The sequence below is a fragment of the Ammospiza caudacuta genome, chromosome 3, assembly GCF_027887145.1.
Source record: "Ammospiza caudacuta isolate bAmmCau1 chromosome 3, bAmmCau1.pri, whole genome shotgun sequence".
Lineage (NCBI taxonomy): Eukaryota > Metazoa > Chordata > Aves > Passeriformes > Passerellidae > Ammospiza > Ammospiza caudacuta.
In genome coordinates, this window is record NC_080595.1 from 14,313,371 (window position 1) to 14,374,318 (window position 60,948).

At 44.0% G+C, this 60,948-nt stretch overlaps 1 protein-coding gene across 1 annotated transcript; it reads left to right on the plus strand.

Moving 5' to 3' along the window:
• Positions 1-31,679: 31,679 nt before the first annotated feature.
• MRPS5 (mitochondrial ribosomal protein S5) lies at positions 31,680-59,534 on the plus strand. The gene is made up of 11 exons (XM_058801984.1): positions 31,680-31,756; positions 33,250-33,387; positions 43,405-43,530; positions 43,833-44,066; positions 46,490-46,524; positions 53,693-53,783; positions 54,648-54,694; positions 55,372-55,429; positions 56,270-56,332; positions 57,449-57,585; positions 58,977-59,534. Exons 1-11 carry the CDS (start codon positions 31,693-31,695, stop codon positions 59,199-59,201), a joined length of 1,218 nt encoding a protein of 405 aa, XP_058657967.1. The 5' UTR covers positions 31,680-31,692; the 3' UTR covers positions 59,202-59,534.
• Positions 59,535-60,948: the final 1,414 nt, after the last annotated feature.

Sequence of the window (60,948 nt, forward strand, 5' to 3'; positions counted from 1 at the left end):
ATACTACTTGAAAAATATTCTTTCTTGGATATTATCACAGTTGTGCCAAAGATGCATGATTGGGGGCTAAAATCCACTTTGTGCTTGGTGCTGTCCAGATATAGCAGAGATGGACCTTCCCTCAAGGAGACGGGGTCACTTTAGGTGCTTTTGTAGCAGGATGCTGCCCAAGCAGAGCAGGTGCAGCAGGGCTGTAATTAATGTTAAAACAAAGCATTCAGGGTTTTCTAGAGGGCACTCATATTCTGGGGGCTGCAGGCCTCAGGCATGGAATCCATAAAGAGGAAGCCAATGTTTTCCTACTTCTCCACTGCTCTTGCTTGTGCTGCATCTCCATCCCCATGTCAGAGATCTTCCAGGGGCAGTGCTGGGGAGGCACCCTGGAATTAGTGCAGTGGGAAGCTCTTTTCCACTGAGATGAAAGAGGTTCATGGCTCTTTATCACAATGAAATGGAGTTTTCAGCCTTCTTTATCACTGATAGTGATTGCACAGGGAAGTCCTGTGGCAGGAAAGAACAACAGCCAGCTAAACTTCTTGGAAATGGCACATGGACACGAGGACTTCTCTATAGACTTTTTTTTTAAAGGGCCTCTCACAATGGCATGAGGTTTATGGGGAACATTTTTCCTTATTTCCAATTGTAATTTATCTTTTTATCAGCCTCAAAGTACTGAGGGAGCTGGATTAAATGATCATTGTAGGTCCCATCAAACTGAAATCTCTTCTCTTCACAGTGATAAGACTTTTCAGACAGGAGAACTATGTCTGCTGCAATCACCCTGCCACGGCTCCTGGCTAGAACCTCATAGGCATCTGCAAGAATGGCAATTTTTCTTTTGGGAAGAAATTGGGTTAATATGACCTTTTATGAGGAAAAAGTAACCATTAAATAATTGTGATGAGAAATGTTTGCAGCATGGTCAGGTCTGAAATGAGCAGAACAATGTGGGAGTCGTGGCAAGTGAGTCTCTTCCATCAGTTTGAAACAGAGAAGAGAAGGAAGAGGGAATAGGCAGGATTCCCTCTGAGCTAAAGGAGTTATTAGTTCAGGTAGTATGATGGTCTAAATTAAAGAGATTATTCACCCCTCTTAGTTGTTTTAAAGTATCATTGAGGACTTTGAAGCATTTTTAGAAGCCAGATTACCAGCTGTGCATCCCTGGGTGAGCTGGAAGATGAACGGTGCTGAGAGATTCATGCACCAGCTGGAATGAACTCAGTGCAGAAAGAGGAAATAAAATCACCAGTCATGAATTCTGCACAGCAAACACATCACATCCCTTCAGGCACTCTCACACCTTCAATGGGCACATTTTGTAAAGCTCACTCAGGTGGAAAAAATTAATATTTTTTTGTTCTCCACCCAAAATCACAGTGACAAACTGAATTATCAGTCCTGGGGGTAGCAGGTGAAAAATCACCTTGATTCTTTTTCTGTCTTTGCTTTTGAAACCACCTGTTTCAAAACAACTGAAATTCTGTTTCCACTGGCCTGTGAGGAGCTTTAATGCTCCATTTGCCCTAAAGAATGTGGCTTCTCTTCCTGTTGAAAGGAGCTGACTGCATCTTCCCAAACTTACTTAGCCCTTAACCACACTGCCATGGGGTAAAACAGAACTAGGAAATCTCTAGGGAAAAAAAAAAAAAAAAAGAAAAAGATTGCTGTTTGAATACTGGTGAATCACTAAGGTTAATTATAATGCCTTTATGCAGTGTTTAGGAAGGTACCAGAACACAAACTATGGCACTGAGCTGTTTACATAGCAACACCATGTAATTGTTCAAAAGAGACACAGTGCCAGAGTTCCACAAGAAGCAGCAGTATTTTATCTACTACTAAGATGAACAGCTAATTTCTCCTGGCCCTCTTAGTCAGGATTGATGGGGTCAGGAAATATTTCTGTCAGTCTTCTCTCATCAAATGTTTCACAAAGTCACATGTCTTCTCCTGTAGTGCTTTATTTGGAGGGTGATCACTTAAAAAAAATAAAAATAAATAAAAACCAACCACAAGGACTGTCCAATTCTCAGCTATGATCCAAGACTGACCTTAGGTAAGTGGACTGAGAGAGGGCTTGCTATTAAGATATTTTGGATATCAGCTTTCACAGTCTCAAAAAAACCCCACAACCCTCTTCTGAGGTTGACTTTACAGTTCTTTGCAGTTCTGGCAAGTTTTATTTGCAGCCAACTTCCGACTAACTCCCAGGTCTCTTTCTGCCCTAAGAGGGAAGTAAAGCTCAGATGCTGGATTGGATGGCACAAGGTTTGAGGCTGTGACATTAGGCTGATTTTAAGAGAGCGTGGATGTGGATGCAGCTGGACTTGGGGGCAGTGCAGCTGGACCATGCCTGCTCTGTTGGGATCCTTCCTGCCCAGATACTGACCCTGCTCCTTGCTGCTGCTCCATATTGCCCCAAAGGCAGGCAGCAGAGAGCAGCTCCCACAGAAATCCTGGTGCCCTTTCCCTGGGGAACAGACAGGCTGCCCTTCCCCACCAAAGGAAGGGAAAGTTTGGTGAAGCAGCCAGGAACTGGCAGTGCTGGTTTTATACCTGACCTCCCAACCAAGAAGGGCAAGTTGGGAACAACAATATTTCCATTAATTCGTGCAGCACTGAATATATTGGAGGAATTGCACAGTATTCATGGCTTCTGCCAGCTGGGAAAGGGGTTGGATTCATGCAGCAAATTATTCAGAAGAAATTGTTTGCCAGACTCTCATTATGAGCTCTACAGAAGAGAGGAGTTGATACATCAGATACAATTAACTTCATGTTATAAAACCCTTTTGGGATGTGGACACTAGACCCTCCTGTATTGTAAGGGCCTGGATGCTCAGGATTTTTACAGGAACCTAAATCTATTCCTCCTGTGTGTGTCTGCAGGGAGCAAAACCCTTTAAAACCTGGGAGATATTGTCCACTCTTTGTCTGAGGAACAGAGCAACACCCCAGAGCAATGCAAGCAGAATCCAAAAGTGACATTTGAGTATGACTAAGCATTCCTCAAAGCAGTCAGATATCAGCTCCCAAGCATTAACAATAAAGAGGATTTTCAATTGTGTTGCAGCCAGCAGGATTTTGCTGAAGGCAAAGCTCGACCAACACCTGTCTGCTTTCTGAATCAGGTCCCCAATTACAAGGTCTTTGCTCAGTACAGTTAATAAATCTCTTCAGGACAAGACACCTGCATTCTGCTCACCACAACATGGGGCCTGTGGCCAGAGCAGCAGCCCACAATCTGTGGGGTGAAGAAAGTACCACTGGTTCCCAAAAATGGGAAAGCAGCAAAGCAGATTCAGTTGACACCAAAATGTCCCATGGACTCTATGCTGTTTCACCAGATTGCTCACAGCAGCTCAGAAAATCTTACTCTTGCCTTTTTTAATGCACTGTGTTGGACTTTTAATGCAAATTTATATTCTTGTCAACTTTTATTTTTTAGTCATTTTCCAGCTAAACTTCATTGGCCAATGTGAAATGTATTTTTAACTCATAGGGGCCTCAGTTAAAAACAAAAATAGCAATGGAAATTGTTTCATTTTCTTAACAGCCAGGGAAATAAACATCAATTAGTTGCACTGCTCTGCACAGAAGCAATGGGAGAATAAAGAGAGATGAGTCCTGCAGCTGAGTGGAAAGCATTTCTTGAAGCAATTTGGAAAGTGAAGTCCATCATAAGTGCTCAGAGGCCAACACTGCGTGTTCCTGACAAAAATATATATTGGGCTTTTTCAGTATCTATTGCTATCATTTATTCAGAAGGAAGTTTTTAGTGCTTTTAAGGTAAATGCTGATTTTAGAGTAACTCCATTTAAATAAGCAACGCCAAAATGCTGTTTGCATTAGCAACTAGCAAAGAGAGACTCAGATCCCTGCCATCATTCCCTGAACTCTCACACAAAGGACACTTAATAATATATTTACTTCCTAAGACAGAAAAGAAAAGAGCATTAAAGGAAAGAAAACCAAGAGTCATCCTGCTGAGATAAGCATCATTCCTCTCAGACTTGCTTGCTTCCTTGTAGAACAGCAGCTCTGATGGTGACCATTGGAATAACCACAGAGGTGGTTTAATTGCCCAGCCTGTAAACAGCAGGGATCAGATTTGCTTCACATCTACACACATTGCAAAGAGGGGCAAATGTTCTGTAAAACACCACTTATAACTACTGGTAATACACAGCCATCACTTTGTGCTGCCAGTGCAGGGCTGGTTCAAGAGATAGCTGGGATTTTGGCTGTGATGTGCCTGCTTAGGAAAAGGAAGGTTCCAAAAGGCACCACTGTGCTCTCTCAAATGTCAGAAGTGCCCAATGTAAGCAACTCATTGAAATAAAAAGTGGAGTATGGTATTTTCTGGGGTGTCCCGCGGCAGGAAGGAATGAATCTGACTCCATGTTCTTAGAAGGCTTATATTATATTATATTATATTATATTATATTATATTATATTATATTATATTATGTTAAAGAATACTATGCTAAAACTATAATAAAGAATAGAGAAAGGATACTTACAGAAGGCTACAAAGAATGATCATGAATCTCGTGACTCTCTCCAGTCTGACACAGCCTGACTGTATTTGGTCATTAAGTTAAAAGAATTCACATGAAACCAATCAAACAACCACCTGTTGGATAAACAATGTCCAAACCACATTTCAAAGCAGCAAAACACAGGAGAAGCAAATGAGATGATATTGTTTTCCTTTTTCTCTGAGGCGTCTCAGCTTCCCAGGCAAAGAGGATTTTTCAGAAAATATGATGGTGAGAGTGGAGGGCCCAGCTAAAATAAGGAGGAGGTCAGGATGCATCCCCAAGCTCTAATGTGATTTAGAAATATTATCAGTCATTGGGAAGCATCCAGTTCTTGCAGCTTTTACAAATGCAAATTTGTAATCACAGAAGCAAAAAGACCACACAGTTGTCAAATTTGAATTACTCACTGAGTAAAAGCAAGGCAGGGAACAGTCTCCCTGTATTGGGCAGGCTGAATAAGCAAATGGGGGTTTCATTTCTCTCAGAGACCAAAGCTCTCCTGCAAAGGAGCTCCTGTGGCTGTGCACGTGGGCTGGTGCATGTTTGGGCAGATGTTGAAAAGAAGGCAGAAGTGGAAGAGCTGAATTCCACATCAAGAGGCAGGAGTCATTTTGGAGCAGGGTCAAAGTGAACAAAAAAATAGAAGGAGAAAGGCACTGTGAATGCTGGAGAAGTTGAGAGCAGAGAATGTCAAGAATTAAGTTTTCCTCCCAAACCTCACTGAGATACCCTTTTCCCTGTAGGAAGTCACTGTGATACTTTTAAACAGAGATAGAGGGCAGGGCCTCAAGCATGGAAGCTTGGTCACTTGCAAGGAGATGCCTGGGGGTGGCAGCTTCTCCTGGGCCTCCTCCTCTCATGATGGCTCAGCCAAATTTAAATTGAGTACAGTAAATTGGTACCCTCTACCAGGGTCAGGCAAATGAGCAAGGGAACAGGTCCCACCATCCTCTCAGAGGCTCCTGGTGTCAGGCACGCATTAAAATCAGGAGAATGTTTGCTTTAACATCTGCAGAAGCCTTAACTGGCACTGCTAATTGAATCTGAAGGGGTTTTTTTTTTTAATTCAACTAAGATTAGCACAGAGATTTGCAGGAGAAAGCTGTTGCTTGCCCTTAACAAGTGGGAGGTGCTGTAAGAACGGGAGTGCAGGTGAGACAGTGGCTGGTGAGTCAGTGATGTCCCAGGAGCCTCACAGGTTCCTTTGCAGGATTTGAGGTCCAGAATTTGGCTCCTCAGGGTCTGTAATTCACTGTGTGGAGTCTCTATCCACATCTGCTTCAACCTGCCCACCAGCCTTGTGCCCTGCTGCAATTAAAGTGGAAGTTTCAAACCATAATTCAAACAGGCTTCCCAGCCATTCCCAACCTCTCCTAGGGGAAATAACCACAGGAGATGAGATCTGTAGGGATTTTTGCCCAGGATAAATTGTGGCTCAAGAAAATGCATAACAGGAAAAAGCATTGAAGGAAGATGTTTGCCACTGTAAAAACCAAGTACCCATGCTTTAGCAGGTAACAGATTTAATGCTGCCTGTGTGAACTTTATTGTACTCTCCCCCACCCCACAAGAGTGCTTGATTGCAATGTCATCAACCACTTTTTTTCTACAGTGCTTATGTGTCTCTTATGGAGGAAATTCGATTTTCTAACTGCATAATATTTAACTATAATATATTGTTAATGTGAATTCCTCCTGAGCAGCCTGGATGGCAAACGCTGAGAATTTGAAAGTGGCTGTGTAATGGTATTTGGGACGCTTGAACTGCAAAGGTTTGTGTGCTGCTTCATTTTCTCTGCATGTAGCAGAGCACAGGAAGAAATATTTGCAGTATGGAGTACAGAGTGTTATTGAGAGAGAGAAAGAGAAGACTAATTCTAGACTGGGGTCTGTTTAAATCAGTGCCTTCAGCAAGGGAATCTGCAAGGGGTAGCCAGAACATGGCAGAACCCACCAGAGGATGGGTCTGGCAGCTGCCAGAGGGAAGTGCCAGTGCAGGCAGCTGCTTCCATGCCCTGCTCCAAACCCTGGGAGCTCCTGTGCTCCCACACCACCAGCACTGGGGCCTCAGAGAGGTGGGGATATCGAGGTGAATGTATGGAAGCACTGAGGAAAGTAGAAATAGAAACTGTTTGAGGGTTACTAAATCTGAAGTTAAAGCATGGCAGCAGAGGCAGCCACAGTCACGAATCTCTCTTTGGGCTGGGCCAAAGCACTTAAATCCAAAGCAGTCCCTCCACGTGGGGTGCATTATAAATAGCCACTAATTGCCTTTAACATGAAAGAACAGGGACTTGTGGTGATCCATCTGCAAAAGCAGAGAATCCTCTTTGGCTCTGTGGAAAAAGCAGCTGGGAAATGCAGAGGAAGGGGAGCTGGTGCTGCTGTCAGTGCCTGCTGTGAGTCTTCCACCCAGCACTGTGAACTTCCAGGCTGGATTGCCTCGTCACAGCTCTGCAGGAGTAGGCCAGGTCCAAGGAGGGCAAATCTTTCAGGTCCCACTTCTAACTGGAGCTGTTTGATGTTAAACTGAAAAGAAAAAAAAACTGTGTTAAAAAGAAGATCAAATGACCCCACCACCCTTCTGCCAGAGGAGGCAGCGCTATGGAATATTTTTAGGTTCTTGAAATTTAATGGTTTGCACTTCATGATTTTCTGTGGAGAAGAGAGTGAAAGGGGGGGAAAAAAATCTTCCTTAGGCTTTCATTTTCCGGTGTCATAGCAAGCCTCTTCCCATCCCCTGCATCACAGAATACAAAATAATGTAGGTTGGCTCGGAGGAGTTCCAGTCTGACTCCCTGCTCCAAGCAGGTCCAATTACATGGGTTTGCCCAGGGCCATGTTCAGCTGAGGTCTGAGTATCTGCAGGGATGGCAATCCCACAGTCACTCTGGTCCCTGTTCCAGCACATTTTGTGAAAAATCCATTGCCCTGTTAAATGGAGAGTCACAGAAAAAAGAGATTTGCAACCGTGGCATTTTCCCATAAAAATATTGAATCCATATTTTCTCCCATGATGTCAGAATATTAAAAACAAAATCGAGAAATAACAGCAGAGGCAATAAAATATTCCAAAATGAAGTGCAAAACATTTTCACTGTGTGTTCTTTGTCAGAATCACACAGTTCTCACAAGTTTTTTTCCGGCTTTGACAGAAAGGCATGTTCTTAGGGTTTGTTGCCTGGTCTAAATCTTCCCAGTCAGCTCTAACTAGAACTTTGGGTAATGTTACTGTGTGATGGGGTCCTGGCACAGAGCCCAGAGCCCTCCTCCTCCCTTGGGCTCTGGAATAAGAGTTGGTGATGACAGGTTTGATTCCTTAACCCCTGACTGCCTCCTCTGCCATTGGAAAGCCTCTAAGCCAAACCCACTGCTCTGGGAATCCCAGATCTGGGAGTTTGCTCCATGCACTGTGCTTTCCTTTGTTTTGGCAGGCACTCCTGGATGTGCAATGCTGCTGTTTACTGCTCAGTATGTGGCACTGCTCTCTTCTTCCATCATTACACACCCTGATTTTAGTGACTGGATGAAGTTTTCTGGTTTGCTTTCCTTGATTCCAGGTCTTTCAAAGGGTCTTGGCATTGATTAAAAGATGGCTAAACTGCTTCATAGGCTTCCTAAAGATCTAAGCACAGGTTTTAGGCGCTCATCTCACATCAGCACAGGGGGAGTTCTGTGGTGAGACCACTGTGGCACATCTGAGCCCAGCTGTGCAGAGAGCCCCTCACAGGCTGAGGGAAGGGAGATGCCTCACCTGGGCACTTTGCAGGTTGTCCCTATGTGGAAATGTTCTTTTTTTTGATCATAGAAAGAGCAAATCATGATGTCAAGGACCCTGACCATCCTTTGGTCACTGATGTAAGCCTGCCCAGAAGTTCTCTTATGTGGGGCAGAGGGATAAATACCATATAAATACCACCATAAAAGCACCACCATATAAACTGTGCACCTCACCATTTATCTTCCCCTAATTTGGCAAGATTTAACACAGCAAGATGTCAGCTGGAGAAACCCACAGGAAGGGCAGCCTGAGAACTGCTTTTAGAGGCAGGGCAATCTACCAGCCCTCAGCATTCAAAACTTCTGAGCCTTGCCCCTGAAAGCTGAGTTATTTAAATCCTTACACAGATAGATAGAGAGGCCTTCTGTTCTGCCTCCTGGCACTCATTTCACAGTTTCAAGCCTTTTCACTCCATTTCATTAAAGAAGAAGGAGAAGGAGGAGAAGGAGAAGGAGAAAGTGAAGGAGAAGGAGAAGTGAGAAGGAGAGTAGCACAAGCTGAGATTCTGGTCCTGCACAGAGTCAATTTATTTCTGCACATTAATATGTGTGTGTATGTATACATCCACATATACAAACAAATATACATATTTGTACATAAATATAAGGACCCAAACACATATTTATGTAGACAAATAAATATAGGTAGGTATAAATAAAATTACATCCATCCATATATATATATACATATTACTTATTTCCAAGAACAACTGTCCCTTTTTTAAAGCCGGTCTGTTTCCACAGAGCAGCTACTGTACAATTCCAACAACTGACTTTCTAAGCACAGATGTCTGCTTTATAGATGAAGGAGCTGGCTTGACCACAAGTTTTGTCCTGCAGCAGAGAATAAACCTACTTTTCCCAAGCTGTCTCCCAGGGCATTTTTCTGCTACTCATCTCTGCCTCCTGGTGTGCTCTTGCTCTGGCTTGAATGAGCACGATGACACCAGCATTCCTCCAGGTGGGAACCAGCCTTGCTGAGGGCTACCAGCCCCAGGGCTCCTGTTTAGATAGAGACACCAGAGCAAATAGATCAAGTTTTCCCATCTTTGCTCCTCCATGGCATTGGCTTTTGGTCAGGACACAGCATCCTCAGCCATTCCTGTGCACATCTTTTACCCATATGGATTTTTCTACCAACAATAAAAAGAATGCATCACTTAATGGCTTTACCATTTATTTATTAGGCAGCCATCATTTTTTTCCCTAATATATGAATAATAAGTGATCTGTTCAGGTGAGTTGGTCTTTAATGGCTTTCAGCATTTGTCAGGCACAAGTCCCTGGAGAAAAAGAGCTCCCAGCTGCCAGATTCAGCTGTCCATGCCATTGGTAACCAAGGAAGCTGCAGGTCATCTCCTATTCAGCATTTATGGGGGTACACAAATGAGAAAAGCACAAAGTAGCAGAGGTGCAGAGTATCTCTAGGAATAAAGGTCATGCAGTACCCATCCTCTATAATTAATATAATTTACACTGGAGGTGGTGCTGGTAAGGAAACCTGGTCTGACTGTGAGTATGGGGGGTGCAGGTATGTTCCAGATTGCAAGGCAAGATGTTTTCTATTACCATCTGTATGGCAGTTGTCTTTTGTCAAGTGGGCAGTTTGCTTTATCTCTCTCTCTCTGAGTGCTCACAGTCATTCCTCCCTGCCGAGGGGACATCTGCTGATAACAGCTATTGAATGTCTCTGCATGACTGGTAAGAACTACAGCATCCCATTGGGAGATGCTCTGCCCAGGAGGAGGAGCCAAGCATTGCTACCCAGATATAATCCGGAGATTCTGAAACACCAGCACAGCTTCTCCACTGGATTCCCCAGAGGAACAGCAGCTGCCTCTTCTTCCACTGGATCTTCAGAGGAAGACTACAACCTTTTCTACAGGATCCCTGTTCCAGCAGAGCCACACCTGACACTCCAGGAGGACTGCAGCCACAATTCCAATTGGACTGCTACCAACGCCCTGACCCACAGGGTGTCAGGTTGGGTTCTGACTCTGTCAGTATTGTTTTAGTTTACTGCATTGTTTATTTTATCTTTTTTTTTTCTTCCCTATTAAAGAACTGTTATGTCCTGCTCCCATATTTTTTGCCTGAGAGCCCCTTAATTTAAAATTTATAGCAATTCGGAGTGGTGGGGAGGGTTTTACATTCTCCATTTCAGGGGAGGCTCCTGCCTTCCTTAGCAGACTCCTGTCTTTCCAAACCATGACAAGCTGAGAAGGGGCTTCAGTCCCAGCTCAGGTGGTGCAAGAGAGACTCCAAGGGGCTCCTGGATGCTCTGATGGGGAAGTTTCATTAACATGAGAATGGCCCCCGACCCACAGCTGGGCTGGTGCCAACGCCAGATCATACCTTTTCCTGTGCCCTGGCAGACTCCCTGGCTGGCTGTCCCCATCTCCGTGGAGATCTGGGGCTTGGCTATGCCACCCTGCCAGGAAGATGCCAAACTGATCATCTCAAACACGAGAGCTGGCAGCTTGGTCAGCTCCTGCTGTAAGAAGAGACATTTCTCCCTGGGGGCTAAATGGGCAGAGACAGGGGAGTGTGACAGTGGTCATGGGGGTCTTATGTTGAAGGAAGAGACGAGGATCTGACTCCGTGTTTCAGAAGGCTTGATTTATTATTTTATGATACGTATTACATTAAAACTATACTAAAACAATAGAAGAAAAGGTTTCATCTCAGAAGGCCAGCTAAGGTAAGAATAGAAAGGAATGATAACAAAGGCAGCTGTCCCAGACTCTCTGTCCGAGCCAGCTGTGCTGTGATTGGCCATTAATTACAAACAAGCACATGAGACCAATCACAGATGCACCTGTTGCATTCCACAGCAGCAGATAATCATTGTTTGCATTTTGTTCCTGAAGCCTCTCAGCTTCTTAGGAGGAACAATCCTAAGGAAAGGATTTTGATAAAAAGATGTCTGCAACAGTGGAGGAGTCACAGGATTGTGGCAAAACTCATGGTGAGACACTGTAAAAAGGGAGGAAAAAGCTGATTTTAAATCATTTTTGGTTTCTGGAAAGACTCATTTCTGTTGCTCTCCCATTCTTCAGCACTCACAAGCATCTAGACGTGGCTGTCCAGGGTTCCTTGTGGGGACACAGCAGATTAGAAACAACAGATTCCAAGTCTCCTGAAAGCACCATGACACTGTGTCACTGTTACTTTAGAACCCAACCCAGACCTCAGTTGGCTTCAGAAACCGAGGCAGAAGTCACACCAGGTGTCCCAGCAGCAATGTGCACCCAGCAGTGCACACAGTTCCTGCTGCCAGGAATGATCTGTGCTCCATCCTGGATAGCACAGCTGCTCCCTTGACTTGCTGCATGTCAGCCATTCCTTGACTGGTGCTCTGCTGCTTCTTCTGGCACTTCCACATATGTGCTCTCTTACAGGAAACTCTCAATTCCCTTGGCAAACCCCTTCAGGCCTGGAATGTTTTACTTACTTGGACAAGACAGCTCTTATTAAAAATAAAATAAAAAAAAAAAAAACAAGAAGACAGTCAGAGAGAGTTAAATTAGTGCATGAATCCAGTTAACCTGGAGGAATTTGTATGAATGGTGATCCTACAGACTGCCACTAGCCAGCTCCTCTCCTTGCTGGTGTCTGTTGCACACCTGGAGGAAAATTTCAATGAGTCATAGGCAGAGCAAGGAAAACAAGATTTCTGCACTGGGCATGAGGGATGAGAACAACTTGTTGTTCCTTTGTGGAGCTGATGTGCTCTTTGTCACTTCAGGAGTGCCATGGAAATCCAGGCCCTGGGCTTGCACAGGTTGGTGGCTCAGGGGACATGACGGGGTCTCTGGTGTCGAGGTGACCCCGAGGTGTTAGAAAGTCTCTTTTTCCCAGCCCCAAGACTGAAGAAGAAGGCAGAATTCCTTGGCTCTGGTTCTCAAGGTTGTTTACTTTCTGTTATCTATCTTTATCTATTACTTTCTGTTATCTATTTTTATCTATTTCTGTTATCAGTCTTTCTCTGACCTGCTGAGGTCCATTCAGCAGGTCAGTGGCACACTGACCACTTCCAGGGCCTTGTTATCTTTTTATACTAAAAACTATGTGTACCTTATTTACAATAATTTTCCAATACCTCTCACCCATTTTAGACAGTCTGTCTCTACTGTAAACCAATCCAAAACTGCCACCACCACAGCAGAAGATGGAGGCTAAGAAGAAGGACAAAGACTGAACATGCCCAGATTCCTCCATCTTGCCTCCTGAACCCCCACTCTAAAGACCCCAAAATTCTACATTTTCACCCTGTGATAAATTCACTATCATTCTATTCAAACCCTTGTGGATTATAACTCCTCACACAAGGTTGGTAATTGTTTCCATGGGCTAAAATCGAAGGCACAGGTGTTTTTGACTCTGTGCCAGGGTCTCTGAGCCCCCTGCCAGGGTCTCGAGTCCTCCAGGGCAGCCAGAGGAATGTCCTGGGTTCCAATAGGGACAATCCAGGCTTCCCTTGGTTTTTCTCTGTGCTGTCACCTGCTGCAGGAACAGTGCTGGGAGAAAGCAGACCGTGAAGAACTCCCAGATGAGATGAAGAACTTCCAGCATCACGTCCAAGGTGTCTGTTGTGAACTTCGGAGTCGGAGCCCTGCACTGTGCTGCTGGCTCACACTGCACTAGGGGAGCACAGCCCCTCTGCCTGCCCTTGGCTCTTCTTTTCTCCAAAAGACTGATTAGGGACACATTCTTATTTCTTTTCAGGTCGTAACATCAGCTCTGCCCTGACAAAGATTTGGCTGGCCTCAGATTTTTGCTGGTTTGGTTTTTTCTCCAATCCATCTCTTTTTTTTTTTTTTTTTTTTTTTTTTTTTAAAAGACAAGCAAAATCAGGTTATTATGAAGGAAAACCGTGCCCAGAAGGCAAAATGCTTCAATAAGAGGAAAAAAGGAGAGAAAAATACTGTTCTCTTTAGCTTGGCAGAAGCCAGGCAGAGCTGCAAGTCTCCTGGGAGGTCTTGTTACTGAAGATCAAAGAGGCTCAGAGAAGAATTGCCTGGTTTGGAAAAAATCTCCAGAAAGCTCTTAGCTCCATCCACAAGCCACTTCCCATCCAGCAACTCAGCCAGTTAAATATCTTGTGAGCCTCCTTCAAAGCAGTGATCTAAAAACTGCAGAGCGCAAAGTGGGATTTTATGGCCCCATGTATATTCACAAATACATTTATGCCCTGAGCAGGCTGCAATTCCGAGGGCTCTTGCAAGGCAGGGACAGAGGCATCCAGGGAAACAACAGAGTGGGCTGGGAGCATCCACAGCACTTCCTCACACGTGAGCTACAGCAACCTGAGCAAAGAGTCATCAAGCAGAAGGACCCCACAGCAAGAATGTTCATAAAGAGAAGGAGCAAACAGAGCTGGCCACTATTGCTGAGCGAGTTAAGGCAAGATTTCCCCAGCACACAGGTGCTGATTTCTTTTTCAGCATAATTCTGCAATAAAAGCTCTCTTTCCCCTAGGCATTAGTGGCAGATGACAAGCCATAAGCATAATTGCACAGCTAAGATATTGCTCTTGCTGCAGCTAATGGTTTCTTTCCTCAATAAATGATACAGACAAGAATGTTTGCACTTGGTCCTTCAAGTGCTCTGAAAATCGGAAAAGACTAAAGCGTTTCCTGAGCTGAAAATAGAGTAATGTATTCACAAATTATATTCAGAACATTGGTACTTTATTCTGAATGAGGCAAGAAATAGAGGGCAGACCAAGTACCCACCAGCCTGATCAAGTGCTCAGCAGAAAGTGCTTCTGACTGTGTTTGTAATGCATGGCAGTCACTACATCGCTACAGTCAAAATATTTGACTTTGTTTATAGATGTCAAAAACAGCGCTGAAATTTATCTTTCCCAAGTGGCTGTGCTTCTTCCAAGCAAAGATAAAGAAATGCTTCTCTTGGTGTTCTCAGATCTCTGAGTGCTTCAGGTTGTCTCAACTCATCACGATACCCAAAGTCACTTTGAGGCAGCAGAAGACTCCAGGGGAAGTTCTCAGAAGAAAACTTTCAGCACTGTTAGGAAAATTAATCCACAAACACCAGTGGTTCATGTCCAAAAGGAGACAGAGGAGTCCTTTCCGGCTTTATTCAAATAAAGGGAGAGGCCATGGGGCATTCCCCTGGAATGTCTTGAATTTTTGGAGGACGCAGACTCCTTTTTATCCCAATTTCCCGGCCGCGTTTCCCTTCTCTCTTTCCCCATTGGCTGAGGTACTTGAGAGGTACAGACTTCCTGATACACCTGATACCAAAGATTTCCCAACAATTTCCCTCTAATGTATAACCCTCCCTTTTAATTAAAGAATTAAATTTTTAATTCTTACTGAAATTAAGGGTTTTTCTTCCCCATTGTTTCTTTCACCTTTCAATGTCTAATTATGTTTATCAGCAACCCTAAAGTTTATTTGTAAAAGCAAATATCTTTTTCCATTCATCAATCAATGGAATCCTTCCCATTGTTTCTTTTATCTCCCAGTGCTAGTTTCATCTACCAGCAGACCCACAGCTTGTTTGTAAAGACAAATCTGCCATTTCTCTCAGCACGCTGCCCTTCCCCACCTGCAGTCAGAGCCATGAACAGGGGCAGCTAACTGCAGGCTGTCTCTTGGGGGGAGCTTGGCATAGAGAGCTGCTGAAGTGACCCCAGGCACAGGCAGCTGCGTGTCCTAGGGAAGACGCGCCTCACACTGGTGTCTTGGTTTGGAAAGACAGGAGTCTGCTAAGGAAGGCAGGAGCCTCCCCTGAAATGGAGAATGTAAAACCCTCCCCACCACTCCGAATTGCTATAAATTTTAAATTAAGGGGCTCTCAGGCAAAAATATAGGAGCAGGAAATAACAGTTCTTTAATAGGGAAGAAAAAAAAAAAAAGGATAAAATAAACAATGCAGTACACTAGAAAGCACTGACAGAGTCAGAACCCAACCTGACACCCTGTGGGTCAGGGTGTTGGTGGCAGTCCAGTCCCCCTGGAGTGTCAGGTGTGGTTCTGTTGGAGCAAGGGGAAACTGTAGAGAAGGATTTGTTCTTCCTCTGAAGATCCAGTGGAAGGAGAGGCAGCTGCTGTTCCTCTGGGAATCCAGTGGAGAAGCTGTGCTGGTGTTTCAGAATCTCCGGATTATATCTGGGTAGCAATGCTTGGCTCCTCCCTCTGGGCGGAGCATCTCCCAGTGGGATGCTGTAGTTCTTATCAGTCATGCAGTGACATTCAATCGCCTGTTATCAGCAGATGAAGAGAGATAAGGCAAAACATCTTGTTTATCTAGAAAACATCTGGAGCAACTGGGATGTACCACAGCCTTCCTTGCAGCTGAGTAATCAGTCAGCTGGTTCTTTGCTAATTGTAGCAGGTCAGCTGTGTGGGAGCTGTGTCCATTCCTCATGGAGGGGATGCATTCCCAGGGAAGGCGTGAGGTGGTTCCATGTCTGAGGCCTGGGAAGGGTGGCAGAGCTGTGACAGAAGTGAAAAGGAGGGGTTTGGCTGTATTTAACCTGTCCTGGAAATTGTCACCAGAGGCACTGGGCTCGCAGCCTGCCCAGGCGGCTGCACACTGGTGATAAGCAGAAATATTTAACATTTCATATTAATGAACCAGACTCCCGTGTGCCCCAAAGATAATGGCTGGCGAGCTGTCACTCAGAACATGTGAGGTGCCAACAGCTGCATTTTCCCCTGCAGCCATTTTCCTCAGTGAGAATAATGATATTATTAAAGTTTGCCCAGAAAGCCTCTCAGCAGCTCATTAAACACAGCTGTGTGTTCTGTGTAGCATTAAAGCAATTCACATAGTAATTAACCAAATGCATGAGAGGACATTTTAACTAATATTGCTTTCCTCATGAGAGTGGTTTTCATTCATCTCAATCCCATGCCCTCCCAGCTGATACCATGGCAGGGGGGATTGACTTCCAGACAGGATGGGGGCATGTTCCCTGTGCAGCCACTGCATGGCCCTGGCAGACTTTGACTTTTCCATCTGAACATCTCAGGTCCTCCTGCAAAACAAGAATCTGCTCTGGGCTTTCCACCCTTCCCTCTGCTGTCTCCACCCTACTCCTCCCAAACAGCAATCTTGGGATTTCTCCACATTTTGCTCTCCTCTTTTGCACTTCTGTGTTTCTCCTCCTGTGTCCATAGGTACCGTAGAAGTATTTTCTCCTTTGTGCTGCTGCTGCTTCTCTCTTCATCATCCCCATGGGCTGACCCAAGTCCCAAAGTGCCTCTTCCTGCAGGTACCTTACCTGCAGAGCATCTAAGCCATAATTTCACTTCTGTTGTTCATAAAAGCTGGTATGATTTTGTTTTTCCTAGCAATCAATATAACATATGGCATTCACTGAAAAAATGAGGTACTTTATTACACCATAATGTCCAATTTCCTAAAGATATATGGGAATCTCCCTAAATTTAAAAGGGACACACACCCCAACCTCAAGACAGAGCTGAGTATAATAATATGAATATTGTTTCTAGCAGGTTTCCTGTATGCTGCTTTGTAACCAGAGAATGGAAGTAAATTGGCATAAATCTTATTTTGGAATATTAGGCATTGCCCTAGAGTCATTCAAAAAGTTTTGTTTTGTTCACTTCCACCAGTGCATGACTTTTGTAAAGGAGATGGAAAACTCCTGAATCTGAATCTATTTTCTTAACAAATAGTTTGCCAGAGACTGCAACCTCTTTGCCTGGTTAGTACAATGCAGCCTGCAAAGCTCAGTGTTAGGCAGAAAACAAGAGCAGGATGAGAAACTTTGCTCATCTTCTGAGCATTTACTGTAAATTTGCTGCAGGCTTCCCTCCCTGGGCTGGGGAATGGCGTTTTGCACGCTGGTGATGAGCTGTAATGGGATCCCACAAGAGGTCCCCATTGTCACTACTGAAAGTGCTGCAGAGCAGGAGTCTGGGAGAGTGCTGGTCATTATCAGCTCGGGCACCAGAGACATCGCACCCTGAGTCAGTCTGACACCCACAAATGAACGGGGCACTCACACGATTTTCACTAGCAGCCCCCTTCTGCTCCACAGCTAATTTAATTGGGATGTAGCCAACAGGGAGCAGTTCAACTGGACTTATAAATAAACAATTTTTTTATTTTTCCAGCATTGTCCCCCAAGGTATTATTTTTCCCTCTTGCTTAATGGTGCTGTGTAACTATGGAAACCTCCAAACTCTTTTAACTCAAGTTTGCAGGGGGCAGGGGAAGCAGGGGCAGAGAAAATGGAGAAGAGATATTATTTCTCTGGCAGATCTCCTACAACCCCTAGATCCCACAAAAACAAGACACTTACTCTCTTAAGGGAAAGTTTATCTCTTGTTCTGTGAAATCTAATGATAATTTGAACACAGACAAATTTTCCATCTTGGTCTTTGTGTCCTGGATTTTTCCACTCATCTGGCTGAGCTTGGGGTTCAATTCCCTGGATGCTGCCCAACTCATCATCCACGCAGGAAGGTAACAGAGGGAAGAGAATCAGGAAAGCCACGGAGAGTTCTAGAGGCTCCTCCAGCCTCCCTGCTGGACTCAAAGCAGAGAAACAGGAATCAGTTTTCCTGCTCATCCTCTTAGCCAATACATCTCTTTTTGCATTCTGGTTTTCACGGAGCTTTTGGTCTTGCCCTGCCCTGGGAGAGTGACAGTGGTGGACACTCTGCAGTCCCTGCTGCTCCTGGGGCAAAGGGGGAGCTGGGGTATTGCAATGCTGAGAGGGGAGAGAATGATGCATTTGATACTATTGATATTAGAAGGTTAATTAATTACTTTATTATACTGTATTATTCTATACATCTAAAACTGAATCTGCCAAACACTCAACCCTACACACAACTGCACACACTGCACTCAATTTTGTGACTGTTACCTGACAGTCCTGATGCACATACACACACTCTTGGCCCTGATAGGCCAAGGAAACAAAATACCATAACTTTGGGTAAACAATCTCCATGTTGCATTCTACTTTTACACAAACACAAGCACAGCAAATAATAAAGATTGTGTTTTCTTTCTCTGAAGTTCAGAGAATCCCAAAAATATTCTTGAGAAGAATTGTGCCTTGCTTTTCTCTGTGAGGAGAAATGGAACTACACAGGGAGAAGGTGAGGTTGACAGGATGGGAGAACTTCTGTCCCATGGCAGGGGGAATCTGCCCCTGAAGGACTGATCAGCAGTGCATGGAGAACAGCCTCCCTTGGTTCAGGAGCAAACACTGCAGGTGTTGGTTGTACCAGCAGTGAAACATGCTGGGAGCACCCCAGGTCTGGGACATGCTAACACTGTGCACCCTGGGGAGTGCCAGCAGACACAGCAAAAACCACAGACACCAAGAGCAGATGGGGAACAGGGATGACACTAATAATTGAGATTTCCTTTGGCTGAGGGTGAGAGGCTGGCAGGGCAGGTGGAGCCCACAGGGAGCACAGGGAAGCTGTGCAGTTCCTGTGCCAGACGTGAGTCAGCTCAGCTGCACGCCCCGAGTGGGTGAAGTGACACAAAGAACCCCAAGGCAGCTCAGTGAGGGTGTCACTTCCTGCTCACCCTGGAGCACTCACATCCCTCAGCAGCTGATCCAAGCCAGCCTCATGTAGCTGCTGCGACAGCCACAGCTTAAACAAAAAAAGGAAAATGGGAAAAAAAAACCCTGAAGCAAAATGGGGAACCTCTGGGGGCTGTCAGGGATCTTACACTGAGTATTTTCTGGTTTGGGGCAGGCACCTGTTCCCCTTTGATGGGCAGGGATCACTCCAAGAGCTTCCCAAGGTACATGGGGACAGGTCTAGGCAGATATATGCCCCATCTCTGCCTTGGAGATCCTCTAGGGAGGAGTGCTCAAACTCAAGCAAATTGATGTTACAATTGGGCTTGTTTATAATTCTATGACTCTGTGTTGGTTTCAAGACATGACAATGAGATGCAATATCTGAAACCTTCACAAAACCACAGACATGCCCTTACCTTTTGCTGGCTTTTGGCTGCAGTGGCAATATTCTCCATTTCTTCCTGTGGCAATAATTTCATCAGCTAGTTCAAAGGGTTTTAGGAGTAGTTCAGGACGGTCTGTTTTCCTTACAATGTTTGTACTGCCCATCCCTGCCAGTTCATGCCTTTCCTCATGTTGTTCTGGGCTTTCATCAGCTTTACAAACGCTCTGCAGTTCTGCATGAGAGCCCTTCAGTTCAGGAGCTTCTTGTGGACCTGTTTCAGGTCAACTTGTGCCTTCCTCACAATGCCTGGAGCAGGATTTTGCCAGCAGCTTGGATAACTCACTTTTCTACTCCTCATTGTTCTGGCTGATCTGATGACTAAACCAGTCTTTAAAATGCATTATTTTCAGGATTTAAACACAGCAATGGTTAACCTTCTCAGCACTGTTCTTTTGTTTTTAGTATTATTTCACGCTGGTGATACAGCAGAAGGTGCACTGGTTAGAAGCCAGCAATAAATCTAAGCGACCCTTGGAGTCCTCAAGGTTTTAAGTTCTCCAGCATTAACATATTTTTGTGTGTTATTTTCTGTGGGTGGAGAAATGGCTGTCTGTGACTGCCTCATTCAGAGGAATAAAAAGAAGATTCTTGAAACAATTTCCAAGATATATAATTTTTTATTGATGGCCAGTAGGGTTGGGACACTTGGTTCCTTCTAAGACCTTTGAAACATCCATGATCAATCCTGACCTTCACCTCCTGGAAATATTTGCCAGGGGAAAAGCTCAGTCTAAGGATTTATCCTCTCCCACCCTGAGAGGGAACAGCTGCTTCCACATGTGAGAAAAAGGGGAAGGGAAGGGAAGGGAAGGGAAGGGAAGGGAAGGGAAGGGAAGGGAAGGGAAGGGAAGGGAAGGGAAGGGAAGGGAAGGGAAGGGAAGGGAAGGGAAGGGAAGGGAAGGGAAGGGAAGGGAAGGGAAGGGAAGGGAAGGGAAGGGAAGGGAAGGGAAGGGAAGGGAAGGGAAGGGAAGGGAAGGGAAGGAAAGGAAAGGAAAGGAAAGGAAAGGAAAGGAAAGGAAAGGAAAGGAAAGGAAAGGAAAGGAAAGGAAAGGAAAGGAAAGGAAAGGAAAGGAAAGGAAAGGAAAGGAAAGGAAAGGAAAGGCCATTGCTCTTATTTTCCCAAGAGCAAAATAATCTCAGTTTTCCCTTGACAGAGAATTGCTATTATCTGAAATCAGGTGTTCAGCTTCACACTCTTGTAGGGATAAATCTAAAACCAACATTTTCTCAATGGCCATCCAAAAAGAGAGAATAAAGCTCCCAGTTTGCTTCTGTAGCATGACCATGCAATGACAAGAACCTTTTATCTGTGGTGGTGGTTCCCTCTGGAGATCTTTAAAGATGGCCTGAAGATACAGACTGAACAGATTTCTCTGCATGGATTTCCTATTGCTTGGAAATGGGATCTTTGGGGACACAGTGTGCCTTCACCAGGAAAGAGCTCTGTTCTTGGCTAAATGACTTTGTCCCACCATGGGTCATCTGACCTAAAGACCAAATTTTCTTACCAGAGTTTATTCTGCACTTCAGGCCCTCAAGATCCCAAAATGTTTGCCGCAGTCCATGGTCTTGAATTACTCCATGGCACTGATGGGATTCTTTCCTTGTAAAATGGAGGGGTTTGCACACCCTGAGTGGTTTCAAAGGCCTGCACAGAGTGCAGACCATGGACTGGATGTCTTGCACTTGATTCAGTTATTGGTAACTGAGCTCTTCTCTCTGAGGCTGAAGCATCCTTTGTTGGCAAACCAGACAGGTTTTCCCAAGGCAGGAGGGGGAAGGGGAAGCAGTGGGGTCAGTGGATTAGTGGGGCTATGCCTTTTCCCACCAGTGAAAGGCCTGGCCCACTGTGCTAATAGCATTCCACAGGGTGTGTTCTGGAGCAGAGCACTCCATGCACACTGCTAAAAATAATCCCTCTCAATTGCTCACAAGTGCTCAAGCAACTTTCTCTGCAGTATTTTAAAAATTATTCACTGCACGTAATTTAAATTTCATTGCTTTACTTGGGGGGCAGGGAGAAGCCACTGTGAGTAGTTATTTTATTTCTGCCTATAAACACTGGCAAAACCCAGTAACTGAAGTTGGAGTTCCAGTGAAATTTCTCAGCATGGAAATTAAAGTCTCCTTAGGAGACCATTCTTCTTTGGGCTTCCAAACATTCTTGCTCTGATTTTTTCCCAAAGCCCAGCACAAATAAAAGTTTTCTGCTTTGTTCTTTGCCTCTTTTATGGGCAAGAGAACATTTGCCTCAGCAATGATGTGCTCCTGTGGGCATCCCTCCAGCTGTGCCCCTGGGAGTTGCTGCTGCTGTTTGTGCAGCTGCTGGACATCATTGTCCACCCCAGAGATCAGCCTGACCTCTGGGCCCTCAGCAGTGCTTGGACTGCCCACAGGTCAGGATCTGCCACAGGAATGCTGAGTAGCAGGACAGGACTTGACTTCAGGAAAATCTAGTGTATCCCATTGCTTTGGTTTCCTTTCCTTCAGCATGTCATCCCAGGCTTCTGCTGAGATCTTCATTTGTTGATGAAATATTTCAACAGCTTCTTTAGAAGGGTGCCAAGCAAGCAGAAAATCAAAGCATGCATTATGCATGTGAAGATACTAGTTTTCATTTTTTTGTACAATTGCTTAGATCAAATCTTGACAGGATGTGGCTGTGAAGTTGTTCCACTGATTTCCAGTCAGTTTGTAATTGCCTGGAGATCCCAGCCTGTAAAACACATCACAGCATCAGCCAGGGCCCCTCCAGGGGTAGCCCCATGCTGTGGCTAAACCAGTAGTGGAGAGGAAAAGAGGAAAACACAGATAAGTAGGGAGCAATAAAAAGAAGGAGGAACATCTCAAAGGACTGCGTTAGAAATGATGCAGCTGTCTGTGCTGCTGTGAATCTCCCCCAGCCTGTTTCAGGTGCCTCATGGAAGCCTGTTCTCACCAGCCTCCCCTCCCAGAGCCACCTGCCAGGCTTCCTGACACCCCTCACAGAATGACTTGAGTTGATAAGCACATTTAAAGGTCATCTAGTCCAATCCCCTGAAATTCACAGGGACATCTTCAACCAGACCAGTTTGCTGAGAGGCCCATCCAACCTGGCCTTAAATGTTTTCAGGGATGGGGCAAACTCTTCCAGCATTTTATCATTCTCATTATAAAAATTATATCTTATACTTGGCCTAAATCTACCCTCTTTTTGTTTTAAACCATTATCCCCCATTCTATTGCAAAAAAAAAAAAAAAAAAATAGCACTACTAAAAAGTTTGCCCCTTCTTCTAAGGCTCCTTTAAGTATTGAAGGCCCCAATAAAGTCTCCCTGGAGCCCCTTCCCTGCTCCAGGCTGAACAGCCCCAGCTCTCTCAGCCTTTCCTTATAGGCAGAGTAGCTTTTTACATTCTCTTTGACAGTGTGCTCATGCTTACCTAGCCCACCCAAGAGAGAAGGGCTGAGATTGCCCCTCAGTGTGCTGGGATGTCTGAGGCAGGGAGTTCAGAGCTGTCTGACAGCTATTCTGCCTTTGTTTGTTCTGTATTTCAGACCCTGACACAAACCAGCCCAGCTGCCCTGGCCCAGGTCACCTCCACCAGCCCACAGGATTGGCAGACAGGGAGTTTCTTTTTTATTTTTAAAATTTGTTTTAGTGTTGCATTAATTTTAAATTTCTTTAATCTCTGTCTTGTCAGGGAGGCAAAAAAGAAAATCTCATCACCTCTGTTCTAGAGATGTAGCTTAAAGAGATGACAGTATGCTTTAATTTCTTTAAAGTCCTCTCAAGCAAAATGAACATTCATTTTGTGCCTGAAAGCATTTATTTTCTGAGCCATAACTCCTCATCTCTGTTATTCACAATGTACCCTTTGGCTTCTTGACATTCTCTAGAGATGTCCCAGTCCCTGGCAACATGTCACTCTTATTAGGACTGATTTCTCTGGACCTTGAGTGACTTTTGGGAAAACACTGGGTTCCTCCTCAGGAAGACAAGGCAGGCAGGTGGTCATTGTGGCTGGGAGAGAAGCAGTGCCCCAGTACCAGCTCTGACCACTCCAGCCTCCTAATTTTGTGCTACTACTGCGGGCAGGCAACCAACATGAGACTTGACTTTTTGCTTGGTGCTTCACTACATTTGCTATCTCATGAATGAGCCTTGGATGCATAAATCGAGCTGGGTGTGGCTCAGACAAGTCATGCAGATGGGAAACAAGTGAATGTGAGGTGCTGGGCTGCCAGGGAACAGGACAGCCCAGGAGTGCAGTCCAAAAGATGGTGACCATTGTGGCAGGACCGTCCTTGCCACCAGCACAGGGAAGAGGCAAACCCAAGTAAGTGCAGAACTCTTTAAGCTACATTTTCCTGCCAGCTCTGACTACTAGAGCTTATTTAACAACCCAAGAACATGCAAGAGAATGTTGTCCTGAGGGTCCTGTAGTCATTGCAAAAATTGAGATTCTCCAGGTCAATAAATAACCTGTTATCCTGGCAGATAGCATCCAGGTAAAAATTCCTCATGGAGTGACTCTGTGACAAACACTGCTCTCACTTCTCTCAGCGCAATGTTTTTAGAGAAGGAAAACAAAGACCCCACCAACTTGTAGGTTCAGTGCTGGCAGTGAATGCCTTGGTCCTGTACAGAGTTTCTGCCTTCCTTTGTGATAACTGGTATCTTTCAGGGTGACCAGTATCAAAGTTCCCTCTTCTGTTTTCTGTTGTCCACACTCATGCTGCAGCCAGAGGCAGGGATCTGAGCCTGCCAGCAGCAGCTTGCAGCTGTATTTCCTGCTGCCATGTGACAGTGGCCCTGGCAAGGAGCCTTTGGGAGAGGAGGTTTGCAGACAGGAGTGTCCAGCTTAACTGCAGCAGCTGCTCCTGTAGGATTCCTCACTGTTCTGTAGGATTCCTGCACCCTCTATTTAACATCAGATCTTGGGGAAGTCAAGTGTGGAATACTTGAAGCCTGGTGTGCCAGCCCCCTCTGATTCCCTGTTCTTGGGATCTGCTCATGCCAGCACAATAGTGAAAAGAGAACTTGTACAGAGACCCTGGATGGGCCAGGTGTGCTGTCACTGTCACCTGTGTCACTGTCACACCAGAGTCTGTGTGCCCCAGCTCTGCTGCCAGTGCAGAGCTCAGCCAGAGCTCTTGGGTGTGCCCACTGTACAGTGCCAGCAGCTGCTTTTTGGGGACAGCAGCCTTCTGCTTAGCAAATCATGTGTGTGAGACAGGTGGATTGTTCCTGCCAGCAATGATGGAGAGCACACAAATAATGTGAAGAGCAGCTCAGTTGATTTTTTCACTACTCCTGTGTCTGGCTGCTGCCATACAGAATCCAACTGCAATGCATTTGGTGCCAGGTAACAATCATATTCACACCTCAGAGGAAATGTGTGGCCAAGCAGGGCTGAGATGAATGTTATCCTGGATGGAGGTATCTTTCAGCAGCCTGCCAGATCCTGCTTTGTTTATTGGTCTGTGTAAGTGATTGACTGTTTTTCTGACTGCACAGCCTTCAAAACAAGTTAACTGTTATAAGTGACTGATTTTCCTGGGTGACTCCCAGCACAAGCAGCAGTTGCAAGGCCCAAGCTGACCAGCTGTGTATCAAAAGTGAAGGAGTAGTCAGGCAGAGCAACCAGCAAGTGCTTTAGATATGAACATTGATATCAAATTTTGTATCATTTTTTATTGGGAAGAGGCAGCAAGGGTTTCACCTGATGCCACATCACACAGTGCTGTTGGGTGCAGCATCACTAGAGCTGCTGCAACTCTGATAATGAAAGCACCTGGGATTCACATGCCACTACCACCTCCATAAAACTGATGCTTATGCCCAAATAATAAGAAAAGTCAAGTACCTGGAACTCCTGAAGAAAATAAGTGATCAGACAAATGTGAGACAAATGGACTGAAAAAAAAGAGGGGGAGAGACAGAGAGGAGGAGAAAGCACAGTGACCAGGGCAGGAATGTTTCTGACCTCAAACCAATGAGTAGGTGTATTATTTAACCCCCCCTGAAGACTTCAAATTACTGAAAGCTGCCTGCTCTCAGCAGTTGTACAGCACCTCTAGATTAGCAGGATTTGTATTGGCTTTGCCACTCTCCTGATCTGATCTTTGGTCCCAGAGACCTTGTAGCAGCTCTTGCTGGCTGGGGTTAAACCCTGACACAAACAGGCAGGAACTGCAGGGGCAGCATTTGCAAAGGGAATTTTGATTTTGCTGCCACCAAACAAAGGAATATGTGATGGAGATGGTGTATCAGTCACTGCTGCCTGGCTGGAGAATAAACAGGTTTTTGGCAGAAACCCTAAAACCACGTTGGTACTAAAGGCATCTGCACTCTGGCAAGGTGCACCCCCGTGGCCTCATGGCTGCTGTTGGTGGCCTTGGTCTGGCATCTTGCATGACACCTCGTTGAAACAGGATTCAGCCATCAGCTCCCAAAATGTACAAAAGCAAACTCCATGTTTCCATGGAGAATCTATTCTGCTTTCTCCCTGCTTATCTGAGGTTCCTACCAAGGAGGAGCCAAAGCAGTGTGAGGCATTTGTTTGATACTGCTTTCACAATGGGAAAATGTGCACTGGGGAGTGACTTAAAATATTAGAGACTTACAAGCAGTGAGCCAGGCAAAAACCCCCCAGGGCTTTATGTTATCAGTTGTTTCAAATTATCAGTCTTGCAGATACAAATTAACTAGATTGAGACTTGGCTATTATTCAAAGTCGGGGAAACCCTAATCAAAATCACATCTCCTCTGGAATTTTTGTCTGCTGGCATTATTAGAGTGCACAACTCCTCCTTTGTTGGAGCAGGAAGCCTGCCCTGATATGGCCATTATCAGCCTGCATTGTGCCCCTCCCAGTGGCAGCAGCACCGTTCAGAAATCAATGACTAATCCTGATCCATATCAGTTATCAGATATGATGGAATTGTTTTCTGTGCCCTGAGACAGCAAAGAAATAGCTGTTAACATCACTTTGCTGAAAGTATTCCAGTGCAGGGCAGACCTGATATGTGTCTCACAGTGGGATACTAAATGCAGCTTTTGGTCCAAGATGGTTTAGACCCTTTTAGAAATTCTTTCCTTAAAATGTAACTCCATTTTTTAGAGGGAGTGGGAAGAAAATCAGTGCAGTAACCCTCAAGAAGGAGGAAATTTATCCTCTTTGAGTTTAATCTTTAAGCTGAACTTCAGGGACTGGCTTTCAGGACTGTATTTTACTTTTTCTCCATCTTTTTTATTCAATGCAGCATTCTGAGAGGCTGGTAAGTGCAATAAAGCAATTCCTACTGGCACAAGACAAGAAAACTCAGCCCTGCTCACAGTGCTGGCACTGAGCAGCTGTCCCAGTGTAACAAGGTACAGTGACTAAAGAGCCATTTCACTGCCTGGGTAACAAATTTGTACAAGGCAAATTCCTTCTCTTTGGTAAATGATGCACAGAAAGTGGCATTTCCATTACATCACCCAGTGCATAAATATAAAAGAGGGTATAATTCTCTACATGACACAATTACTTCCAAAAGGAAGAACTGGAAATAAAGAGCTCAGTGAACATATCTGCAGGAATTTATGAGGGACTAATTGGTTTTATCCAGGGTGACCCTGCAAGGTCATGTCCTGGCACATGTGATATCTTAACACTGTGAGAATGGGCATATTTAAAGTGCCAGAAGATAAGATAAAAATCCTGTTTAAAAGATTATGTCTTGCATCAATTTTCTGCCAGCAGCTAATCTGCCAGAACACTACAGGAAATTCTTCTTTACAGCTTCTGGGTGTATTTTTGTCCCATAAGGTACAAAGCAATCATTGTGTTGCATGTTGAATGTATGACAAGTACTGGGGACACTGTAGGCTGTGTGCTTCTGCTCACTGATGCCAGTGAGGCAGTTTGTTATTCCTGAAGTCTTTAATTCTGAAACCAGGGAGCAGATTGGTAATGCTGTATACACACATACAGACATGCCTGTATTGTGGAAGGTGCTGTTCAGACCAACAACTCCACTGCCTTTGCTGCACAGAAAGGAGAAAATAACAAGGGGGAAAAAGCTGCTGTGAAGCCTCTAGAGAAACATTTTCCCTTCAGAAAAATGTTCTGAAAGAGCAAGAATTCATTGCCCAGCATTCTGCCTTCTCATCCTTGGCAGGGCAATGGCCCACAGCCACAGTGGCAGTGCAGAGACTGATCCCACCCCAAGGGGACTGCACCCAAGGGGACAAGGTGTGTGCAGCTGAACTGCCAGGCCACCTTCTCACCCTTGCTGTGAGGGACTTTAGGGTCCTGAGCAGTTCCTAAAGCACTTTTGGACTCTCACAAGTCTATGGGACTGGATGAGATCCATCCCAGGGCACTGAGGGGGCTGCTGGAAGGGCTTCCCAAGGCACTCCCCATCATCCACCACCAGTCCTGGCTGACCCCAAGGCACTCCCCATCATTCACCACCAGTCCTGGCTGACCATGGAGGTCCCAGGTGATGGAGGTTGCTCAGTGTGACACCCATCCATCCACAGGAAGGGTTGGAAGGAGGATCTGGGGAACTCCAGGCCTGTCAGCCTGACCTCAGTGCCTAGGAAGGCAATGGAGCAGATTTTCAGTGATCACAGGGCACACACAGGACAGCCAGGGGACCAAGGACAGCCAGGATGGGTTTCAGGAAAGGCAGGTCCTGCCTGACCAGCCTGATCTCCTTTCATGACCAAATGACCTAACTAGTGGGTGGGAAAATGGGAAAAGCTGTGGATGTGTCCACCTTCAGCAAAGCCTTTGACAGCACCTCCCACAGCATTCTCTGGGAAAAGCTGGCAGCCCACAGCTTGGGCAGGGCTCTCTTTGCTGGGGGAAGAACTGCCTGGATGGCCAGGCCCAGGGTATGGTGGGGAATGGGGAATTCTGCCCCCAGAATGTGTCTGGTCACCAGAGGTGTCCCCAGGGCTCAGTATTGGGCCTAGTCCTGTTTAATATCTTTTACCACTGATCTGGATGAGGGGACTGAGAGCAGCCTCAGTAAATGCGTGGATGACACCCAGTTTGGTGGCAGTGCTGGTTGCTGGAGGGCAGGAAGGCTCTGCAGAGGCACCTGGGCAGGCTGGATCCATGGGCTGAGCCAATGATGGGGCTCAGCGTGGCCAAGTGCCAGCTCCTGCTCTTTGGCCTCAGCAGCCCTGCAGCAGCACAGGTGGGGCAGTGCCTGGGCAGGGCCCAGGAAAGAGGAGCTGGGGGAGCTGGATGGCAGCACTGAACGTGAGCCAGGTGTGCCCAGGGGCCAGGAAGGCCAATGGCACCTGGCCTGGATCTGGGATAATGTGGCCAGCAGGAGCAGGGCAGGGATTGTCCCCTGTCCTGGGCACTGAGATCACTCCTCCAGTTCTGGTTCCTCCATTCAGGACAGACACCTCACCTCATATTTATCAATATTTCATGACAAAAACTTTATCTCCACCCCAGCACAAACACCCACAATCAAAAATTTTACACTAAATAGATAACTCAAGACAGCTTCTAAACTACAAAAAAAAAATTTAAAACTTTTATTCCATTTTCAATCTCATATAAAAATAAAACAATACAAATATTATAATTCACACCATTACAATCAAAAATCAACTATTTCCTAATTAAATACATGACAAACGTTTCTTAGCTTATCAACTTTTACTGCACTGTACTATAAATACTTTAAAGCTAATCATCTAAAATTACTCTTCACAAAATTACTCATCTTATTTATAAAACCATCCTTTATAACTTATTTCTAATTCTATTTCTCTCTCAACCATATCTACCCTGTTCCATTTCTAAATCAATATTTCCGATCTCAGAATTTACATACAGATACATACCATATAACCCTTTTTTCAGGCTTGAAAAACTCTCTACAAATTCATTTCCCACAGGTGACAGCAGACTGAGCATGGGCCAGGGAGGCGCCAATGGCCCCTGGCCTGGATCTGGAATAGTGTCTGGAACAGTGTCCCTGGCCAGCAGGAGCAGGGCAGGGATTGTCCCCTGTGCTGGGCACTGAGGCCACACCTGGAGTGCTGTGCTCAGTTCTGGGCCCCCAGTTCAGGAAGGACGTGGAGGGGCTGGAAAGGCTCCAGAGGAGGACAATGGAGCTGCCAAAGGGGCTGGAGCACAAGTCCAGTGAGGAGCAGCTGGGGGGGTTCAACTTGGAGAAAAGGAGGCTCAGAGGTGACCTCAGCACTCTTCACAGCTTGCTATAAATACATATTATAATACTGGCTTTTTGCAGATATTAAAATGGATTTTATATAGTGTAGTGTTAAAATAACTTTGTTATATAGTTTAGTGAAAAATGTGTAATTTATGATTGGCTTTTTGCAAATATTAAAATTAATATTATATGTGTTATGTTACAAAGTTATGTTGCATTAATTTGTGTGTTAAATATAGTTTTAGGTTATAACAAAATGTTAAAATAGAAACTATGCTATGTAGCATGTTTTTTTAAAAGAAAGGACTCACAGCCACAGGACACCTAAATCTTTCAGAAAAAGAGAATTTATTGCCCCATTATCAGAAGAAATGAACTTCTTCCTGCCTCGCTCGGGCAGGATGCCGCCGTCAGGATTCAGAGGAAGAAGCTGACACTGCCCAGACAGAATCCTGTGTTTGAATGGAATTTATGCATCATGTGTGAGGTGCATGAATATGCAACAGGCTGTTGTTTTTAAGGGTTAATCCTCTGTTAATGTGGGTCCTTTTTCAGGCTTGTTTTGCCCAGAAAAGGTACCCGGACCTCCATAACTCTTTGTTTCTATTGTCTCATATTGTCCTAATGCAAACTGTTCAAAATTTTTATTACTCTAATTATATTGCTATTTTTATAACCATTTTATTACTATTAAACTTGTAAAATTTTAAAACCAAGTGATTGCCGTTTTTCAGAGTTTTTATTTCTGTTAACCAGGCTTGGGAAGAAGGATGTACCACTGATAGTGGACACAAAGAATGCAGAATTTATGGGCCACAAGGACATTGAGCAGAACTCCCAAGATAAGGAAGAAACCAATAAAGACAACTCAGGGACTGTGCTGAATCAGCTGTGCTGGGTAAAATACAATTCCAGCAGGGACAGATCACAACCATGGGTTTCTCTGGTCTGGACTGAAGGCACTGGAGACAGTAGTTCATGTTGGGACTCAGGTGTTTATTATTTCTTATCAGTAAAACAGTCTCACATGAGTTCAGTAGCTTTCCATTAGAAGGCAGAAAATGGCCAACAATCTCTTGTTACGGGGTCTTTTAAGACTAAACTATCCAATTAAGAACTGACACCTGGATTATTTTCCCTTTTAACCCAATAACTGCTCCCAAAGACCTGCAATGGGGACTTGTCTGCCCAATTACAAAATGCCACCCAAACCCATGGAGAAGGAGGAAGAAGAAGCATGAAGAAAATGAAGAAGAAACCCAGGATGACACCCTGTGCTCTCCATCTTGCTTCCATCCACAGCATACTAAAAACCCCAAAACCTAAATTTCTCACTAAGTGACACACCTACACCGCTCTCTATAATCCATTTCACACTTTTGTGGATTCCAGTCTGTCTTGAAGTCTGGGAAACTTTCTCCATGAATGAGGGTCAGGGCAGACAGAGAAATATTCCCGGTGCTCTGGGTTTCCACATCAGCCACCACCTGAGCTCACCTCGGAGCAAGAGAAAGCCCGAGCATGAGCATAAGTGAGTCATTAAACAATAAAAAATACGAATTATCAACAGAACTATGTAACTTATAGCCAATGAGCATTCATTAATTCCTTGATTTTTGGAGTATCGCCGAGCACCCAGGTTTGTGTACCTGAAATAAATAATGGCTGTCTCTATGGAGTGTGTATTTATTGGCTCGCCCAGCGATGTTGGCGGCAACAGCAGCACTGCAATGGCAGCAGAGCCCCGAACGCCTCCCGAACGCCAGTGTTTATTCTCAGTACTGGGGAACGAAGCATTAACAACTTTAAAGGCGCAGTTGGAACCATGAGGCACCGGCGGAGCTGGAACAGAAGCACCTAACGAGAATCGCTTCCCAAAGAGGCCTCAGTGCCCACTAAACACAAACCCGAGCGGGCTCCGCACGTACGGCCGGGCCCGCCATGGCGGCGCTGGGGACCTGCCGGGGCCTTTCCCGTTACGGCTGTCCGGCGCCTGCCTGCCTGCGGGATTGTTAAGGGTGCAGGGGACAGTGTCGGCAGAGGCGTCACTACAGCGGCAGCAAAGCTCCAGCAGAGCGGCAGCCGCTGCCCTTCCCTCTCCGCCCGCTTTATCCCCAGCCGCTCTCGCTCGCTGCGCTTTGTGATCAGGCACCGCGCGGGGCACCTCGCTACGGCAGCCGGGAGGGGGCGCGGGCCCGGCATGGCGGCGGTGGTGGCGGCCGGGCGGGCCTGTGCCCGCGGCGCGCTCCGGGCGGCCTGGAGAGGTGATGGGGCAGCGGGAGCCGGGGCAGCCTCCGCAGGGAGGGCACCGGCACCGCAGGGAGGCGGGGGGATCCCGCAGGGCGAGGGGAGCGCGATCAGGGGGCACACACGGACATCTGTCCATGGGCACAGCCAGGCATCCGTGGGCACAGCCAGGCATCCATGGGCACAGCCACACATCCATGGGCACAGCCAAACATCCGTGGGCACAGCCACATTTCCATGGGCACAGCCAGGCATCCTTGGCACAGCCAGGCATCCATGGGCACAGCCAGGCATCCATGGGCACAGCCACACATCCATGGGCACAGCCAAACATCCGTGGGCACAGCCACATTTCCATGGGCACAGCCAGGCATCCTTGGCACAGCCAGGCATCCATGGGCACAGCCAGGCATCCGTGGGCACAGCCAGGCATCCGTGGGCACAGCCAAACATCCATGGGCACAGCCACATATCCATGGGCACAGCCACACATCCATGGGCACAGCCACATATCCATGGGCACAGCCAAACATCCATGGGCACAGCCACATATCCATGGGCACAGCCACACATCCATGGGCACAGCCACACATCCATGGGCACAGCCAAACATCCATGGGCACAGCCACACATCCATGGGCACAGCCAGGCATCCGTGGGCACAGCCAGGCATCCGTGGGCACAGCCAGGCATCCGTGGGCACAGCCACATATCCATGGGCACAGCCACACATCCATGGGCACAGCCAGGCATCCATGAGCACAGCCAGGCATCCGTGGACACAGCCAGGCATCCATGGGCACAGCCAGGCATCCATGGGTACACACCCCCATCCATGGGCACCCCCCCATCCATGGGCACATCCTCATCCATGGGCACATCCCCATCCATGGGCACATGGATCCTCTTCAGTCACTTTCTGAAACTAAAATGTATTATTTTTTAAAGTATACTTAGAAGGAAGGGAACAAGCATCTTTGTTTTCCACAGTCCTCTGGAAACTTTCTGGCCTTTCTTTTCTTCAGCCAAACCTCAGCAGTTAATGAATTTCAGGTCTCTTTTCATCCTCAGGGCAATCTGTAATGAAATGGTGCCAAACTGTGATATTAGAGCCTGAACATTAAGAAGGGCTCAGAAACAGGCTGGTGGTTTTTCCTTAGTGAAGAGAAACATTTCCACAGTCTAGTTACAAGAATATCCTTAAAAAACCCCAAGCATTTCTTGCAGGTTAGCCAGGAAAAATAAAAGGCTGCAACTACTTCTTAATAATTTATTAAAATCACTCTATCAGCCAGATAGAGTGCCTTCTTTGTGACATTTTCTGTTGCAGTGTTTTCCCTCCCACATTCTGCTTTGCACTTCAAGACAAAAGGTTCAAGTCTGATTCCCTTTGAAAATCCCTGGCTTCCCTTCCCATGCCTGTATTTGCAGAAACCACAGCTTTAAGGAAGGAAATGTGCTATAATGTGCTTTATAATGTCTATAAACACCTGTGTGTCTCTGTCCCCAGGGTTTGCTCCTGTGCCAGTGGCAGGGAGCTGCAGCTCCTACTCCAGCCTGGCATGGGCTCTCCAGACACGGTGCTCCCTCTCTGCCCCCTGGACTGGGACACTGGAGCAGTGCAGGAAAAGCAGCTTCTTCAATACCGGTAAGTCCTGAGGTGCATAAAAATTACTAACTGGAACAGTCAGGAGAGGGAAAGAAAACTCTGCTTTGGAGAGACATGAAAATCTGTGTATGCTGACTTTTTGTGTTTCCTGAGATTACGGTGGCAGCTGCAGGTGTTGACAGAAGTGTGTGCACAAAATCAATTTATCATCTTTTAGTAGCAAACAAGGGCTTGCTTTGTGTCACAGTGACTCCATCTAATGTATGTCATTGGCTGGGAGGAGGGAGCAGCTTCCCCTCTGTTTCCTAGGCCTTTATTCAGAGTTTAAATTGTGTGTTTATCTCCTAAATTATTTCTGAGCCACAGGCAAGGCCTGCTGTTCAAGCTGTGCTGCCTCAAAGATGAAATTCCTGCAATGCAAGAGGGAGCTACACAAAACCTGTTGGTAACAACCCTGCAGATTGTCTGCTCTGGTGCTGTGTTTTCCTCAGCCCTAAAGGAATTTCCCCCATGCTTGCCATAGCTGAGGAGTGCTGGCTGTTTAAATCCACACTCAGAGCTGTGAGCTGAGGTACCTGGGGGCCTTTTCCACCTGCTTTGTGCTCCCTATTCCTGTCCCACATGGGGAGAGAAGAAATGGCAAGGACACAATCTCTGGCAGAGATAACTGCAGCAATTAGAGAGTCAAAATTTGATTATTTCTGATCCACAGAATTTAAGAGCTCTGCAGAATCAGCCTCTCTTGGTGCTCTCTTCCCATTCTCAACACCTGGGTGCAGAATACTGCATTTGCTTTCTTTACAACTGCTCAAGAGTAGGGGTTAACCAGTCAGGCTGGGCTTGCTGCTCATCTTATCCTGTACATTTTGACCATTGACTGGTTCCAAGTAATTGAGGGTGGAGAGGTCTCCAAAGGCTTGGGAAAGGCTGCAGTGAGAGCTGCAGGCTCTGCATGGAAAAGGCTTTCTAAGGATGCCACCTGCAGGGAGAACTCGTTCAGACAAGCAGAGCAAGATGAGAATATGTAAGAAGCCACCCTCTGTTGTTATTTTGTTTATCTTAAATTAAACATGTAGCACCACAAGTGATTGCAGCGTGATTAGGATTTGTAGGTTAGATTATTTCCTTAATTAGCCTTGTATTCATACTCACAAGCTCTGGATGAGCTCTGTTTTACCAGGAGCTTTTCCAGATGTCTGGTTAAATGACTGAATTAGAAATATTTGCTGTGATGGCATCTGTGTTGTTTAGTAAAATTTGATCTATTTAGGCAAACTACCTAAAACTATTGGTTTATTTAATGAGGTGTAATAACCTGGAAAAATGAAAGTGTACCTCCTTTATGTATGAAGCAGAGACAGTAGCCATGAGATTCAGAAGACTCAGAGTTTTGTATTTCAAAGTACAGTTATTCTAAGAACACTTTGTCTTACAGAAGTAAAAAGCAAAATCTTCACAATGCAAATGAAGTGGATACAAACAGTAGAAATCACTCAAATCCTTAGCAGTGCAGTTCCTTCAGAAGTGGCAACATTTAAAATGCAGATGTGACCATTTTATGTGGAGTAGCTGTCAAGTGAAATGTCAGCCAAATGACAGAGCTTTGTGCCTGGGAAGGGTGACTGGATTTTTCTCTCTCCTTAGTGAATGCTTAATGATCTTCCATCATTCCCTGGGCAATATCACCAGGCTCTTGTTGGTAGGGTCATCTGCACCTTCAACATAACTCTTATTTTTAATGGTTTGACTGGTTTAAAGAGAAGGAATTCATTTAAATAGGAGGAATTGCAATTACTCTAGGCATTTGTCTCTGATACTTACCTAGGTAGCTTTCTCCTTCAACTCTGACACAAAAACATACACAGGGATTTATTCCTGTCCTGTGACATATTTCAGTGAGTTTTTAATGAAATAATGTAAAATTATCTTCTTACTCCAGGCTTATTCTTTCCCCTTTCCAGCCTCCTGACCATGGGAAGCAGTTCAGTTTTCATTTACTGCATTGGCTGCCTCCCAGCCCTAGGAATTATCTTTGACCCCAGGCATGATTTTCTCATCATCTGTTATGTATCCAAGTGCATGTGAGATAAAGAGCTTTTATTTGATACTGGGACTATATAAAAATTAGACTGTCTAACTCACAGGTGATTCCATTATTTACCCTTGGGAGCCAGTCATGGCATCACAAAATGGTTTGGGTAGGAAGGGCCTTAAAGAGCATCTTGTTCCAAAGGCACTTCTGTGACCTTTCTTACACCTTCCACTGCTCCTTGAGGCTGCTCCTGAATGACATTTTGTACCATGTTTTTATGGTCTTATGTGAATTTTCCTTGGGATAAATTATTCAATTTGACAGCCATGTCTTACTCCATGAACAGAATTTAAAAATACTTACTTTTTCAATTTACAAAGAATTTTTCTTGAAGTGGGAGCATTCCAGATAAATAATTACAGAGCTGCACTTGTCATTATCAGTGGTACCATAAGAAGAGTTTTGATGTTTCAGCATTAAGGATGTAAAGAATTACATATATAGAACTGCTTTTAATTTTTTTTTTCCTTTTACAAGAGAGTTGTCTGTATGTTGAAAAATAGTTAATTGCTTTTAGTCAAAAGAAAGGGGACTGAATGCTTTATAGTTAATTGTACCAGGAGAGGCACAATTCTATTGGGTTTTGATTTGATTTGGGTTTTTTTTACAGTATTCATTTTGATAGTTTTATGATATTACTTTTCAAAGACATTTAACCTGATTTTCATTTCGTTTTGAGGAACTGAACCAAGCCAAAGGTGTTTAGTTTGCAGAAACCTCACTGAAATTTCTCTTCTCCTTATCCATCTGATGACACTGAGACACGATAGTTACTAAAAATAAAAAATGAAAACTTTAATATCAAAGCAACCTTCAAAAGATAGTAGCATTTACAGCAACATATACTAGCCACATTTAAGGTCCTTGGTTTTTCATGAAATGTTATAAAGAAAAAAAATACAATTTCTCAGACGCTGGAATTGTAGCTGGATTTATTCAGGGTTTGAATTGAGACTGACAATCAACCTGACAATCCCAGGTCTGCAGCTTCTGCTGACATTGTGACAAATTGCCAGTTTTAGAAAACGTGGAATTCTAATCTGAGTGCACTGTGGAAGTGTGCTCAGGGCTTGCAGTTAAGTGGGGTTATTTCCTATGACAGTGCAGCACTGTGAATGCATCTTTTGGAATGTTTTCCAGGTTTTGTTGTACTATCAGGACTCAAGTTTTGTGTCTGGATTTTGAGGGAAGTGCCCAAAACTTTCCCATTCTATCTTGGGGAAAAAAATAATTAGACTATAGATGTCTTTATGTGTCAACAAATTTGCAGGCCCACCTAAACAATATTTTCATGCAATCCACATAATTGGAGCTTTTTAATTTTTTAACAATGTTATTAAATTACTATGAATAAGTAGGTATCCCCAAGAGCTTCAGACTTGTATTACCAAAATCAAACAGAGAAAGTTAGGTGGTAGATGACGGTTTTTTCCCTGTTTCACTCTTGTGGAAATCCCTCTATCAGTGAGAAATAGAACTGAGCTTAAGTTTTCAGTGGAAGCATACCAGGTATGTGCAGTTCTTATTTTTAACCTGTTAACTTTTATCTAAAACCATTTTTATATCTGTCCCATGGTAGTGATCCCTTGGATGGCCTCATGTTGATTTTGGTGGTGTTGCTGTAGCCCTTGTCCTGGTGAGACATTTCCAGTGCCCAGATTCTGGCAGCTGGATGATGCTGCAGCAGTTACTGCTGTGGGACTCAGCAGGGCTGTCCAGACTGAACACTTCAGAGTCCTCAGGGCTGCCCAGGTTTGTGGAAAGCCCTGGAGAGCTCACAGATGATACCCTCAGAAGATGCCATCTGCAGGGGCTGGGGGCAGAATGGCAAAGAGGAGAATGTATTTTGCTTAAGCAGCCCTGGTTTTTAATGGCCTCACCAGGGAGGGGGAGATTTTTGTCTTCTCATTCTCTTCCAGCAGAGCTCAGTTTCAGATATGCATCACACACTGCCATTTTTAAAATCCGAGAGGTCTCTTTTGAGAAAGGATCTTTCTTTGAAGAAAACAATGTTTTGAGTGTGGTGACTTAATAAGAATAATCTGGCACTCTGTCTCATTTTTTATTGATCTTATAGACCCATGGTTTTCTGCTCATGGACCAGGGTTAGACAGGAGATCAGGAAACTGATGTCATATGATGGCAGACAGTGGCATTGCAGAGGTCAGGTGGCAACAGCAGTTCTCATTTGGGATGGGCACACTGATGTTCATGAGTCTGCTGTAGAATCTCACATGTTAAAAATGATCCTTCTGGTATTAGAATGCCATTGTTCCATTTTTCTCTCATTAATAAATCTCTTTGTATTTTCATCTGCAGAATATTCCCTTTTGAATCATGGAGGAGAGGATTCAATCTAGAGCAGTTAAGCATTTTCCATAAGTAACTTTACAAAGCCTGAGTAGGTCTTGGAATGAAAGACTTCCATGTTTAAAGCTAAGAGGAAAACACATTAGAAACATAACTCCTCAGGAATAACAGATGGTGTGAACTGAGTTGACAGGTTTTGAGCAGTGTATGAGTTCAGCTGAAGATGATTAAGGTGGATAAAGTCAAACTCCATCTTTGTTTTGGGTGGTTCACTGCTGTTGTTTTGGAAGTGGGTTTTAATGTAATTGTGAGAATGATTGCAGCCACTCATAAGAATTGAGCTTGAAGTTGAATGTTAATACATTCAATTGGAAATGACATCTGAATTATTTCAGTCATGTTCAGCCACTGCATTGAGTTGTAGGTTTTGCTCTTAAGACAGCTGCTCTGTGTGTGTTTTTTCCTAGCACCTTTACCCTAAATGCTTTGTAGTTAAGGATATTGTTGTCAGGCACATTTTGTAAGGTGCTGGAGAGAGAATATGACATCATAAGCTTAGATTTAGGATCACTCCTTTTCCTCACCTTAGCTACTTAAATTGCAGTTTTTTGCCAAATCCTGGTTAGAGTGGTTGATGTGGCCTGCTCTGTGCCAGCCTCTCTCCTAGGAATCTTTGAAGTACATGTGGAAAGGGAGCTGAAAGCAGAAAATTATTTTTTGGAATGGTGTTTGTGAAACAACAGAGAGATGTACATTCCTGCAGAAAATGGGAGACCAAGGTTGAAGTCCTTCAAATCAGGAAGTGTGTGGGTCTCCAGGTTCCAGATAAGTGTGTTAAACTTCTGGATTAAGTAAAAGGAGTAAATTAATGAAGTTAAAGGTCTGCATCCAAGAAGAAATGTCTCACTGTGGTCATTAAGCAGCTGTATGTGGACTGTAATTTATCCTTAAATTGGTAGTAGAATATGGAGCAGCACATTCTCTGCTCATTCATATTTCATATGCATGAAGCATTTTTTTCTAAATCCTGTTTTTGTTTGGAGATGGTGGAAATTGGTGTTTTCTCAGATTTCATCTGTTAATAAAAGTGGATATTCCAGGCTGAAACTTGGAAGAGAATGTGATTGAAAAGACCTTACTGTGTTCCTTAGGTAATATAGGTGCACAAATGTAATGGTGTTAGTGGACAGCAGTGCACTGAGGCACTGTTTACTGTAAGTAGAAGTATGATTATTATAACAGTTATTTACTCTTTTTATTATGCCAATATTAATGTCTTTCTATCTCTGCTGCTGTGATGCCACAAGCTATTGTCACCAAAAACCTTAGGGAAAGATTACTTGTATTGGAAAGAAGTGAGCCTACTTAGCTGCTTTACAAAAGTGATTCTTTCTTCTCCTTTTATTCCCTTCAGTTTTCCAGCTTACTGCTCTTTGTCTTTCTTTGTATGCTCAGCAAGCTGTGAACTCGTCTTCCAGGAGACAAAGAAATCTGATTTTAATCTCAGTTAATGAGTATCTAGGATACTGGGTTCTGATGGGGCTTTCAATACTTTTGGTTTACTGAGGTGTGGCCAAATATTAATCTGATAATTACCTGTCTCATTCCAGCTATTCAGGGATAATATAAAAAGACAAAAACCCAAATCCTTTCTAGAATATTACAAATATCTTTTGTGTAGATTAAGCAAAAATGGAGTGATGTCACACAGACTTACTGTTGTTAGTGATCAGCTTGCATGAAGCATGCTTTCAGCTCAGTTCAGTAGTGGATCTTTTTCTAGTCTATAAAATAAAATCCTAAAGATGACACTTTTTTCCCCCCACTCAGTAGCTCTGTGCTTTTGGGTAACTGACTAAAAATGTGCAGTGGCTTTTATGACTGGTTCTATTTTAGCTCCTGAGGAATGCATGCAACATCCTATTTCACAAATGCAAAATAAAATAAGCCCATAAATCTCAAAGACACTGCATGTCTGCTGTAGTGTTAATTCCAGAGCATCTCCACAAGTGTGAAAGCAGTGCACTGGTGCTTTGCTGCCAAGTCAGACTGACCTTTCTTACACACAGATTTTTATTTTCTCCAGTGGTGTGTTGTCTGTCTGTCATAAGCAATATCCCCAGCACTGCAGTGCTCCTGATGACAGCCTATCCCTTTCACATCCCATTCTTGTCACTTTGTCTTAAAATCAGCGTGATACCTCCATCCTATAAAGAACTCAGCAGCCTGCAGGCTTCTGATGTGTTTCATTAAATGCAGCTGCTTTCCAAACACATGATGGTATTATTGTAGACTGATGAGATGAGCTGCACTTTGGGACCAAATGTAATGTTTTCATCTGGTTCTAATTTTGTCAGGATTTGTGCAGTGCTTGAGGCCAAAGCTTGACTCAGCCTGACCTGTTCTTCATGGATGTGCTGCCATTGAATGTTCTCCGCTGGTGCAACACAATGTCCTGACTCTGTGACCTTTGCTACTTCCCTCTATTGGAATTAAAGTGATCTGATTGTATGTATATTTGGAGTGCAGCTCAAAGAGCAGGATTTTTTTGGCATATATTACCAGCTCCAGAGCTGCTCTTTTCTCTTGTTGCTGCCCCTCTGCAGCCTCTTTTGTCAGTATTTGACCCTTTATAGGGTCACCCAAACTGCAGATTGAGGGACTGTTCCAGCCTAAAAATAGCCTTGCAAAGAAAAATGTGAGTACCTTTATTATGATTCCACAGGCTAGCAGGATTATAATTTTTAAAAAAGAATTGCTAGTTACACAGTGTTTTCTGAATCAGCTAAGAAGCTTAACAGGATTGATGATCTGCCTTCCACCTAATGGAACAGCCCCGTAGTTAACTTAGCATAATTTACTGAAAAACACATTACCTACTTACTTTGCTTTTTTTTCTCCAAAAAAAATGCACTAGGGAGGTAATGCATTTTTATGTAAGTTGTTGTTGGTTTTGGTGGGGTTTTTTGTTGGTTTTGTTTCCCACACACACACTTAGCTCACAGCTACCTGCATTGGTGTGTTGTAATCAGCTGGAAGGCTTTTAGTGGCTGACAGTTCAGCACTGGTTTTAAGCCATTTGATGCAGCGGCTGTTTGTGGGATTTTTTTTAACTTCCAAACCTCTGGCCATTGGGGTTTACTTGAATGTCTAGAAAAGAGCATGTAATTTCAGACAAAAACATCTTTTTTACAGGGACTAAAGCCTACCCAGGAGGCTTTTCAATTCTTGCCTCATAGCATATGAGAAGTGGAATAAACTTTGCTGTTATCCATGGGCATTTGTGCTGGTCGGTAATACACATATTTGCACTTGTCTGCAGTAGAGCCAAAATCCCTGTTACATGTTTTGCCTTGTTGAGCTGTTCATAACCCATGTTTTTTGGGTATGTGGTGAGTTTGGAGGCCATCTGCTCTTGGCTGTCTTGAGGTAATATTGTTTTGTAGCTCCCTGGACTTGCAGAGTTGTGTGTCCTTCCTTGTGTGCTGAGCTTTGATTGCTGGATTCAGGATTCTCAAAAAGGAATCACTTATGTTTTCTACTTGGAAAAAGATATTTGAGGGAATAGGTGTGTGTCAAACTCTTGGAAGTGCCACCTTGATACCTTCCACAAACTTAGTACAAAAATGAACCTGGGCACTCAGTGGCACCTCTGGGCATCCTGGATTGTTTCTGTCCCTCACTGTGTTGTCAGCATGGCAGAGCTTGCCCAGTTCCAAAGCATTTTCCAGTCTGTGGGGCAGGATCTCTCAAGCACATTGTTCTGAAAATAATTAATTGCTAGTGGAAAGTGGTAGCGATTCTATTGTTATTTTAATTCCCCTGGTTAAAAGTTTTTACTGAGTTTTTTTTTTTCTTCTTTAAATAAACAAAATCAGTTTGTAATCAGAGAAGACAAGATTTACACTGCCCCTGGGTCAAGCACACAATGGCATTGGTGTGCAGACAGAACCTTGGTGGTGCTGCTGCATTCTGGCTGGAGAGATGGGCAGGGAAGAACCTCCTGGAACTGAACAGGACAAGGGCAGGGTCCTGCAGCTGGGCAGGAACAGCCCCAGGCACCAGCACAGGCTGGGGTGCCCTGCTGGGCAGCAGCTCTGCACAGAGGGACCTGGGGGTGCTGCTGGACAAGGAGCTGTCCATGGGCCAGCCCTGCCCTGGGGACAAGAGGCCAAGGGGACCCTGGGCTGCACCAGGAGCTGCAGTGCCAGCAGGGCAGGGAGGTGATCCTGCCCCTCTGCTCAGCCCTGGGGAGGCCAGTCTGGAGTGCTGGCTCCAGTTCTGGCATCCTCAGGACAAGAGAGACCTGGAGCTCCTGGAGAGGGTCCAGCAGAGGGGACAGAGATGGGGAAGGGACTGGAGCCCCTCAGCTCTGAGGAGAGGCTGGGGGAGCTGGGCCTGCTCAGCTGGAGAGGAGACACTGAGAGGAACCTCATCCATGTCTGCCAGTGCCTGCAGGGAGGGGCCAGAGCATGGACCAGCTCTGTCCAGAGGCACTGGGACAATGGAGCAGTGGGACAATGGGGAAGTTCCACCTGAACATGAGGAAGAGCTTCCCTGTGCAGTGCCCGAGCACTGGGACAGATTGCCCAGAGGCTGTGGAGTCTCCCTCACTGGGGATAGCCAAGAACCACCTGGACACCATCCTGTGCCCTGTGCTCTGGGATGGCCCTGCTGGAGCAGGGAGGTTGGAGCAGATGACCCACAGTGGTCCCTGCCAGCCTGGCCCATCCTGGGATTCTGAGAAGTATTATCTATGGCATCTTTTCACATAATCAGTTTCTTTTTGGTATAGTTTTTGCCTTTGTTTTTTTGTGGGTTTTTTTTTAGTTTTTTGTTTTGTTTTGTTTTGTTGTTGTTTCGTTTGTTTGTTTTTTGGTTTTTTTGTTTTTTTTTTTTGGTCTAAGGTGCTGTGGTATCCTGTATTGCCATCAGCTGGGTGAGTGGGAGTTTGCAAGTAATCACTGAATTTGTTTCCTAAGTCTTGCTCTGCTGTGCTGGGTGAAGCCCCAAGGCAGTGCATGGTCCTGGCCACAGCCATTGCCTGAGGAGGCCTGACAGAGCCAGAGCTCTGTGATGATGCTGTTAAAGTGTTTAACAGTTTTGTATTCCTTCTCCTTACCTTCCTTTCCACTCACACAGGCAATAAGGGGGACATTATATTTTCAGAATTGTGAAAAGCAGTAGGTTTATGTTTTGCTTAATTTTTTGTGTTTTGTGCATTTTAAAGCAGGGTAGCCCTTGGATATTTCTAGGGGTGGTTTGACTGTCACTGATCAATGTCCTTGGATAAGTACTGCAAGGTATTGCTGCTCTGAGTTACTAATGAATGATTTTCTTTTCATGACCTGGAAATGAATACCATACTGGTTACTTGTCCTTAAATCACTCTTGAAAAACCTTGTAAAAAACATGCCCTTGGCTGTGGGCCTCTCTCAGTGCAGTAATCATGAGTAGAGACACATCTCTGCACCAAATACATATGCACAAAGTAGGAAATCACTTTCTTGGCAAGGCAGTAATGCTACAGTTTAAATTCCAGCAAAGCAAAGATCAGGCAGGTTTCAAGTTTGGGGTTATTTTTTGTTCTGCTTCAGTTTCCAGTGTAAGCTGTACTTGAATATAACTTAAGGAAGTTTTGTTTTTCATTTCAGTGACAGCTGATCAGCTATGGAAAGGAGCTTTGGCAGAGACTGGCGTGGGAGTAAAGAAAGGAAGAGGAAAGAAGAAGAAGAAAAAGCTAAGGAAGAATCTCAATAGAGGCCAGGAGATTGGTGAAGGTAGATCATAAATACAAAGCTGAAAACACATCTTGATGTTTTTGTGTGCAGTGTTTCTTGATTTCATAAGTGGACAAATTTCCTTTCTGTGATGCCAGAACTGCTTGAGATATTTTTTGACTTTAAACAAAAAAGTCTTGATATGATTATTTAATGTTAGTTTTGCTTTTCCAGTTACAAATTCTGCATCATAGAATGCATTTGAAATATGTGAGAATTTTCCATTTTGCTGCATTTTTCCTGAGTGCAGAGTTGCAATTCTCACTTGGAGCAAAACATAATTTTTCTCTGTTATTTCTAAGGACGTTTTGGTTTCCTCTGGCCTGGTCTTAATGCTCCTGTGCTGCAAACTGGGAAAGTGCAGGAAGTTTCCCAACGAAAAAAAGAAGAACGAGAGAGAATTCAGTCTGAAATCATTCAGCAGAGAGATACATTTGAGAAGAAAAAGAAAATAAAAATTAAGAGAGAGGGAGGATGGAGTGGAAAGTGCTGGGGAGGTGTCATTCTGGATCCTCCTGACCCTGGTCCTAATGGAGGTAAGAAAACCAATTATCTTCTGCCTCTCCCTTCGCCTTTCTGAGGGGAGGCTTGGAGAAAATGAGATCCAGACTTTTTCAGTGAATGAAAATTGGTTCTGTACTTTGTTCCAGGCCCACACACAAGCAAGCTAAATCAAAGAGCAGGTACAGCTCACACAGTGAAATCTGTTAAAATTTCACTGCTTTATTTCCTGCAGCTGTTAGACTGTTCTGTTCCATTACAGACAATGATTTTATGTGGTATTACAGAGCACTCTGTTCTGTCAGACTGCTCCAGGAGTCTTGAAGGATGGAAATGTTCTGTGTCCACCATCAATTGTCTTGAGTATGAAGTATAGTCATGTTTTTTTTATAGTTTCTTAAAGGATGCTGTGGGATAAATCAATCTTGTTGAAATTCTAGTTCAAATAATGAAATAGGGTTAAAGATTATGTAGTTTGAATGTAGCTTTTAGAAGAAGCTGCAATAAATAACTACCATAATAACTATAAAAGTTATTTTTTATTTCCTAAGTAGTTCAATATAGTGAAGCTAGAGCTTTTATATGTACAGCAGAGAGGTGACTTCTTTACAGTGCTGTTATTCAGACTACTAGAGATTCTATCATAGCTTTAACATTTAGAAACCTAATCTTTTTCAACTAATTAAACATGAAAAAGACTTGTCAGTTCCTGTTGGGCTGAGTTTTTATTGTGAAACTGCTTACTGACATCTTTCTGTGCACTTTTATAGTAAGAGGAGCTAAGAAAGAGAGGTGGTATTTTCTAGCACTGTTGCATTTCATTTTGTTACCCTAAAAGCAAATATTCTATGGAAGGCAGTGATGGGGCAGTGGACTTGGCCAGCTGTCACTGAATCTGTCAATGTAGAAATAGGAGATCTGAGATATTAATTGCTCCAAATTCCCCATAAGTCAGTGGTGGAACATGTAGCAGGTCAAGGAAGTGCCATGGTTTTAGTTCCATACTCTCAACACAAGACTGTGTTGAGTTTATCCCACTAAAAGAAGTGACAGCTGTTGTAAACAGTGTTTATGCATTTGTCAACTTTACCTTCTGGTGTTTGCCTTGATTTTGCTTTTGGCTGGTACTACTGATATGGATTGCTTGCATTAAAGTTGGCAGTGGGGAGCCTGTTCCAGTCAGATCAAGTTCTGCCAAAAAGAGGAAAGAGCACTGCAATCAAAGTAGGAGAATGAAGCTGTCAGCCTGTATTATAGATGAGTTTGAGAAAAAGCAGGTTCTGGTTAGCATGCACTCATTTCCTTTTAGTCTGCTAAAAATGTTGGGGGTCTTCAGGCCCCCACAGTTCTTTCAGTTTCTTTCTATTCAGAGGATTAATGATTCTGCAGGGGAATTGGGACAATCCCTGTGTGCAAAGCAATGTCAAGGTGATAGGAAGAGCAGACCTGAAACTGCCAAACCCAAAGAATCCTTTTGGCCTGAGGCTGTGCCATGACTGGATTCCCTGGTGGCACTTTTGTGCCAGCTAGGAGTGCAGATGGAACAGTGTTTTCTGCTCTGAAATCAAATTGCTTTTCTCCCAGATTTGCAGTGTTTCTTCAGCACCTGAAGAGCTTCAGAGGGATCAGAGAGTGCCTGCTGGGATTCATATCCTTACTGTCAGCTAGAAATCTGCTTTGTGCAGCCTGACAGATCTCTAAACTGACAGATCTCTAAACTGTGCCAAGATTATCATGTTTATAAACATCTTGGAGGTTTTGTGTAAATAATAAACCAATGTTTGGTCAAGGACTGAGGCCCCAGTTCTACACCATTACAGCCTTTTAAGCTTTCCTCCAAAATCTCACTGTAACAACACCAAGTAAAGGTTTCCTGTGTTATACTGAAATACTCTTGTTTATGGGGTGAGTTGGAAAAGCAAGAGTTTGTAAGGACTATGGTTATTTGAAGTAGTCATATATTGGTTTTTTTCATGCTCCCCCTCCCCTTTCTGGAATTTCACAAAAGTGTGGATACAGAAATGCTTGCATTTCCATAGGATCAAAGAAAAGGTTGAGTTGGAAGAGGCTTTTTATCAGGTCATCTAATCCAAACCCCAAATCTCTTTGAATCCCTGTTAATTATATGATAAAAGCTTCAGAATATTCTGAAAAAATTTTGGATAATATTTTAGTCATAATGGAAGTGATCCATCTGGTGATGTTAATTATTTACAGCTTTTGCTCTGTATATATGAAATTTGAGGTTTATTTGCAGTTTCAGAGCAGTTATTTAGGGAAGAAGGCAGTTTACACTGCTGGTTCAAATTATCTTACCTTTTCTGCTTCTTGCTGAGACTGCTTTATAAATTACAGCTCCATAAAAGTTGTGTCCTTCCATATTTGTACCACCTACAGGAGGGTGTACTGATAGACAAGGAACCCAAGGAAATGTAACACTCTGTTTTTCTCCCTACAGAAACTTATGAAGATTTTGAAACAAGAGTCATTGAGGTAAGCATTGCAAATCTTTCCAGGGACTTTGAAGAATTATAACTACTTTATATTGACCTTGGAATTATTTAACAAGTCTTTGTTAAGTCAGAATGGTAGCAGTAGGAATTAGTCTGGTTTTCTGTTTCAGCTGCACAACTTATGAGAAAGTGAGTTACCTTGGCTCTTCATTTGAGAGAGAAGGGCTAAGAGAAACATTTTCTTAACAAAATAGCCTGATTCACAACAGCTCCTTGTCTGAAAGTTAAAAGAATAACCAGGCAAGTCAGAAGCTGAGCTACCTGACAGCTGTACTCCAGAAAAGCATCTGAGGCTTCTCTCCTGTTCTGGTAAATGTGCAAATGGGTTTCCTTGCCCTTGATTATCTTTCTGCATTTTGCTGAGATGTCCATCAGTTGGAATTCTATCCAGTGGCTTGAGTGTTTTCTGGATAAATCCAAATCTTTGCTTGTGGCAGTGGGGTTTGGTACCTCCTGAGATGTGGAAAAAACCAGTGATGCTGTATTGAAATCTCAGTCTGGGTAGTTAAAAATCATGAGTTGGTTTCTGTTTTTGTTTTTGTTTTTTTTTTTAATCCTGTAGAGGGGAAAGATGTAAACTGTTTTAGATGTCTGCTGTAAGGATAAAAAGCAATGGATATAAATAAAAAGCAAGGTAAATTTAGACATAAAGAATGACTTGCAAATGGGAATTTGAATGCTGGAATGAATTGGGAGTATATGGAATGTCTGTCATTGGAGCTTTTTCAAAACAAGTTAGGTAATCTCTCAGAAGGGATGGGGAGACAAAATCTGTGACCTGTTAACCCATTTTCATATCTCAGTGGGTTTTTGGAGGGGACTGGACCACACCATGGGCTTTGACTGATACAGCAAGGACCATTTGGAGCACTTGGCCTTTAGCTGAGTCTGTGTTTGAAGGCCATTTGTAAAAATGGAATTGCACAGGAATTGTTTCTAAAATAAGTGATTTTTGTTGCCAAGCCCTGAGCTGGCAGTGCCTTCTGCTGCCTGAAGGGGCCCATGGCAGAGCAGAGGATGTTGGATGCTGCTGTCACAGCTGGCTCTCACTTTGGGTGCCAGAGCAGGGGACTTTGCCCTGCTGTACTGGCAGAATTATTTACACACAGCAGAGCTGAGTTGCTCTGCAGTGGTTCCATGTGCTGCAGGAATCTGTCTCAATGCTTTATTATATTTGAGTAATAAAAGAGCTTTTGAAAGCAGGCTGGGGCTCTGTTGTTACATGAGATTGCCACAGTTGTGATAATCTGAGAAAGTGGAATGTTTTTGCAGAAAGATAACAGCAGCAAAAATTCTCTGTTCAAAATCAGCAGTGAGCTCAAGATAATTGAGTCTTACAATTTTCTGATAACAAGTACAAGATTTGAAATAAATAGATCATTTTAGCATTCCTGGTTTAAATAGGTGAGAGACATGCTGCTATTTCTGGATGTGTTTTCCATTATATTTGCCTTCACAACAGTACAGGAGATTAAAATAATGTTTGCTGGGAAGTTGTGCTTCACAGCAAGAAACTCAGAGCCATTTTTAAAGGACTGCCTTATGAACAAAGGTATAATAGGCCCTTTTTCTTGTGATTATGCTACTGAAAAGGCTGTGCTGTTTTGCTAAACAAAGAGAGAAATTGCTTATTAAAGTGTTTTCTTATAATGTAGAAACAGAAAAACTGTAATTTGATTTCTCCTGACTGAAAAATAGAGACAAGCTCAGATTTTCATGTCAACTAGAACTAAAGTTGTCATAGAGAACTTGGGTTAACTTTTCTTACTTTCCCTACCAGCCTAAGGCAACATTTCTAGTTCTACTAATATATTAGAGATAAGAACAATCTCTTTAAATAGAACTGATGGTAATGGTTAACTGGTGTTCTAACATAATATAATCACAGTGGTAATTAAAATCTACAGGTGCAGCTGACATGTGCCATTATTATTTTCACTTTAAGGTTTCATTTCATGTGTCATCAACCCTCAGATGAATTTTTCTTTTATTTTTCTCCAAAATGAGCATGGTAACACAGAAGAAAAAAGTAGCCTACATGACATCCTGTGTTTTAATAGTAATTGCCTTATAGTGCAATTAAAACTAGAAAGTGAGACCTTGGCTCAGTAGGGCCTGAAGGCACAGAGCATGAGGTTGGTGGCCCTCTGAGTCTCTCATTAAGGGGAACTTTCTAAAGGAGAAGATAAAGTTATAAATAAAGCCCTTTGCAAAAGACAGATCTCAAAAGGGTTTTGTCCAACACTGAAATTGCCTCCTACCAGTTGTGGAAACTGTGATCTTGGTGATCACTTGCTGGTTTGTTCATGTTTTTTTGTTTTCATTGCCTGTTTCTGATGAAGGTAACTTGAAGAATTTTGTGCAAGCACAGCTCCATTTTAGCAGGGTCAGTGCAACCTTTCCAGTGTCAGAATAGGTCTGGTTTTGAGCCAGATGGTTCAGGTATGGTACTAGCATTTTTAAATAAACCAACAGAAACAGTCAGAGATTTGTGTTTGAGTGTTGAACTACAGAATGCAAAGCAGCATTAGGTGTTCTTGTCCCAGCCCATTTGGATCACTCAGATTTGCAGAGCAATATAACCTGCAAATTAAAGTTCACTTCATGAGCTTGCTAGGCAGGAAAACAACCAACCACTCAATCCCCTTTGTACTGACTCATCTAGCACAGGAATTCACTAGTTCTTCACTCAATTAATCAGGTTTCTAACTGGAAAGTTCCTTGTTCATAACTGATAGCTGTGAGGAAAACAATTGCCAAACCAAGAGTCAGAGTGTTCCTCCTTCCTCCTCTGCTGCAGTGCAGGTGTGGCACTGGGAGGCACCTTTGTCATTGATGTCACACAGCCTGGAAATGTCATCTGTGCCACTGCCATCAGTTATGGGGCTCTGAGGAGCTGCCAGAAACACAGCATGAAGGGATGGTGGCTGCAGGGGACAGAGAGCTCTGGGTGGCAGTGGCTGCATGATGCTCCTGTTCCTTCCTGGACGCCTTGTTTGCCTTGTTGCTGTCACTCTGACATGAGGAAGGTCCTTCCCTGCCTGCATCAGGCCTCTTCTTGACTCAGCTTGGTAGACTTGTTACTTGTGACAAAAAGAATGTTCTTTAATGCACAGGCTAAACCCCTTTGTTTCCCTTTATAAGTCATTGGAAGCTGTTTTTGCAAAGAGTGCAAATAAAAGGCTTGTGAGAAAGAAATGCTGCATGAATTACAGTGTCTGAGATCCATTGTTTGACAACCTTGACTAAAAAATTATATGGTATAAAGGATACTCTTTGAGTCATAATTTACTTCTAATGAGATGTTGCCTCAGAAGTACTTTTGGGGTATTTGTAGGCTCTAAATTTTGCTTTTAGAATACAGGGAAGTCTTCTGTTCCCTAGATGATGCTGACAGTGTCTTTAGACTGGCAATGACAATTTCAGACAGCTTTTAACATAGCACCTGGAGCTACCTGTGACAGGAAAACATGAGAGGTCAGAGCTGTGCACTCTTTCTGATACTCTGGGAGTACTCAAAAGATTTTGGCCTGCCCTAAAAGTAGAGTTTAGGAATGCTACCCTCAACTGGTTCTGTTGAATGATTTTTATCTCTTACCTGGCAGGCTGTATGGAAGGAATAACTGACATTTGGAACACCCAGAAGCTTTTGAGTGACTTTTAATTGGGCATAATTATGGCCCGTCCTTTGAAAAGGAAATGAAGCCATTTCAGCTGCAGAGTGACTTTGAGGATGCATTACTGGGGGCTCAGTCCAAAGGGTGTGTACTCAGCTGGGAGCTGTACTATGAGGCCACACAGAGAGGAGAGAGAGAGGAGCAGGACAAGGTTATTAGTGCTGCTTGTCTTTGTGTGAGTGTTGTTATTTCTGTTGTGCTGGCTTGCAGGGCTCAGTGTGGGATTGCATCCCCATCTTTCTGTAAGGGTGCTGGGATGGGGAGAGCATCTCCTGCTCTGAGGGTGAAGGTTAAGAACCATTTCAGTGCAAACACTGCAGCTGGGAGGGGTTCTGCCATTGTGGTACCAGTCTGCTCCACCCTTGGTGCACAGAGTGCTGATGGGCACATGATGTAGCTACCGTGGCTTTGGCTTTTGTTAACAAGTTGATTGCTCAATTCTATTAGGTAACTGGATTCCCAAACCTTTTAGCTGTGCCCCTGACCCTGTCTGGGCTCACTGGCATGGAAGTGCTTTTCTTTCAGCACTGCACCCTGCTCTCAGTTGATCTCATTTCCCCTTGTACCTTGGAGAGCTGCTGGGAGCAGAGGCTGCTGTCCCCTGAGGGGATCAGCCTGTGCAGACATTTCTCTGCATAGCAGCACAAAACAGTGGCAGGGTCAGGAGTGTGGCCTGGAGGTGGCAGGTTCCTAGAAATCTTGGCTAAAATAGGATTTCTAGAAAGGAGGGATTCCCAAGGGCAATAAAGTTGGCCAGTCATTCATTTGGCTTTTACAGAAACAAAACCTCACAGGAAGTGTTGGATTTTGACCCTTTTTTAAACCAAGTGCAACAGCTGAAAGCATAATAATGTGTAGCAGCCTTTCTTTGAGTGTAACTTGCTTCCACATTGTTATTTCACCTCTGGACAGATGTTTGAGGTGGTTTCATTTTGGTTTTGAGGTGCTGCTCTTCCCTCAGTTCTAGAAAGAAAGCTGGGTTTGCAGCATTTCACCACTGGGTGCTGGATACAAGGAGACTGATAATTTGAGGTACACTGGGATTTAGGTTGAGCATGTGCTGCATCTGCTCTCAAAGTTTAAAACTTGGCTTTCAGTCTAACTTGAGTGGCAGTCTGATCTTAGGCGTGGTTGTGCCTGGGTTTCAGTCACTTTCCAGAGGCTGTGCTGGTTGAAGAGTGGCACAGAAGCTCCTTGCATGTGTCTTTATTGCCACATTCTGGAAAGGGAGAGGAATAATCCATGAGGAGATTTCTACATCCTTTATTTTTGATGTGCTGATTCTATTTTTGTACAGATACCTACTGAGATTGGCAGCAGAAGATAAAAGTGTGTGCAAAGCAAAAATAGTATTCTCTTGATGCTCCTGGGGAGATGATGCTGCTTCACTCTCTTTTCTTCCATTATTATTTAGCATTTTCTCTAAATAGCCCATTTACACAGGCACTTTCATCTTATGGGCTGTGATTTTTTAGCTTGTTCTTGTCAGCAGTGAGTTTGAAGAAAGAAAAATAGCTTGGAATAAGCAATTGGCAAGGCTGATATTTCTTCAAAGTGCTCTCTAAAATGTGTGGGCACCTTGAATTAAACAGCATCTTTATTTTAATGAAAGCAAGGTGAAATTTTTGAAACCCTAACCATAATCTGTACGTAGTGAAGACACTGAAATTTTGAGAGGGGTTGTTGGTCTTTTTTTTTGTTTGGATTTCCTATGGTGAATTTTAGTAAAAATGTTTAAATCATGACCAAGTATTTTCTAATAATTACTTTCAGATGCATAGCACTACAAGCAAAGTAGCTTACTGATGAATTACATGTAGGGAAAAGGATGTTTATATGTGCTATGTTTATCTTTTGATACTTGGTATATTAGTCATGTCTTACATACAGCATATAAACTGTGTGTCTGTATTTAAATAAACATTTCGTTCAATATATAAACAAAACCAGGGGAGCTAGAACAGATGGACACAGGATCTCAGATTGTTGTCCCAAATTTGGGTTCTCTCACCCAGTGTGCAAGAAGTCAGTGCACACACAGTGGAGCTATTTGATTTATTTATAGTTCTGCTCCAACAGGGGTGCTGTGGGTAAAGCTAGCACACTGAAAGCCAAAAATACAAACATATTTGTACAGTTTGATTATTTGCAGTTCTGCATCATGAATCTACACCACTGCTTGGCTAAGCTGCTCCTTGCTTGGCTGTCTCTCACCTGGAATTAAGGGTACAGCACATTCTGAATTCCTGGTTGGTGTTAGGGGTCCCCACTCACAGGCAGGTAGCCTCAGCCTCAGAGCTGTGGTTTGCACATCCAAACGAGCCAGGTTCACCAAAGGACAAACTCTGAAGTATTTCTAAGCCCCAGCAGACCAAAGCTGGTTTGGGCTGACAAGTAACCAGTCTCTTCCCCTTATCTCATCATTTTAGTGACCTTTTGCCACATTCTGCATTCTCTAGGTCAGGTTGTCCTCCCTTTTCCCAGAACGTGCTCTCCCTCCCACCTGTACGTCTGTCTCTCGTCCACTTTGGGATGTATTGAACCATATAAGGGGGGGGTGTAAAGCAGTGACTTGCTGATGGAATCATGGAATATTCGAACTTGGAAGGGACCCATCAGGACCATCCAGTCCAGCTCCTGGCCTTGCACAGAACAACCCAAGGGTCACAGCATGTGCCTGGGATTGTTGTCCAAATGCTTCTTGAACTCTGCCAGGCTTGGTGCTGTGAGCACTGCCCTGGGGAGCCTGTTGCAGGGCCCAAGCACCCTCTGCGTGAAAAGCTTTTTCCTGATATCCAAACTAAAGCTCCTCTGACTCAGCTTCAGGCTATTTCCTTCTTCTTCCCCTCTCCTAAATGGAATCTCCTTTTCAGCAGCTGTCATCTCTGTATTGAGACTGCCTTCTGCAGCATGCAAGTAGATTTCAGTCCTAAATTTTAATTCGTGTAGAGCAACAACAGACCTTGAGCAATTCCTGAGAGTGCTTCTAAATTAGATTAAAATATGAGGGCAGGGCACTTCAATATTGGTGTCACTTTTTCAATATTAGCATGACCTTCCATTTCTTTCCCATATTTTTTCATCATGCTTGAAATCACACATAAAGCTGGCAGCATGAGGGCATTATCTGTTGTGCAGCTGAACACAGCAGAGGGGTTGCTTGCATTAAAGGTAACTTTCATGAGGTAACTTTTTCTCTGAGTGTGGATTTTTAACAACCTTTATGTATTTAATGCCTTGAACCCAGTGTCCCACTGCAGATGCTACCTACTGACAAAGACAGTATAGATATTTTAAGTGTACACTACAGACCTCCAGTACCTTTTTTTTGGCAAACTTGATTCTCTTAAAAAAAAAACAAAACAAAAAAAAAAAAACAAAACAAAAAAAAAAAACAACAAACTAACAAAACCCAACCCATTTGGACTATGTGCAATAACAGGAAGCTTTGTGGTTTTTTGTTTTCTTCAGGTGAGAAATGTGTTTTGTATGAAGGCAAAGGAAGGCAGAAAAAAATCAGTCCGTGCCTTAGTGGCTGTTGGGAATGGTAAAGGGGCTGCAGGTATGTAGGTATTTATTGTATGTATGTATTTATTGTATGTATGTGTTTATTGTATGTATGTATGTATTTATTGTGTGTATGTATGTATGTATGTATTTATTGTATGTATGTATTTATTGTATGAACAAGGTAACATCTGATGATGGAATGTTTTGTGGCAGCTGTAATAAGACAGCTGTGTTCATGGTCAGCCAGAGTTTTGCTGAACTTTGCTTCTGTGAAAGATTCAAGGCCTCGTGTGTTCCTCCAGCTGAATGTTGCTTGCACTTGGGAGTGGAGGAAATCTTGTAAAGAGAGGAAGGTGTGGTTCTCTTGCAGAAAGATGTGTTACTCTGAAAAAATTCCTGCCTCTTCTTCATGGAATGTGTTATCACTGTAATCCAGATGTCCTAAATGATGGAACTGAAGTTGTCCCAGGCTTTTTTTCTTCATTCCCTTTATTTTTAAACAGAGTAGACTTTTTATTTTGTCTGAAGCAGTCATCACTACTCAATTGTTTGAAACAAAGTTTGGTCAAAAACACAAAAATAGCTTAAGCCTTGGGGTTTTTTTCCTTTGACAAGAAGCAGTTGGCATCCAGTTGTTAGGTGTTCATAACTCCTAAACTGTTTGTCTCTGTGATTTTCTCTGAACCACTTTTTGAGTATGGTCTGTACAGTGGAGCAGAAATTTAAATGCTAAACGTGGCTGTGAAGTTCTTTGGGTTTTTTGGTTTCTTTTGGGTTTTTTTGGTCTGTGCAATGGAGTGGAAATTTAAATGCTAAACATGGCTGTGAAGTTCTTTGGTTTTTTTCCAGTTTTCTTTCTGAAGAGCATCTGCATCATCTGTTTCTCAGCAATAAAATGCCTCTTTCTGTCTTGCAGGTTTTGCCTTAGGGAAGGCAGGTGACAGGACAAATGCTTTAAGGAAAGTATGTTGATTGAATTGTTTTTACTTGGTGACAATTACAAATAATTCATACCTACACTTATGGTTTTTTTCCCTAATAATCAGTTATGATTTGTAGTCTTTGCAAAGAAGTAAATCCATGTGTTTGCTTTGCCTGTCTTGATACAGATAATCACAGAATGATTTAGGATAATCATAGAATGGTTTAGGTTAGAAAAGCCCTTAAGATCACCCAGTCCAGCTGTTGATCTAACACTGCCAAGTCCACCAGCAGCCCCAGTGCCCTGTCTGCCCATCTTCCAAACACCTCCAGGGATGGTGACTGAGCCCCTCCACTGGCAGCCTGCTCCAGTGCTTGTAACCCTTGCAGGGGAGAAACTTTTCCCATCTAAACCTCCACTGGCACAACTTGAGGCAATTTCCTCTCATCCCCTCCCTTGCTACTTGGGAAAAGACAGCAACCCCCACCTCACTTGGGTCTCCTTTCAGGAGTCTGTAGGGAGCAGTAAGGTCTCCCCTGAGCCTCCTCTTCTCCAGACCAAACATCTTCATTTCCACAGAGTTTAGATGTGGCAAATCTGTTTTCCTAAGTTGTTTTTCTCTTTCTTTTTTTATATCTAATTAACTGAATAATGGTAAATTGCAAATGCTTAGCAGAAGAAGTCAAGGGGAAAAATGTTTTCTGCTTTTGTTCCCTAGGCAAAGAATAAAGCTATAAGCTCCTTACACTTTATAGACCTGTATCAGAACCACACAAGTAAGTATTATTCTTTCAATCCAAGCACTGAATATGCCAGCAAGAACTGGTTGCAACTACTTGCAAAGCATAAAAAAATGTTAAATCAAGTTTTTCTGGTCTGATGCATTGTATTATAATTCTTGGCAGCCTGGTCTAGTTGCAGGTTTCCCTGCTCATTGTGGAGGTTCCTTCCAACCAAACAATTCAACAATTTCAACCTTTAAAAAGTTCCTTCCAACTCAAACAAGTCCATGGTTCTGTGCTTAGAATTTGGATACCTCATGCATACTGTTTCGGGCTCTTAAAAGCAAGATGAGATCTTTTCTGGCACAGTTTGAGTTAAGGGCATTTTTCTTTACAGTGAACTCCTGTGCTTTTCCCCTTGCTGTGTCAGAGATGACTCCCTGTGACTCAGTCCATGTGTGCTGACCCAACAGCCAGGGAGAACTGGGCTGGAGGGTCAGCCTGATATTTCCTGGTAGTTTTTTGTTAGTATTCTGCATGGAAATCCAAGAATGCTGATGCCTGTGGGGAAATCTTAGGTTAAAAACTAGATTATTAAAAAAATATGAGTCAAACTGTGTCATGTGAGCTCAGGTCAAAACTAAATGAGGCTCACTGGAGGCACACCTCCCTGTTTTTCAATAGTAACATAGTATTCACAGGTATCTCAGCATTCATAATCTATTCCAGAAATTTACCTAGACTAATCATCCTTTTTAAAGAAGTCAGGGGAGAGTAAAACTAGCTTCCCAGTTCAGAAAAAGAAAGGCACTAACTAAAGCTTTCCTAGAAGAAAGAATTTATCTGTAATGTATCTGTACAGAATTTATCTGTAATGCCTTTTCCCCCCTCCAGTTTACCACGACATTTCTGTGAAATTTAAAAGCACAAAAATCCGCATGAAGAAACAAAACAAAGGTAATTAAAGAACTTTAAATTTTGAATTTTTCATAATTAGTGACTGGTATTTATTTGATAAATTTGTGTCTAGTCTACCATGTTTTAAATGTTGAAAATCATTTGTCATTTTTCTTTAGAAATACCTACTGCTGCTGACATGGCTTTGCTCTTGAGAATTGGGGTTTGTCCCTTTGACACTGGTGGGAGCTCTGTCACTCTTCCTAAATGTAATTCCTTCAGTCCTAAATTACCTGGGTGTGGAGCCTGGTCCTGCTCCAGCCACTGGTGGGTTTGTACAGAGCTCTAAGTTCTCACACCCCTCCCACTCCAGGTCTCCCTTCCTTTACAGCCTTGGTGGTTGTGAAGTCAATTTGATCTTCCTGGAAGTGGCACCTGAAGTTTCATGAGAGCATCAGTTAGGGGGGTGTTTTTTTCTTTTCCTTATCTCCTTTGGTTTCTTTCAGATCTGTGTCTCTGTATATTTTGTTTCTGGTTTCCTCTTTTTCCCTCAATTTCCTAATTGGCAAGGTCTCCAATCAGATAACCTCACTAGAATAAAACATTCTACACCTTTTCTGCAGCTTTCCAGCTATTTGGTCCCCAGGATGTATTTCTCTTTTTTTGTGTCCTTTACTCAGCAGCAGCAGCAAGACTGTCCTGCAGTTTTTAAAGATCACTAAGGCTAAGCCATGTGAAACAAACCTCTCTGGAACAAAAGTAGACTCTTCAAAAATATATCTCCTCCATTAAAACCTGGCGAGTGTAAGAAACCATTTGCAATTAATGGCAGTGTAGTACAGTTATGCATTGGAGCTGATAAAAATCTCCATCTCTGTGATGAGAGGGATGCAGGTCACACACAAACCTCTGTGCTGGTGGATTTTGAAATATGTTTGTCTCTCCTTCACTCTGTGCCACTAAAATTGTGACAAAGTATAACTGATTCCAATTGCTGGGCCAGGAAAAGGGAAGTGATGCCTCTGCACAGCCCCTGGAGCTATTTTCAACATCTAATGTGTGTTCTACCATGCTGGGTAAAAAAACAACAAAGAAGACATCTCTGTGCTCTCTTCTGACTAAATTGTGTATTTATAAATAATCACATAATGCTCATTTATGTTTTTTTTCCCCCAGGGTATGGCCTGCACTGCCACCGAGCCATTATCACCCTCTGCAGGCTAATTGGCATTAAGGACATGTATGCCAAGGTCACTGGATCCAAAAACTTGATTAACATCACCAGAGCTCTCTTTAGGGGCTTGAGCCTACAGGTGGGTGCACTCCCAGTGCCCTTTGGGTATGGGGACAGGAGGGGATGGATGTTGTAACAGTTTATGGGCAAACAGTTTATATTCCAGGCTTAAAATGAGGTGATCTTACGAACAAAATCAGCAAAGGAGGTCATTCCTCAGCAGTTTTATGGAGTTGTCCAGTCAGGAAGAGCTGTGTGTAGAAGAGCCTGTTCCACAGCCAGGTGTCTGCAGGGGACATCTGAATTCCTGGGCTTTCATTTGGTGGGGTTTTGGTGACTACTGAAAAATCCTGGGCAGAGGGAGTTGTGGGCCAGGTTTGGTTACTGCTGCTTGTTTGTGCTCCAAGTTCTCATTGAGCAAGGACTGAAGCCCCAGCTGCTTGTGTTGCTGCTGTAATTGAGATCTCTGAATTCAGCCAGGGAGGTGGTGGTGTTCCCTCCACCTCTGAGTGCTCACAATGGAGATGTCTCTGTCTGAGCCAGCTGCCTGGAATTGATGGAAAAGCTCCAACATGCAGCATTATATCCTACTTCCTCTGAACAGCAGCCTCAGGATGAGTCAGCCCTCTGGAAATTCCTGGTTATCTCCCTTGTTTGCAGTTTTGGTGGCTGCCAAGGTTTAGCTGCTTCCATTCCCAGTACAGCCCTGAGAGCTGTAGCTGTCAGATCTGTCACCCTGTCCTGGCCAATGTCATCAGTTCAGCCTCAGGAGGTGAGGGGGTCGTGATCCTCTTTGCCTGCTGGGAGTCACAGATCTCCCAGCTTAGCAATGCTTCAGGGCAGTCACACTGGGGGAAGTCTGGCATTGTACTTTTAATTATTGTATCTGAGAATCTTCCACAGAACAAACAGAAGAAAGGCCTGCTGTATAAATTATTGCTTTTGGAGTTATGCATTTGTTATGTTTTCTTCACTGCCCTGAGAAGGAAAACTTTCCTGTCACCTGTAAACATTTACTGTTGAGTGTGATCAAAACACCTTGTAGGCAAGGGACAGGTGTAATTGAAAATAATGTTACATTCATGTCTTTATGAATGTACTTTTATGTACTGTCTGGGCAGTAACAGGCACTTTTCTGTTACCAAAGCAAAATTTATATCTACATAAAGACACAAAGATGTTCCTGCCAACAGGCATGAGGTTTATGAGCAGGGTATGTCTTTCCAGAAGCAAGTTCCTCTGGGATGACACTGTAGGGATGACCAGTGTACCTGAGGTCTGGCTATCTGAATTGCTGCCCTGTAAGATAAGCCTGACAAGTCATTTCATTTCCACAGTGCTTAAACTGTTTATTGGGAAATGACTTTTTGGGGCCTTTTTGCCCTGCCCCACATCATGTGTAGGTTTTGGCCTGAAGTAAAGCCGTCCTAGTTTTCATCCTGGTTTTGGTTGTCCTTTCCCTGCTGCCAGGAGACTCATCAGCAGCTGGCAGACCAGAAGAGCCTCTACGTGGTGGAGTTCCGGGAGGAGCAGGGCCCCCTGCCCATCGTGGTGGCCCTGCCCCAGGGGCCTGTCCGGGAGGAGCCCGAGCCTGAGGATGAGGTTCCCAACACAAAGCTGGAGTGGAGGGAGGTGAAGGAAGCGCAAGGAATGCTGAAATCCCCCTGGGCCAGGGTCAGACGGGCAGCGTGCTGACAGCTTCGGTCCCGCCATGGTGTCTCCAGCTCACAGCAGCTGGCAAAGCCTGGCTCAAGACAAGGCTGGCTGGGTTTGACTTCCAGGGAGGGCAGCGGGAGCTGTCTCGCGCTGTCCGTGTCACTGCTGCCATCCAGGAGCACTGTTTGCTTTCCCACAATTCCCCTGAGCCCATCCAGGTGGGAATGTTCAGATGGAACCAGTCAGAGAATGAGCCTTGGGCTTCAAGCATGCATTTACTCCATTCCAGAGGATGGTTTGTCCATGTTTCTTTCACAAGCTTTTGGGAAACTGTTGAAAATTCAAGATTGTGAAAGCAATAAAGAATCATCAGAGTGGGTTTAGTTTGGGTTTGTTTGGGTCCTTTTTTTTGTTGTTGTTGCTACGTGCTGGTGTGTGGGAGATGCTGCAGCAAGCAGCAGCAGTGGGGGCTCATGTGCAGCCTGTGTCCCACTGCCCAGGCTCAGGAGCTCAGTTCTGTGCCTCCCAGTCTGCGAGTGCCTGTCATGGCATTTCCCCAAATGCCAAAAGATGCTCGGGCCACCTCTTTTGTTACTATGGGAGAAAATACCTTAGCAATCCTCCAAGAGTTACATTTGGAGTTCTGATGGTAAAGACATTTAGGAGCAGTGTTTTACACTGATTTCAATGCGGGTTTCTAAAGACAGCAGTTGTGGATATACAGACAGGCAGGGTGAATTTAGTTGAGTTTTATCTCACTCTTGCAATGAAAATTCTATTTCCAAGGCCATGCCTGCTGAGCAGTGGGATGAAGGTTTTTTCCCTGTTTGCCAGGAAAAAAAAATACCTTCAATACCTCAGTCAAAATACACCTTCAATGGAGATTTCCAGGTGTTCAGGTTGCAAAGTTTCTTATCCCAGCACATCAAGCTGCTGTTGGGGAATGTGTGCTCACCTTCAGCTGGCCTCTCTGCTGTTGAGCTTAGGTCCCTACATAAAATTAACCTTTTGTGGCTTTACTGTTCCCACAGGTTTGTTCATATTAACACAGGGGCTTGTGTAGATGTTTTACCCAGCATATGGATTGCTCGTTGCTTACAGACAAAGCTGGCTGTAAAATGGGAAACTCCTGCATTTTCCATGCAGCTGGTCATAATTTTCTATTAAAAATCAAATTCTCCTGCAATTCAGGATAAGATGGAAGTTCTCCTAACTCATTGCATTGCTTGAGGCGAGGTATCCAGTATGCAAATATTTGGAGAATAGTTAACAGGGTGGTTAAACCACTTAGTTAAGCAAGAGCAACCAAGATTACAATCTGGGCATAGTTAATGAATATGTCTGCAATCTTGTTTTTATTAGGAACTGAGGCTTTGCCTGCCTTCAGGTGCGTAGATTGGTTTAACTAGCATGTAATTGCCTGCTCTCCAGAGCAGATGCCTGCAGACCTCCTTGTCCTGCTGAGGAAGCTGGAGAAGAGCAGAAATGAGGATTCCACTGACACAAGCAGATGAAACCTGGTGGTGGCTGCAGGGGCACAATAGGCCCAGTGTTTCAACAGTGTGAATGGCACTTGTAAATGCTCTGAAAAAAGCCTGATGTGTGGCTTTTTAAATGGGCTGCTCCATCTGGCAGTTACATCTGCAAGGGAATCCCAGCAATGGAGGGATACCGGTCTGGGGGGATCTGGGAATTCCTGAGCAAGTGCAGGGCGTGGGATTTTGGGCCAGGCCAGCTCTGCAGGCAGGGACTGCAGTGTTGTGTTGAACAAACTGTAGGGTCAGCC

Excerpts from the sequence above, each read along its gene's own strand:
- MRPS5 (XM_058801984.1), top strand. The coding sequence starts at position 31,693 with ATGGCGGCGGTGGTGGCGGCCGGGCGGGCCTGTGCCCGCGGCGCGCTC. Across the intron at positions 31,757-33,249 it reads GCTCCGGGCGGCCTGGAGAG|GGTTTGCTCCTGTGCCAGTG; the intron begins GTGATGGGGCAG and ends CTCTGTCCCCAG. Across the intron at positions 56,333-57,448 it reads CATGAAGAAACAAAACAAAG|GGTATGGCCTGCACTGCCAC; the intron begins GTAATTAAAGAA and ends TTTTTCCCCCAG.